At 37.3% G+C, this 64,320-nt stretch overlaps 5 protein-coding genes across 6 annotated transcripts; 2 read left to right on the top strand and 3 right to left on the bottom strand.

Annotated features, from left to right (window-relative positions):
* Nucleotides 1-7,172: 7,172 nt before the first annotated feature.
* Nucleotides 7,173-27,982, bottom strand: LOC135466943 (ERO1-like protein beta). The gene is made up of 16 exons (XM_064744698.1): nt 27,792-27,982; nt 21,852-21,971; nt 20,260-20,343; nt 19,095-19,172; nt 18,641-18,714; nt 15,665-15,738; nt 15,145-15,265; nt 14,569-14,621; nt 13,834-13,848; nt 11,717-11,809; nt 10,827-10,993; nt 10,362-10,438; nt 9,849-9,918; nt 9,288-9,374; nt 7,556-7,695; nt 7,173-7,224 (listed from the first exon to the last, which is right to left on the bottom strand). Exons 1-16 carry the CDS (start codon nt 27,891-27,893, stop codon nt 7,173-7,175), a joined length of 1,407 nt encoding a protein of 468 aa, XP_064600768.1. The 5' UTR covers nt 27,894-27,982.
* A 462-nt stretch (nt 27,983-28,444) lies between these two features.
* Nucleotides 28,445-34,853, top strand: LOC135468816 (protein arginine methyltransferase NDUFAF7, mitochondrial-like). Of its 2 annotated transcripts, none has more exons than XM_064747256.1 (10): nt 28,445-28,551; nt 29,308-29,459; nt 30,024-30,104; nt 30,475-30,585; nt 31,247-31,528; nt 32,374-32,493; nt 32,932-33,081; nt 33,395-33,500; nt 33,764-33,831; nt 34,189-34,853. In XM_064747256.1, exons 1-10 carry the CDS (start codon nt 28,485-28,487, stop codon nt 34,348-34,350), a joined length of 1,299 nt encoding a protein of 432 aa, XP_064603326.1. In that variant the 5' UTR covers nt 28,445-28,484; the 3' UTR covers nt 34,351-34,853. The 2 variants fall into 2 exon arrangements, with proteins under 2 accessions (XP_064603326.1, XP_064603327.1); XM_064747257.1 differs by lacking the exon at nt 28,445-28,551 and adding an exon at nt 28,795-28,953.
* A 568-nt stretch (nt 34,854-35,421) lies between these two features.
* On the bottom strand, nt 35,422-39,154 carry LOC135468818 (B9 domain-containing protein 2-like). The gene is made up of 4 exons (XM_064747258.1): nt 39,020-39,154; nt 37,596-37,686; nt 36,977-37,102; nt 35,422-36,675 (listed from the first exon to the last, which is right to left on the bottom strand). The coding sequence occupies exons 2-4, from the start codon at nt 37,681-37,683 to the stop codon at nt 36,362-36,364; spliced, it is 528 nt and encodes a 175-aa protein (XP_064603328.1). The 5' UTR covers nt 37,684-37,686; nt 39,020-39,154; the 3' UTR covers nt 35,422-36,361.
* Nucleotides 39,155-39,353: 199 nt separating this feature from the next.
* On the top strand, nt 39,354-56,461 carry LOC135468815 (tyrosyl-DNA phosphodiesterase 1-like). The gene is made up of 16 exons (XM_064747255.1): nt 39,354-39,416; nt 40,994-41,597; nt 41,906-42,085; nt 43,432-43,475; nt 44,146-44,201; nt 44,363-44,459; nt 44,699-44,733; nt 45,173-45,265; nt 46,002-46,178; nt 46,390-46,468; nt 47,463-47,642; nt 48,495-48,610; nt 49,748-49,855; nt 50,344-50,446; nt 53,681-53,792; nt 54,304-56,461. Exons 1-16 carry the CDS (start codon nt 39,360-39,362, stop codon nt 54,378-54,380), a joined length of 2,118 nt encoding a protein of 705 aa, XP_064603325.1. The 5' UTR covers nt 39,354-39,359; the 3' UTR covers nt 54,381-56,461.
* A 357-nt stretch (nt 56,462-56,818) lies between these two features.
* LOC135466942 (calpain small subunit 2-like) lies at nt 56,819-58,454 on the bottom strand. Its single transcript, XM_064744697.1, has 4 exons — nt 58,392-58,454; nt 58,092-58,170; nt 57,661-57,777; nt 56,819-56,895 (listed from the first exon to the last, which is right to left on the bottom strand). Exons 1-4 carry the CDS (start codon nt 58,452-58,454, stop codon nt 56,819-56,821), a joined length of 336 nt encoding a protein of 111 aa, XP_064600767.1.
* Nucleotides 58,455-64,320: the final 5,866 nt, after the last annotated feature.

The raw sequence follows: 64,320 nt of genomic DNA, 5'->3' as shown, positions 1-64,320 counted from the left end.
TTCTATCGCTTAACTCACTGAAGTTCCTAAAATTCCATTTTGAATAAATCATTTATCCTCTTACTTCTTATGTATGGCTTGCTTTGCATGTAAAAAGCTAGGGAAGTACAGAGAGAAAAAGACAATAAAGAAAAGTTCATAGTAGAAAATGCCATATAAACACTATTCTAGTACAGGTACATTATCTTCTCAATCACATGTATATCTTGGATCAGACTGTGTACATATACATTATACTTGAGTATATTAAGCGCATGTTGTAATGCTTGTACAAAGCAAAGCTTTTGTTTTTAACTCATGTAATATTGTATGGCTTTTCACTATTGCTAGTCACTGTAACTGTAAAATGCTCCCAAAACGAGACCTGACAGGGTCTGAATGGTTTGTTGCTTATCAAATTCCAAGATTTATAATTATTGTTTTCAGGACCCCTGTTTTATCTGGCTTGTTTTGGTCATGTGTTTTAGAACATTCCCAGTGATTATTGGAATCAGATATGTGCTCTGTATGAATCTGTCTACAAATATCTACAAATAAAACCTTTCAACAAGTTTCAGTGGTTATGTTCTACATTATTATCAGCCAGTGTATTTGCTAATCTGACCCGGTTATCATATATATATATATATATATGATAACCGGGTCAGATTAGCAAAATATATATATATAGTTGTGTCAGACTTAGTCTTAACTTGCGACATTATTTCTGCAGACATCTTGAGTTGAGCACTAATTTTGAAGGTTAATGGTCAAAAAAATCTGAACAAATCGGAACTCAAAAAATGATGATGATTTTAAGGTAAATAAAGAAAATTATGCTGTATGCCAAAATAATGCAAAATAAATCAATAAATATGTATATATATGTTGGAGGAATATTTTATAACTCCCCTATTTTGTGCATATTTTCCATCGATGGTCTAACATTTTTGGACATGGCGTCGTCGATGAACTTCTGGGGAACGCAGGACCAGCAGGACCAAGTGGTAGAACATTCATGGATAGTATGTCCCAGTGGGCTTCTAAGGAATATGACATCAATGAACATGTAACTCAGCGTTAAACAGCCATTCGAAAAGCCAGAATGGCCCATCAAGGCCATGCCGTGCAGATGTTCAATACTGTATAGTGTGTACCTTCCGTCGGACAATCGCCACAATATGAGCAAAACATTGCCTACGTGGTGTTAAACCATAATCATTTATTCCATGAGAGATGTGTATTTCATGATGTCTGGAAAGTATGACCCGGATGCCTCAAGATCAATGTATGCTCTAGATTAGCCAAATAATGTTTGGCTCCAATTACATGATGTAGTAAGTTTGCCAGTTTCTACTACAGGTATATATTTGGTAAAACTCTCCAAACATCATCTACCTTTCACTTCATCTTCAGCAGGTAAATGGCAATGGAATGTTATAAGTCTAATACAAGTTTGTTAGTGGCCAGTAGCATGTTACAGACAACCTCTAGACAGTTTTTCACAATTTTTTGGGCGTAAAACTTCACAGAATACATCGATGTTAATCATTAACAGACTTCTGCAAAGAAAATCTTACAGTCATGTAACTAAGGAAATTTTCTTAGTGAGTGACTGATTTATAGCTAAACATCTTTCACTGTTTACTGGGTAATGGCATACTAAAATCACACTGAGCGGCTGACCCATAGCTCAACATCTTTCACTGTTTACTGGGTTATGGCATACTGAAATCACAGTGAACGACTGACCTATAGCTCAACATCTTTGACTGGTTACTGGTTGATGTCTGGGTTATGGCATACTGAAATTGCAGTGAGCGGCTGACCTAGAGCTCAACATCTTTGGTTACTGGTTGATGTCTGGGTTATGGCATACTGAAATCACAGTGAGTGACTGACCTATAGCTCAACATCTTTGACTGGTTACTGGTAGATGTCTGGGTTATGGCATACTGAAATCCCTGTAGCTCAACATTATTGACTGGGTACTCACTAATATGTCTGGGGCTTCACCTACTGATATTACATTGAGCGGCTGACCCAAAGCTCAACATTACTGACTGGTTTACTGGTTGATAAGTCTGCGTTTTGGCATACTGAAGACCCACTGACTGGCTGACCTATTGCTCAGCACTGTTGATTGGTTACTGGTTGATATTCCAAGACTTTGGAACACTGAACTCTCAGTGACTGATTTACCTATACATGAAGCCCAACATGCTTGACTGGTTACTGATTGATGTGTCTGGAGAGCATACCAAAACCAGTTCTTGTGACGCACCTGGCGTAACGACCATATCAACAAATAGATGAAGACATATGTCACGATGGTAAACCTTGTTTGACCCAGTGTTGAGCTCTCAGAGCGTCTCTCAGCAAGAATATAGGAGGTTTTTCATAAAAATATAGGAAATATAAGAACACACTGCAGTGTTGCAACAGCTTTGTAAAACAAGACTTCTCTTAAAATATTGACATGAAATTGTAGACAACACAATGGTGAAAATTTCCCATACAAAACCAATCGACCCTTTTAGCTGTGCACTCTTGTTCTCTTCAACGATAAATCATGGTTTCTGTGTAGTTGAGCTCATAAAGCAAAAGAGGTTGTGTACAGAGGTATTAACAGCTTTAGCAGGCGGGACATGCTGATCAATCAGGCCCAATGGCATTGATTTTTTTTTTGTAGGGAGAGATTTTCGCCTTTGTTGCCAGATATTTTAGCAACATGCCATCCTGACACATTCCATCCTTCGGAAAACCTACAGAAACCAACAATGACACATACTCTCTTCCAAGGAAGACACTCATCACACAGTCATGTTCTGATATTAAATAACATTTATTAAAAGGCAATTCTTAGATGTCACGAAAACACAGAAATGGCATAAGAACAGATGCTGTGGCAAACTTTAGCAACACTACCATGTACAACAGTCAGCTTCTGTACAAATTCAGGTGCAAAAATATACATCTTAACAGCGGCTGTTAACAGATAAGTCTGAGATAAACAAGAAAGCTCAGGTGTGGTGACGATCAGTGATTAACTGACGAGGTGGGAAGAAGAGATGAGACACCTGGTCATCACGCAGATCTGTTACACCAAAGCTCTGACCTTTGTAACACCTCACAAGGCATAAACATGCATATTTTAGTGCTTCATTGACTTGTACTGACTAAATGCCTTAGCTGATCATGTAAGGATTTTTGTCAAAGCAAATTTCAACAGAACATCGGAGTCACATTTCATAAATAAAACAGCATGGTCAGGTAACTTTGGTCAATCCCGCAGATATTACATCACTGACCTTTTATACACACAAGTGGTCAAATGTAAGAAGAAAATTCATACCAAGTATGGAATTCATAAATTACATGTTAGTCTCATGTCATGTAAAACACAATGGAATGCTTCCTATTGGTACATGTCAATCCAGTATTTTGAAATAATATTTGTACACTGGTACCCACAAAGCAACACACAGGTAAAACTGACAAAAAAAAAAAATTAGTACTTTGCAGTCATATTTTTAAGTCATTTCACTTTGATAACACCACCAGACATTTCAAAACCACGGAAATATTTCATGATATTTTTTTCTGTTTTGTTGTTAGAAAGACATCTATGTCACAACACTTAAAAACACATAAATTTTTGTAAATATAAAATATGTCAATAAAATTTGATTTGTGATGCTAAATACAACTTATGTTAAAGACAGTATGTTCTGGTGTGAAATCTTGTCCAGGTCACCATAACTTCACACATTTTCACAAGTTTCTTTGCATTGAATCTTTTCTATTCTCTAACAAAGTGTGTGAGGCTGTAAACATTTGTGAGCTTGAGACATTTTACAAGATAACAACATACAATATTCATTACAGACTTCATCAGGATTGTCACACTGTAGATAACCTTCATTACAGACTTCATCAGGATTGTCACATTGTAGATAACCAGCATTTTAATCTTCATCGTTGAGCCTCAAGTAAAATAACAAAGGCACAGACCATCTTAAATAACTGCCCAAGAAAATGCTGCACTACAATTATTAAGCAGTGCAAATTCTTGTTTAAATGCCATTTTACTCTACGAAGGATGAAACATTGACTGAACAGTTTTCATTTGCTGGAATTAAACTTAAATTAAACAGGGTAACAATACTTTAGAGACAATTGATTTCAAACACAGGAACTTCTACTATTACATATTAATCTGAAATTTTTAAAATCTTCCACAACAAGGAACACTTTTTTTCTAAACCTGAATACATTCTGGGTGTACAAGTGTAATCTATCACTGCTATTGGAACATGTGTACTTACATATGCGCATAAAAATAACAATTACCAGCAAACATCAAAATTTCAAACAAAATTTAATTGAAAGTGTGAGCATAGTATAAACGATATGAAAACAACTGATTTGCGAATAAATAACTAGAAACCAAACACCCTCTAGATATAAGAGTATACAATTTTAGCACACTCTGATTCTTAAGAAAACTCACTATATTCACACTGTTGAGCATGTGAACCCATTGAGAGCATTATGAGAACAGCATTCAACATTCTAAAATTATAAAGAATAAGCATGGTAATCAAGATCTTGCGCAGTTGACAAAATGCACAAGTAATCAGTGGCAGCTATTTAAACAACATAATCAATGCATTTAAAGTGGAACAGTTTTAATTTAAAGAGGGAACTGCTGAGCTATGAGTGCTGTTGTCCGGAGGACTGTGGTGAAAATAGCCTGCACACAGTGTCTTCTGATGGCTAAAACAGATCTCTGGGTTGGATAATACAATCCACTGGCCTAACCTGTTCACAATGTATTAAGTGATCATTCTGCTACAGCCAGTTTACTATAGCTTTAGTAAATGCACAAGGAAATAAAACATCTCAAGCCATTTCATTTCTGTGTCCTATTTTCTGTCATGGATTTTTAACCTTGTATGATAGCTAGAATGGAAAGCTCATTTTCACAGTTTAAACACTTACTTAATACCTGCATATATTTTTAATATGGTTCAACATAATTACATTTATCAACAAAGTTTGGGGTGTGCACTATAGGCCTAGTAGTGCCTTCCGTGACAAGGTGAATCTTGATTACTTAAAAGTGATTACAAACATTGCTTTCTTACCCCAGAATTTAAGTTCCATGCTAAACACTAAAATTTTAACATGAATACATAATGAATACAAAAAATCTTTCACAAATTCATGCCGAATATATTTTTGTCCTTTTTGGTAACCTTTTTTTTGAAATGGGACTGGTGCTCTTTGAATCCTAAATGACAACTGCAACTGACAATGTACAAGTAATGTAAGTTAAAGATGTCTATGTACAGTATGAGTTAACGTGTCTAATTGAGATTCCTTCAACCCTGTTACCTTTGGGTCCCATAAAACATATACAAGAGAATAAGCTCTGGTCACAAAAGTTTAAAGGTCTGAGAAAAGTGCTCAATATGACAAAAGGTCTGACCCTGAAGACATTGCAAAGACAAGGTCACTGGACTGGTGTTCTCTCAGCAAATCACAATTAAGTAACAATTTATCAATATTAAGCTGTGTATATGTAGAGAATATGAAGTTAAGTATTTTCTACACATTGCTAAGACCTTGGCCAGCATATTCGTAGCTTCTCTCCCACCCACACCAAAGGGCATCATTACCCTTATGCACAGCCAATCACCCCAGAGAGAATGATTTTATTTCAATCACAGCTAATTTAATGACCTAGCCAAGATGACATCTACAACTTAGATTTTCAAATACATACACAAAAACAGCCATGGTTTATATTCATTTCATATCATTAAAACCTTTGTCGTCTCAGGTAGGGATCACAGTTACTTGCCCAAGAAGACAAAGTTTGTTAACATTACACATTTTCTAAATAAGTAGTCTCTTACTTAGAAAGTATCAAAAAGAATATCTGCTAGATGACTAGCGTATCCACTTATGCACATAAATGTACTATGTACAGCCCCCAAAAAAGTCATATCTCTACAGCAACCACATAACAATAACAATTCAGTAACAGCTACTGAAATCTTCACATACTGCCACACACCGCTCAGTTACTAGTACTGAATTCTTACCTTATCTACAAACACAAATCAGGATTCATAATTCTTAACAAGTTCTTCGCACATTCATAACTGTTGACTAGTGAACTGTTCACATATTCACTATCACATATTAGTGCTAACAACTGAACTATTTTAGCAAATAACTTATTTGAGTAATTGGCATTTTCTCAGCTGCATCTCAGCAATTACTGAACACATGTTCACACACATATATATGTATTGTCAGTTGCATCTCAGTATCAAACACTGAACTTATATTCAAATATTGTCATCTGAGCTTCAGTATTAACTACTGAATGTGTATTCACATAAATGTATACTTAGTTTCACCTCAGTATCACCTACTCCACTTAGTTCCATTAAATTAACTGTAAAGGTCTATTTTCAACAATTTCTGACATTTACCTGCCTCAATGTTTGATTGCTGAATTAAAAAACCTGGTAGGTCCATTCCGCAAGGACCCTTCAGAATGAAATTGGCCGTTAAAAAAGGGCGACACATGCCCATTTCTGGCGTACATTAAAGAGAATACAGGTAGGACCTTTATTACCACTTCTGCAAGTTTCAATCCATTCCCGAGTCAAAATGTTGTTTGAAATCCACAGAAATGTTTGACAATAGACAATGTTAGACAAATTGTTGACAATAGACCTCCAACATAGCACCTGTCACACAAACAGTTAAACTGCTAGTCTACTGAGCATACATTCACACTTTCTTCTATCGGCTTTGAATTATAAAAATTTGTTAATGATTGCAGACTTCAGCTGTGGAGACTACATAAGTTATGAGAATATCAGTCAAAGAATTATCAAAAGAACAACAGTATTACTACACTCTGGTTACGTTCTCAGCATTTGGTAAACATTAGATTAACAGGGAGACATCTGCTTTCACTTGTAAATCAGATGAAGAAACATTTATGCTTGTTGAAAAGAGTTTCCCAGCAGTATTAGGTGTGGAGTGTTAACACAGTTGACTTTAACAGACATGTAGATCTCAGCCCATGAAAACTTCTGCTTTCTCTGATACCTATGACAACACTCTCTTGCATAACAAATCATAAAGAAAATGTATATGAGTATGTGTTACTGCAGCAATGTCCTGAAATGTTTTAAGTTCTTGATGCTACTGGATAACCTGTAAAACAAGAGCAATATTACTGATTTAACAGAGCTTACAAAAGAAAAAATAAGCAAATTTTTCATTAAGCTCAGTTACCACAAAAATTATATTCTCATTTCAAGCAGATCACGTATAAGTATAATGCTACTAAAAATATTACCTTTATATGTAATAAACTGCTGAAATTTAAATTAACATAAATAAAATGCAAATCATGTTATCACTAAATTTTGTAAACAAAAAAAAAACGGCCGACACCTCTTACATTGGCAGAAAGCCTAATGAATACATATCTAATAGAGAGCGTAGATACACAAGTAGTTCTGCAGCAGTATGAAATTCTCACCTGCCAAAGGCATTAAACAACGAGACAATCTCTGTCCTCCTCAATTGGAAGGATTCCTTGTGAAGCGGTGAGACAATTGAGTTTGGACCGACACTGTTCCCAGAGAAGAGGATCTTTAGGGCGGTTCCCATCCCCTGCACCTGTCATACAAACAGATAAAGTGTTATTGTTGCCTATACTCACCTCATACATGATTGCACGCACTCTCGTCTGTCTCATGATACAGACATGGTGTCCAGTGTGGTAGCTCAACAGTTAACAAGTTACAAATGTAACAACATATGCATTCTCTCAGTAAACACTGACTGCCTTCTGTATGGATTGCACACAAAACATTCGCCTCTTATACAGGGGCCACTGGCACAAAGGAATGTTAAGCCTAAGATGATTGTAAATCACTAAAATCTTGACTGTAGCCCTAGCTTACAACTGACACCCTCTTGCACGAAGGCATTGTAAGCTATAATAGTTGTAAGTTACTACCAAAAATTACAATCGGGTTAACTCTGATGTAAATATACAATCACCCCAAAATTAATGTTAAGCCCAAATACTTGCGTTAGATAGACTTTTAGTTAGTACTTTTGGACTCGGTTTGCAAAAATGTGCACTGTAATTGTCTAAAAAAGATACATACTAACATTTTTTCACATGTTGTTGTTGCCAGCTGCTGAATCATTATGATTTAGAACTCTTTTGAAAATGAAGGCAAGAAAAGTTATTGAGTGGTACATTGTCCAATTTACTCAAGTTTTGTGCAAGTGGGCCCAGAACAGAAAGATGGCATTACAGAGCAAATCAAATGACAGAGCTAATCAGTGCTCTGTGCTGCAGTGTGAATGTTGGTGGTTGCATCTGAAGCTTTTTTTGTACCTCAGGTAACATGATAGTACCATTACACTCATATTAAGCTGTGTGCTAAACTGACAGACAATATTTTGCTGCAGAGTCTCCTTTCTCCATACATAGTAAGCTGTGAGTGATTGTCTGACACAGGCAGAGAGCACATATGAGCGAGTCAAAATGCTACCTGTACTGATCACGTACAATACACAGTGAGTAGACTTGGTACTTACGACAGGCAAAACACTACTCAAGACACAGCCCTCTGGAGTTTAAATGTACCATCTACTGTGATGAGAAATCAATTAAAACTGGTGTGCTAAAATAAGACTATGAAAATCTAATTTATTTTTTTATTTGATTGGTGTTTTACACCATACTCAAGAATATTTCACTCATACAACGGCAGCCAGCATTATGGTGGGTGGAAACCGGGCAGGGCCCAGAGGAAACCCACGACCATTTGCAGGCTGCTGCAAGACCTTCCCACGTACGACCAGAGAGGAAGCCAGCATGAGCTGGACTTGAACTCACAGCAACCGCATTGGTGAGAGACTCCTGGATCATTACGCTGCGCTCGCACGCTAACCCCTTTGCCACTGAAGCCCCATGAAATAATTTTACTCTAACACTGTGTAACAAATTAAAACAGAGCTTAACCAATACCAGTAAGTTAAATTCTTTAGTAAACAGACAGAAAACATGTTACCACTTGTTTGTGAAAGACATATAATGAATTCAACATAAGTGTTGACATATGTTTCACTAATTAATACAGAACTGTGGTATTCTGGAGATTATGAAAAAAAAACAAAAAAAACAGGCATCTCTTAAGGTGTAAAACAAAAATAATTTCTCAAGTATGTCACTTGTTGACTTGTTTCCTTACCTGCAGTTTTCCCCATAACCTGCACTTGTCACATCCAACACAATCCATGATACGAGAAATGTTACGAAAATGTTCACGAAACTCTTTCTGCAAGAAAAAAATTGAAAACAGTCAACACAAGAACTGGAAATAAAGTCAACACAAGAATACTTTGTCTTGGGGATTCATGCATAGTAATGCCTTTATACCCACACACTATGATTTTTGAAATAATATACTTCAATGAAATATTACCAAACATGTAAATGTGCGACTGTTCCATATAGAGTGACTGATCTATTAATTAGTGTTAAATGCCTTAGTGAACATTATTTCATTTTACTGGACGACACTCTGGTTTATGGGTGGAGGAAACCAAAACGCCCAAAGTGAATCACTGACCTTTGCCAAGTAGTTCACACACCTCTCGACTGCAGCAGAAACATGAAGAGCTCGCTCATCCTGGGTCTGACAGTTGGAGCGATCTACTGCTTGAACTACCTGAGCCAGCGAGGCCCCAAAACCATGTACAAAAAAATCTACTATTAAAGAAGACTCTAAACAGACACAGAAGCATTTTACCTTTAATGTTGAAGCCATGCTAGCATCTCCTTTAAATAGTTTACTTTCATCAAAATGGTCATTGAAAGACCTATAAACCACAAAAAAAAACATCATGAGCTCAATTCAGAAACATATTACAATTGTCATTTTTATAAAGACAATGAAATACACCATGTACTGAACGACAGTGACAACACCACCAAGGTTAAGTTTATGCAAGAGTAACAAACCACATCACACAACCATTTGTTCTGAGAAGAATTCTAGGCACAACAGCCCTTTCATTTCATATATACATTATGAAGTATAGGTAATATATACGATGATTCTACTTCAATTAAAATTTCATGAGTTGTTTTGATTTTGAAAAGGCGTTTTGAGGTATTATTGGAAGGTACGCTACTGAAAAATGTAAGTTTTGGCACCAGCTGTAAAAGTTCAAGCCTTTTATTTGCCTTACAAATGCAACTTCTGAGGGTGAAATTTTCAGTCAAATACAGTATATAATTTCAAGATTACTCCACAGCTTACTTGGCAATTGTTAGAACTTCTCTCACACCATTTTTCACATCTATATCGTCTTCTTTGTTACCCGTGTAAAAGTTTTCCTACAGGATTTAGAAACAAAAGCATGGTAACATTATCATCAACATGCTGCAGTGATATTTGGGAAGACAGTCAAATGTAACAAAAAGTCAATATTTACTCAACTAAATATTTTAAATCAGACACTTTAACATGCTTAGATTTTTACATTGTGAATATCTAAAATGTCTGAAACAATGACACATCTATCACTACAAAATATTATACTCAAATTTTGACAAATTCAAAATTGATTCCTGGCACAGATTACATGCATCATTTTTCTATCTTTTGGCAATAAAGTATTTGATTTTAAAAAGGAAAATTTAATGACCTGTCACCCACCTTTCAACGGCAGTTTTGCATAATGCTGCTCAACATCGAGGCAAATAAGGATTTTATTATTCTTACCTCTAATAAGTAGGGAGCAGCCTTTGCCAAGGCCCGTAACTCTACCAAGTATGTAAAGTAGAGGTTTTTTAACCACTGAGGGCCATGTGGATTTTTCTTTGGGTCAAATCTCTTCTGAAATTCCTTTACATTGTGTCCCCAAGTTGAGGTTCCATAACCAGTCTTGTCTGCAAGTTGTAACAATGAGGTTTAATACCACATCAGCAATATTTTACACACATGAAACTAAGTGCATGTTTAAAATATCCCTCGGGAGAAAGTGGTAAACCCACGTAACCTTGAATGAATATTTCTATTCCATGGACAATATTGGTCTTACCATTTTTACAAAGGGCTGCTTGTACACTCATAAATGTATACATATACATATATCTGATTTGCCAGTGCTCCATATATGTTCCCTCATGGGTTGAGTAGTCAAAATAACAGCTACATGTATGTGAAAGTCCAAAACGGAGCAAAAACTGACATTATTTTGTTGAAAATGGATGAAAGAGCATAAAAAGATGCAACTTGGCTTGGTAAAGCCATGTATGAAATTTCAATTCAGATTATCAAAATGCCTTGAAAGAAATATCCAAAAAGTTCAATATGGAGATGAAAACATCTAAAATTATTCACAAAAAAGGACAAACCAGCTTGAAACATGAAATTGACCTGTAACCTGTTATGCTGAAGCCAAATACCAATCTTAAATTCAATTAGCTGTTTAGAAAAACAAGTCTGGAAAAATGATTTGTGATGGACAAACAGACTGACAGGTGAAGTGTAAACCTGTAGTCACCATCAGTACTGGTAGGGAATAAATGAAGTGTACTGGTCTATGTATTTAGAACACTAATGGACAACACTAGTAGCACATGCAAGCACGTGAAGAATCTAGGGCTTACCGGGTAATAGGTACTTTGCACACAGGTGGATATTAATGCTGGTGTGGAGGCCAGAAATCAGACGATAAAAAGCTCTCTTCTCCAAACACATGCCTGTTCAAATACAACAAAAGAATTGATCTTACATTTGGTTTAAAGAATAATGACTTTGACAACTATTTATCATGATGTCGCCGACAACAGTTTTTAGTATGTCATAAAACATTTACAAAACATTTACAATGACATTTCTTATGATCATATTGCAATTCTCATAGGATATCTTCACTACTGACACAAAACCAAATCAAGTTTTACATGTACATGATAAATTATAAGTAACAGTTACTCAGCAGAACAAAACAGAACCTGAAAGCCTTTGCATTTCTTTTCACATATAAACAGGCAGTTGTAATACAACTTATGAATTAAAATTTTGAACATCATGTTTGTTATAATTCACAAAGTATGTCAGAAATAAAAAAAAACTGTTATTTTAGAGGCAGAATAATTCTTGCAGAAAACAATGTGTCTCAAAACAACAGCAAATCATTCTCAGAGTTCGGTATCAAAACACCTACTAATACACTGTTAAACCCTGGACATGATCTACTCAAAGCCAGCATCATGAATAAATTTAGTTAAAGTAAAACAAACAACTTTCAATGAAAACATAAAACTTAAACTAAATAGGTCATTAAATTTACATGTACACCATTTCAACAAACTAAGTTTTTTGGCATCCTGATATTTAACTCTCATCCATTTGCTACTTGCTTCCCTGATCCACAGGACCACTTTGTGAGACACTTGCCCTATACAGTTCCCTTTGTGTGATTGGAGACATTTTGGTACTGTTAAGTGACATGCATTTAAAGATGCCAATTAAGTATCTACAGTAATATAATTTATGCACTAAAGGAGCCTTTAGAATGACCCTAAATGATCTAAATTTTCTACTAAAGAAGTGCGTTTTTTAGAGGCAAATAAATGCTATAAAACATTATTTTTATGCTGAAACTTGCATTTTCCTAGTAGGACATCATCCTACCTTCCAAACAAACCTCAAAACACCTTTCTAATTAAATCAATGGATTTTTCAGAATCTCGAAAAATCATCAACATTCATGGACGAAAGTTTGGGTCATTTAGGGTACCGAGATGTGAGATGTAGGCATCCTTTTGACACATAAGACATGGGTTCTGATGAACAGTCACAATACTTCTTACAAGATATATGATACAAATGATGCTAATTTATTTTTTATAAATGACTTGTTTTAATGCTGTACTCAGGAATTTTCCCCATAAACAATGACTGTAAAGTCCACTGAGTGATGCTTCTCCGAGATGATTTACTTAAGGCAAGTAAGCTGCCCCACCCAAGCCATTATACTAGTACGGGTCAACCAGTCGTTGCACTATTCCCTTCATGCTGAACCCCAAGCGAGGAAGATTTAACTTCCTCTTTTAAGGCCTTAGAGGTTACCCTACCCAGGATTGACCCTGGGTCCTGGACTGGCCCCAAAGCGGACAGTTTATTATGAATATATTATACATACTATTCACGAATAACGTATATCAGACATGCAGCAGAGATAGAAACATGATTATAGTATACAAGAGTGATACAGGATTAGGCTTGGACAGTTACAGACAAGACAGCAGTAGATTTAGTTCACCATATACGTTCCTGACAGGATAGAAGATGCACACAGCATAATCATGAAGTTATCATGCCATGAACCAGTTGGAAATATCTATTTCCCCTAGATCATTCCCATTATAATCTCAACTGGATACCAACATGTCAATCAAATGGTAGGTTACTAACTGTGTAATACAATTTCCACTAAGGCAACATCGTGTTGCACTGTGCCGCAGCTAGTAAAAACTGTACTACACGGCTTGCCATGTTCTGACATTCAAATGACAACTTAGTTTGCAGTTGAGATTTATGTAGTGTCTAGTAGAAATCAGACTAAAGAAGAGCAGTGCAGCTTGGTGTGTAGAAACCAAAAGAGCATTCAGTATATGAAACTTCCCACAGGTGAAAGTTTCCTTTTGTTTCTTTCATTGCAAACACACACATACTGTTTAATAGTGAGGAATAGACCTGAGCTATCACAGACCGTTACCTTCATCAGATGAACCTGTTTAGGGCAAAAAAGGACATATATGCAAATTAGTCCACCACATCCAAAGAAAAAAAACATGTAGGGCGTGAACGTTGATTCAGGAATATGGTAAAATTTATCAAAACATGATAACAAATCTGAATGCACCATACAACCCACAATATGAAACGCAATACACACAATATTTTTGAACGTGAATCTTTCCTGAGTAAGAAGTAATACTGCTAAAGCCATGTTCACTATGTGTTATCTGCAGTATTTATCTTCTAGAAATTAAACAGGAACATCTCTACTTAATATGATTTGCACGTCATTTGAACTTAACATGAAGGCATAACAAATTACACACTATGAGCAGGCATAGTACAAGTCGACTTGTTCCCTTTCACTAAATAACCCCACAGGTGCAGTAGACATCTACCTTCGACTTTTATGTGTAAAACATTTAGGCTTAACCATTCACCAAGGAAAAACACAACTCAGACATGCAACCATATGCTTCTCCCCAAAACCTCCATATAAGACACAAGCAAAATTTGATGAAATAAAATTTTTATTCCACTGAATACCAGTCCTTACCCCTTCTATCCACAAACACTTTACAATTTCCTATCATACACTGCCAGGCGTTTCTGACAGATTGTACCGCATTGTCGATTACAAGTTTATCACTCTGCTTAAGTCTCTAGGTTGATCCACCAACCCACAGCCATAGCAATTTGACAGATAACTTACCTCTTGGGACAGGATGGGGCAGGTATCCCTGGCTGAAGTCCTGATGGTCAGGCCTAAGGGACACAAAGGATGCATGGATCAATACACAGCTATTGTATACTAATAGTGAACACTTAAGTCTAAGGTTAGTGTTAAAATTGAACATTTAAGTTGGACAAACTTTCTCGGCTTAATGAATCTTTCCACTCATTAACTTCCAAGTATTTACTTCAAAAGTACAAATTTTTAAGTGATCATAGCTGGGTGACATTATGGATTTACTCAATATCACCTAAAACCCAAAAACATAAAATATATGCAATGAGTCTCATAACACGCGAAGTTCCTACAAATTTTCTGAACTGTATGTGGTGAACACATGTACATCAACAATTGTCAGTCCCCAGTTTGGATGATAACAGATTTCATGAGGGTACAATGACATGACTGCATCTATATGTGCACCTCTCAGGGCAGGACGGCTGCAGATTTGCATCAGAGCAAACTGGTTCCATTTTAGCTTAGAACATTTCTAAAGAACTGGTTGAAAAATTTTGTCTTTTCTGTACCGCACAAAGATCTGATCAACTGACTCACTTGAAGCAGTTCTCATTGTAGGACACTATTCCATATGCGATGAGGGAAGCCCCTTTGTAGCCTGTGTATCGCTCCGGATTTAACAGTAGATCTACATACTGCAGCTCATTGGACGACTCATCTACAACAACAACAGCAACAACATTGTCAGAAGTGCACGTGGATTACTGATAAAATATCATTTGGCCAAAGTTCATTACGTCAGCCTTCTGCTCTGTCTTCTTTTAGGCCATCATGACAAGCACCTGACAGGCCAGTGTGCATCGGAGACTACATAGGCCTACATGCACAAGCTGTTTAATGTATACAGCATGACTGAACAATGCACATGCAAATGACAAAACACAATGTATGGTTTTCCATGGTACACAGTAATGAAATAGTTACAACATTCCAACTCTCTTTATGAACTGAAAATAGTGACCAACATCATTTTCCAGACATTCCTTTACAATCTAATAATCAACATGATATCAATTATCCACACAAGTAGCCGTAGGAAAGAAGAGATGTGACTTACCATCAATCTCACAAAATGTCTCTTGAGCATCATCATACTTCGTCCAGTCTTTGAATGCCTCCATACTCTCATTACTGAAAGGATAAGACAACATTGCCAATATACCTTATGTAATTTCGAGAAATGCTAAATAATTATCACTTTGAACTGACATAAATGCATGTATTAGTTTATTTTGTATGGTTTCTTCAAAAAGTAACTCCACCAAAACTATCCTAACACAGAAACAAAGGAAAACCAACAGGGGCTGGATTTGAACTTGTGTCCTCATGGCTTCCACAGGATCATCGGTTTCAATTTACAAGTGAACCCAGCCAGCAGAGCTCACAAAATTTAGTAACTTGACTGAATTCGACATGAGTGAACTTAACACACTCAATATTAAAACCTATGTGTTTTTAATACAAACTGAATTCCGAACTATTCTCCACAGTACACATAGTTCCATGACCTAAACAGTTAATACAGAACATAAATGACTGAATGACACAGAGATATATACACTATTAAAATAATTCTACAGATTAACCAAGGTAAGATCAGAGATAAGAAAGAGATAAGAGACAAAGACAGAGAAAGATAGAAAAGGGTGTGAGAGAGAGAAAATACTGTATTACAGGTTAACCAAGGTGAGATAAGAGATAAAAAAAGAAAAGGATACAGAAGAAAGGCGGGTGGGGGGGGGGGGGTTGAGAGAGATAGAGAATAGTGTACTACTTTTCTCCAAGTTTTGTTTTTGTTCAGAAATGTAAAGATATGGGTAAGTTGTTCATTAGATGAATAACAAAATAAACCAAAAACTGTGTAATCCTGTTACAATTAGTACGTACTGGCTAAACAAGGAAGAGCAATATTCCCCAAAATTAAAAGAATTAGGGTACATTATTTAAGACCTAAGAAATAAAAACAATTATCTGTTGTGCAAGAGTGAGAACTGAAATAAAGTGTAAAAGATTTATATTATTCAAATATTCCAGGGAGCTTCAAACCAGTTTTTCAGAGTTGCGGAAACTGATGCGGGTTTCAGTGGAAAGAACACAATTTATTTACTTATTAATCTTTTCATTAAAATGCAGTTGAAAATCCACATTCAACTAGTTTTTACCCATCAATATAAATTAAATATGTACTGGTATTCGAAACTCTCTTGAGATAATATACTATAAACAACAAGAGTTCAGGTGAACACAACATACGCTCCAACAAATGCATTTGTTCGAAATTTATAAAAGAATACCGTCAGCATTGTGGTGTGTATAACTGCTGAGAATCTTCATGGGTGTTGATGACAGGTATGTGGTTACCATAAAAACCACCCTAGTGGAAAATGTGTCCACCAAAACTGAAAACTTTCATGAGGGAAAACAGTTGGAGTTGTAGCCAGAAACAAAATCATGTCTATTTATATAGTATATATAAGGAAAATGGCTATCTGGTTACATGACAACTGTGGATGTATGTATGTATTCACCAAAAATTAAAACTCTCCACAGGAAACAATTGGAGATATAGCCAGAACGCAGATATGGACAGAATCGCTATAACATAATACACCTTGACTAATGGCAGGGGGCGTATAAAAATCAGTGTGTCCACGGTTTCTATTAATATTGTATATTTAATTTTTTAATTCTTATCTTGTTAAATGCAAGAGTTAAGACTGTCACATTCAAAACAGCAGTCAGATTTGAAATAAATGGTAAATAAACCTCATAAACTTCCAGATGTAAAGTTCTGAGCCAAGGACCTTGATGATCAGAAAGAAATTGGTTAACTGAGAGAACCCATTTCACCTCTTAGCCAGCCAACAGCCCACCCCAATTCCTCCCCTACCCATGAGACTTATTGAACATGCATTAACATGTGAGAGAATAAGAAAAAACTCATGTAAGTTTTCTCTTCCTCTGATGATAGAAGACCATTCACAACGTTGCACCGAGTGGACATCTTCTGCGGACAAATGCAGTCTAGCACCCAAAACTGTTCCAAATTTTCTAAAAGTCATATCCTGAGTTGTCCACCCTTGTCTTCTGCACAAAATACCTTGCTAAATTTGGAAATTATACTCAATTTAAAAGTGTGCACACCATCAGTATTTTCAGCTTCTGAAGAACAATCACCCTAAGAAGCACTTGGTGCACCACCGCAACTTTGACAAGAATTACATGCATGTCTTGAACCAGATGAAGGAAACCATTACCAAACATGGCCTCACCGCCCATTCTGTAAATCTTCCATGTTTAACTTGAAGCTGCATGTGTGCAGATTGATCTAGTTACTTGATGAATATACTTCTACATCTTAAAATAAACACAAGTCAGGTGTAGATGGCAGTCTTATTTACAAGCATCTCTTTACACAGAGCACTAAGGGTTTGATGGTTTTGCTCTTTGCCAGGACATTTGTGTACTTAATACTAAACCGTCCTGCCCCTAAGACAGATTTGTTTAACATTGTTAGGATCCAGGTCTTACAATTTTGTACAAGGGCTTGGTAACAGACATTTTTTTCTTCTTCTGAAAATAGGTAGTTACACTTTTTTTCCTTGTTGCAGTATTTGATTTATTGATTCAACTCTTAACACATTTCTCTCATATGACAGCCCTTACATGTGGGGTTACAGATACAGGAAACGAGACAGAGCCCTTATCTCATTTCCAATTTCCTCCTCTTTTTGCCATCTTTCCCATATTAATTTTGTAAATAAATGGCCACTTTACAGACACTGAGACACCATCCTGGCTAAAACTATGTTGTCCAGGTACCTGACAAACATTATGACCTGCGTGGGTAGCTACGGCTATAACAACGTAGATTAACTTCATTTATGCACTCAAAATTCTTTGGTGAAGTGCCAGTCTGCTGCACCGAGAGTGACACTTTATCTTTGTGAGCCAACAAAGTAAGTATTTGGTAAACTGATGGCATTAGAAATATTTTATAGCAGGTGCTAAGAATATTTAAATTTACAATTACCTGATAGTTTTGTTAAGGGCTCCCAGTTTCCTCTCTTCTTCGCAATCTCCAGTAATCTGAGCTGCCTCTGAGTACTGCAAACATAAGGGGAAATGCTTTTCTGTGTAGGTTTTAATACCAGACAGTTTAGATTAGAATGCTGACCAGCCAATATCCATGATGAGAATATTGGAAAGTTGAATACACATTTATTAACTGTGAAGAAATTTTCCAAAAGAAAAAAATGTAACTTATCAAAATGGAAGGAAATTTTAAAAAAGAAATGTGACTGATGAACTACCTCAGATACTTTAGAAGCTGTCCAGACTTCCTAAGAAACCATTTAATGTTCAGAGAATGAATTTTAGCATAAGAAAATGTTACTCCTAAAAATTAATAACAAGTACAATAAAGAAAATAACACAGGTTGACAGGTAAACTCTCAAGCCCTTAGCCATATTTATTTTAACCTCACTTTGCCAGCGTCCACTTTTCCCGTGTCAGTATGGCCATTCTGATTTCCTTTTCCCTTCAAACCTTCAGGGATTTTTTCCTGCAAAAATTTGTAAATACAGAAGTATAATAATCACAACCCCCAAAGAAATCCCATAAAACACAAAGATAAAACCAATCCTACATTACAGGGGTCATTGAAACCGTAAACACAATGCTCAACAACAGAATGTATCAAGATTTCATTAAGAACATGGCTGACAACATGCTTAACACTGAGTTAAATGACAATCTTCACTATTACATGTATATGATTTTCAAAGCACTCAAGCACCAATAAAGACACTTAATTTATTTAAAATGAAAAAAAAGCCACCTGGAATTGCTAATAAACAATATGGAATTATGTGGAACAGATGAGAAAAGGGCAGACTGGACCTCGTGGTGCCAGAGAGTTTATAATCAGACATTCTGATACCAGCTAAAATTAATGATCTACAGGTAAGGCTTGATCATCTGCTTTTTATGTCTGGTGTATCAACTGGTTTTACAGTGAATACTCCATCGGCAATACACATGGGCTGCAGCTGGGAGTTTAAGTGCAATGTCAGGAGTCAAGTGTTAACGATAACAGGTTTTATTTGTCTTAAAAACATGCGGGATAATACCTTCCCTTTTTTCTGTAAGTTCCTATAGGGTAAGGCTGTCCATAAGGGTCATAAAGTAAGAAAATTCAGGGTATCTCAACAAATGTATAAAGATCCACAGCTTTGTTACACTGAACTTACAACATAATCTTTCTACATGTATATGTATATACATGGCTGATCATCAAGCACACATGTACCTTCATGTTTTAGACAGAGTGCACAGTAGTATGTACACGGTAGGCGTCATGGTTATACACAATTACCTCGTCTTTGTCATCATGCATAATTAATATTGACTTTATCCGCTCTGCCGGTAAGTGGCTGTCTGTTCTGTATACCTTAAATGTCAAATATTCCTAGTAATTACTTTCTGTAGAATATAAACAGCCAGATCTGTGTTTTGTATATTTGTGAGCACCCTTGACATTTAAATCATCACTTTTTGCTCCATGTTTTAACAGCTTTGGCAAATAAGCAGATGTCTTATGATGAGCCATGTCAGACATGTTGTTTGCTATTGGCTAGGTGAGGACTCACCTCTGGACACTTGGAGACGTGGCAGTCCTTGAGAGCACATCTACTGTCATCTGTCCAGAACGGACATCCCTTATTTAGGTTCACCTGTCAGAATTAGAGGACAACATGTAAAAACTGACATGACCTGGTAGGAATCCTAATGAAGAGGTTGATCAAAAAAGCTTGAAATATAACAGAGTTTTTTTTTTAATTTTGACAATTATTTTTCTATAAATACAGAGAAACTATTCACCCACTGTCAAGCAACACCAGAAAGCAATAGGCACTCCGTATAATTTTTTAAAGGAAAAGACCCCTAAAAATCGAATTGGGCATCACTAAATAGACTGCTTAAAACTATGCATAAATATACTTTCATTCACTTTTTTAGATTTTTGTGAAAGGAGTTTAAGGCATTCAAACATTTGAATTGTAAGGTGGGCTTTATGGACCATACTATCAGAGTTTAGGAACTCTGAAGTCACAGAAATTTCTTCCAACTCTAATCTCAACATTGAATTTTGGAATAACTCTTTATACCCATGAGTAAACAATTACTGAAATAATTTTACCAAAAATTACTTCCTTCTGGTGAACAACAAAGATGTGACGTCAGAATTCCTAGATATCTTCAGTACTATTGCTCATAAAGCCAACAATAGTATTCAAATGTTTGAATGCCTTTCAAAACTCATAAAAAAATAAAATTATGCACAGTTTTCAGTTGTCTATATGACGAACCTTACTTCATATTTCAGCTTTCTTTTACTTTAATTCCAACACACAACGCTAAATAATGCCATAATGATTTTGACACAATTAACTACACAGTAAAATAAAAGTATACATATTTACTATGATATGAGAAGTATTTTATTTAAGCCTTGCTCAAATAAGCCAAAAACATAAAGACTGAAATGCTGCAGGTCAACAAAGATCTTAGTGGTTACAAATTCATAAATTCTTTCTGTTAGGCCACCCACAATCCATAAGCACATACAACATGTAAGCTTCACGAATCAATAAAATAAAGATGGGTTTTTATTGCTACACTGGCAGCACCTCAGCCATCTCACAGTGAGAACAAAACTTCACGACTTGGAATATCAGCTCCTAGGTCTAGGTCATTTACACTCACTTCTAGTCACTCAAGAGAAATTTTACAACTTTCTAATAGCTCACATTAAAGGGTGCCACAGAAGGCCTCCCAAACACAAACATAACAAACCCGTATTAGAATATCCAATCAAATAAAACTGAACCTAAAATCCAAGAAATAAGGCAATCTGAAGATGTAGAATTCTGCTGTTTTAGCCACACTTTCACTACTGCGTTACCAAAATTTTATCACCATATTTCATTCCAAAGGATGCATAAATTAAAATCTTGTAATCCACTGGGACGGTACATTTTGCAGAGTATCTCTGTAACTCTTTGAAAGCATGTTGACAAGACTATGCCAGGCTGACCAAGTCCCCAGTGAAACACCCACTTACCACACACAGCATTGTAATAAAAACTCATTTTTCTTATGCCTCCTTCCTTTTCCAATGATTCATTTAAAACTAATGATGAAAAACACAAAGGAAGAATAACAGACTTGATGTACAGACCTGAAAATACCTGAAGTAATCTTTCTCCAGGAGGCTCTTGAGGATGGGGTAAAGTTTGTTATTGTTGAGTGTGTCTAAAGTCTCCACTTTACAGGAGCAGTCATCAACCTCACCTGTCAACTGCAAACAAACACTGGTCTATAGCCTAGAATCTTTTCCATAAAAATGCTGACAGATGCACAATTAAACATCAAAACAATTCAAACAAACACTGTTGATGTGATATATCAGAGAAAAGGCTTGACAATAGCTAACTACCCTAATTCCTCAACCTTTTCACACATGAAAGAGAAACATTCAGCACAATTAATGCACATTTTTACTTTGATTTTGGAATGAAAACAACATTGGTTAGATTGGTCAGTTTCAGGGTATCACAAAAATTATAAAGTCAATACAGAATAATGCCCCCAGAATATGCTTGAATAAACACCTTCTCAAAATGCGAAAAGGTCGAAGAATTACAGTAATAAATGAAAAATAAAAGACAAAAAAAATTCTTAAGTGATAGATCTTCATATATAATGTTTGAGGGCCTGCAAAAAAGACAACCCCAATAACCATTGATAAGCAGGCCTCCATTTCACATCAATTTCTGATCTGTATGCTGGTCATATTCACATGAATAACAACAAAAGACAATATATTGTGTACATATACATCCACCAGCCAGTATGAATATTTGTGAGAAAATTGTGTTTCTATTTGCACACGTCTTAAAAACAAGGACTTGACTTACTTCCTAACACTTGCCAAGCTAAATACATATACAAAGTTACGTTAATACAAAAGTACAAGTACGCGTTGTATGTGTGATGTTATCAAATTCAGTGCAACAATGCAAACTTCACATGTACATCTACGTGCAGAAAAGCACATAAAATTTCACCCGAGGAGGATATTTTTAACTGAACCTGATAACTATGGGGACACAACAGCATTAACATTTTATGCTGAAAAACCTCTCCTTAAGACCGGATATCAAAGGTAGATATGCAAATCCGATTCTGAGTGATTTCCACTTAAAGTGGGTATCCAAGAACTACGTCCCTGGCAACAACTGTTTGCTAAGTTTACCTGTCATCTCACACAGGTATGTATGCATATTGATCATACATCCTACTGTTTCACCTGTCAGAGCAATTTCATACAAACAGCCCATTATGATAAGAGAAGATGACAAAGTCAATACATGCAGGTAGACTGTTGTAAACCACCTGTTTGTTTTACCAGAGCTTTTGGGCCAGCTTCCCTAACATCATACCTGGCTACATGGACTGACCTGAGTCTGCCACGTCAACAGAAATCCTCAAACCTACGTTTAATATCTCGGCCACTCATGAACAAGACATTTATTCACCAATAAATTAGTAATCCTGTTCCACACGCTGACCATCACCAGTGAAACGTGGCAAAGATTAAATTTCACCTTTAATATAGGATGTTAAACACACTTCTATTCTCAAACCCAGGCATTAATTAGGTCACATTAAATGACCTTAGTTTTGCTCAAAATATTGAAGCAAATAAAAATATTACTTTTGGTGCTGAACATAACATTTTTAAGCTGGATATTATCAAACATGTAACTTCCAAACAAACCTGAAACACCATTCTATGATCTATAGAGCTGCCAGAATTTGGCAAAACGCCAAACTTAGTAATAGGTAAAAATCTGAAGTTATTTACCATATTATTATATAAACTAAAATAATCCACAAATCCTGAGAGGATAAAAAAAAAAATGCTTCAGTTTACTCATATTTTGCTAATATCCAGGTGTATAGATTTTGGTTCCTCAAACTAACAATCCTTTATGAAGCTACACAATATAAAATGTATGAACACATATCAGATATTGGAAACATCAAGTTGGCACATCAGACCATGTACGCGTCATCACTGCCTGCTGTTACCATATGAATTCCTTTAAATCAGAAGTATGTACAGTTTAAGTTTATGGGAGGTGCTTTGATTTTCCAAACAGTTTTGTCCAATTTATCCACTCAGTGTTGTACCCTAAGGCCCTCTCATACAATGGAAAACAAACTTGAAAATCTTTTCAAACCGTGTATAGTTTTGTTCAACAATAATAAACACGTACATGTAGTACATATTCACCCAGTATGACCATACATGGCATATGTATGACCATACCCATGTATATGTAATATAAAGCATTAATATGGAAACAGGGCACAGCCTGGGAGAAACCCACGACCATCAGCGGGTTGTTGGCAGGCCTCCCCACATACGATTTAAAAAAGGGTAGCCCTGTCAAGTTTAACAATTTGCTCTTCCCAGAGGCACTCTATCACAATACAGGAACATTAAACAAGTACTAACAATATAAACAATTCCATTTTTTTCAAACATGAAAACAGCCAATAATACATCACTACCTACATGTATATCAGCTTTTATAAATTTATTGGTTGAAATCATTTTTCAAATAACGGGACTTAAAAGCAGAAAGTGACGGTACTGTTTTGATAACACATTTTAAACTGTTCCAACCTTGACAGCCCACTACCGTAAAACCATTTTTATAATAGTTAGAGTCATGCTTATCAATATGAAGGTTATTAACAGTTAATCTAAGAAATGAATTGTGTACTGCTGTGTTTTAAACAAGCAATTCTTTTAGATATAGTAGTGATTCATCATCCAATGATTAAAAATAAAACATATCATAAGACATATGATGTGATCAGAAATTATCAGCCAGTGTAATTGTAGGAGAATTGGAGATGTACCGGTATATATTTTACAGCCCAAAATAATTTTAGCTGTTCTTTTTGGAAGCTTAAATAATCTGTCAATAAGTGACTGTGGACAAGTTCCCCATAATGAACTACAGTAATCAAAATGTAGCTATGAAAAAAGGTTTTTTTGTGTCTTCAAGTCCAGATAAATCATGTTCTGCCTTAAAATTCCAAGAACTTTTGAAATTTTTTTGCAAATCAAATCAATATGATCTTGCCATGTAAGTGTTTCATTTATGAAAACACCAAGCAATTTAATTAATGAGACTTGTTCAGTTGAATAGTCAATTTTTTTGTTAAACGCATTGTTTTATACCCTTCTGAGATGCTGTCAAGAACTTATTAACATAAATTTTGTTTTATCTGGGTTTAAATACATTTCATTTTCAGAACTTTAATACAACACAGTCACAGCTTTTAGGCTTTTGTTCAAAACTGTTTCAATTTGAGTTTCAGTCCTACAATGGATAGTTGTATCATCAGCAAAGTTCTCAACATGAGAAGTACATCCATTGTGGAAGGTCATTTATCTTCTACAGGATCAATACATGTATGAACAGTTGTCAAGGTATGGGTGTGGTCTATGCTACCAAGTACTTTAATATTGACCGTTTAAGAAGATTTCTACAAAAAAGCAGTTCACCAAATACTAAATGGTTCTAAGCGCTGTAAAAATCTACTGGCTTTTATATACTATGAATCTTTACCTTCAATGCTCACTAAAGTGTACCAGATGGCGATTTATATCATGAAGATTGTGATATGGATCTCTATGCAACATGTGGCCTTCATTATGTACGCTAATGTTTACGCAAATACTACATTATAAGTAGCAGAATATAACTACATGTATTGCTAGAGACTTGTGGTGATGCATGCCACTGACTTCACCCGTGCCTGCCCGAATCAATGTTGATGTGGACAGTGGACTATAACAGTGCTCAACTATGGTCAATCAAAACTCAATCAAGAATTAGCAGAATGCACTTTGACAGAGACATTTCAGTCTAAATGAAAGTCCCTAAATCTTACCACTAACTTCCCCAAACTTCCTTACCTTAACTTCCCTTACCCTACCTATTAATGATAAGTATCTAATTTAATCTTCTTGGTAAATATCGTTTCAGTTTAATGAGTCGCAGCAATGAATGTCAAGCTTGTGGATTTCAAAGCTGGATGGGCTCAATGTTGCCATATTTATATCACTAGGGTATAATGCACAGATTTCTGGACAGTGGGCTCACAATTAGTAAAATTTTAATGCAAAACTCCACATTTTGGAAAAAGTCTACCAGGGAGCAATGATTTCTATTAATTTATTTATTTTTTTCATTGGTTTTTTATGTCGTACTCAAGAATATTTCACTTAAACAACGACCGCCAGCATTATGGTGGGAGGAAAATATCGGCCCCTGAAGGCAGATTATGGCCTGATCAATTAGTGGACACAATACAATGTACCTTGGTAAAAGACTCAATATTGCAAGGATAGCATGGCTAAACACTACCCATAGAGATGAAAATATTATATTATAATATTATGACATACTATTGTACATGTATGGCATAACAAATATCTGTTATGTTTTTAAAATTCTACCACATACATGTACACTGTATGTAGTTTCACAGCAAAAATTTACAATAACGTATACACTAAAAATGGTGGATGCAACTACATATATCAATGCCCTTTAATATAGCCTCCCATTTGATATTCACATGAAGTTATTCATGCTTGATAAAATTTTGTGAAAAGATGTCTGCACATACATATCTAATTAAGAACAAGAAAACGTTATTTCGTTGTAATTCTCTCAGTTCACTGTGGTCAGGTTTATGGCCATGCTGGCTTCCTCTCCGGACGTCCTTGGGAAGATCTTCCAGCAACCTTCAGATGGTTGTGGATTTTCCCTGGGCTCTGTCCATTTTTATCGCACCATAATACTGGTCGCAATGATAAAAGTGAAATGTTCTTGAGTACGACGTAAAACACCAATGAAATAAATAAAAAAATATGGCTCTGGGTGTAGGAAATATGGCTTTGGGTGTAGGAAATGGGTCAAAGTCCTTCTGACATCTTGACACAATCACACCTCAGGGGGTACATGATAAAATTCTAGCCTTAAAATCTTAGTCATATCAACCATAGCTGGATTTGAAACGACAACATCAATGGTCAGGGAATAGTTGTTTACTGGGAGAAACTCATGCTATTGTGTGACCTTTGCAATATATAGCTGGCCTACAGTGTAATCTCATTATGAAATCAGATCTGTTGGCTCCTACCTATACTGGCATTCTGCTAACTTGACATTATACATTTGGAAAAACATGTGCTTCAAGGTGTTGCAATATGACTCACACTGAGTTCGATACATCAAATATCCGCATCCCTAATAATAATAGGGGACCATTTAAAATCTGAGTAAAAGTATATACAAAATCTTACCATCTGAAGTTTTTTGAAATTTCATTTTCATAAAGATAAAAATAAAAACATAAACAATATGGACCACTGCTGTAAAATGCAGTCTTGATCATTCATCATGGAGTCACAGTGCAACAATCATAGGCATTTGACACACAAATCAATTTTCGTGACCAGTTTCCATAGGTTATGAATGTGAAAAATTAGGTGCCCAACCTGTCCTCTGGTTTTAGCTTTATAAGTGGAGCTGGCATCAGATTTAACAGTGTTATGCCGTACCAAGCTGATCAGTATTGTTTGCGTGGTATGTTAATACATCTTTACATCAGTTTAGTCCAAATGTGGGGCTGCCTGTGCCTGCTGTGGCCTTAGGTGTGTTCTATTATTTTAGAGTGAATCTACATGTGCACAGATGTAGAGCTTTTCTTGTCACCTATATACATCCAGAGTATAATCAAATGTGAACATGACTAAAAGTTATGACTGATGACGACAATAACATTATTGTGATTATTTACATTTTAACCATTTCTGTACATTATGAGTAAATTGAAATGACAACTATATAGCAGGAAAGTAAAGGCTAACATTTACACTTACAATACAATGGGAAAGAAAATACAATGCCTACTGTATATATGACAATAATTTGGAAAGAAAATAAAACCTGCAGGAGGGTGTGGTGCCCGTTACAGCAGGGCGTATGTGTGAACCTAGGCCTAATGAAAAAAATGATGAGCTTACCTTGCAGAAACATCGGTCACCCACGCTCTCATTTTGTTTTGATGAAGTTGTTATGACAGATGCCAACGAAACAAACAGCCAGAATGTCGTTACACGGGCCATACCCGTGTAAGATGTGTGATAGTTACACCTCAACAATTGTAAACAGGTCAAATATCAACATCAGAATGACACTACTGTTCCGATCGCGGTAAATGATGGAGAGCCGAGCAACATCCACGTGGGCCGGTGGAAATATCACCGCCTAACAAAGTAGATCGCCATATTGAAACAAGAATATAACTCATTGCTGAGTAACTGCGTTACACAGACGACCATTTTGTTAGACATTTATTGCAAACTAATAAAAATCAATTTTCAACTCATACAAAACTGCTTCTATGTTAAGACAATATACAGCGTAGTAATTTCTTAAAAGGAGTACGTGGCATCAATTAGAGATCAGTATCTACACATTATATGATACGCATGCGTTTAAAGTAAGATCCTAAACCCTGTAGTTTCGAGTTCGTACATTTCCTGTAATAAATAAAGGTGTTAGACGAGAGCACTGGAATAGAAAATGTACGAGTTCTAAATTAAATTGAGCAGAGATTATTACAGTGTTGACACAACACGCCATGAGTTGATCAGTGTAGTGGGAACGAGGCTACAGAGAATCCCTCCTGGCTGAAGGTGTTTTCCCTCTATGCAATGCACAGAAAAATACATCGCAAAATGTTAGACTGGCACAGGAAATTGTTTTCTTGTTGCTCTGAAGGTAAAATAAACTGCTGAAGCTTATGTGTGTTTTACTAAGGTTGTGAAGCCTACACAGTGTGCATGATGTATGTATGACAGATGACATTACAGGGAGATTACATGGAGCCACAGATGTAATTTTGCCTGATTGGAATTACGTGACATACGGCATGTGCTGCAGACTGGTGTGGGAATCATGACGTGTCAGTCATATAACCCTCCTACAATTCACGCCAAAGATCCATTTGCCTGCTCTACCGATGATACATCTATAAAATTCTGTAATTTATGTAGAAAATGTAGTTGATTAATTACATTTGCACTATACGTGTATATTCCAAAAAAAATATTCTGGTACATGTAGGCTTCCACAGGACTGGCATGATTTAAGGCCCTTGTGCATATATCATCATGCACACAGGTACTGTTTTATGCTGCAGTTACTGGTATTATCATATTGGACACAAGAAACCATGTGAAGGGTTCCTCTAGATCTTATTTACTAAAACTTGCATTTTAAACAATTATTTAATACCGGTAGATAATGTGTGGAACATGTAGTAGAACAAGATCAGCTATTCATGAAAACTGCACTGATTTCCTTGATCATCTTGTTTGGATAGGTCCGTATATCTACCCAGTTAGAATGTTTATTACTAGTAATATCAAATACATGTATGACATGTTAATTAATTTTGTCACTCTACATATATATGTAAATATTGTAACTGGTGTTTAAATGTCATTTATGACAAATCTGGATTTTGTTTTACAGGTAACCTTCATCATGGGAAGCCAATACCAATGCTTTATTCCACACAGACTGAAACTTCAGATCTGGTGAAATATTTAAAAACCAAAATGCGAATGAGTGGCCCTCTTACTGTATCAGATTACATGAAGGCTATCCTTACTCATCCAGGCTCAGTAAGTTTAGGTTTTAATAAGAGCAGGTTTATTTGCTCACTGTCTGCTAAGAGCTAAATGTACGTGTATTTTCAGTGAGAGGTGAAAGTGTGGCACTGCCGGTGTCATTGTGGTGCCTTAATTTGCAATGTAGTATATGTTGTGGTTTCATTGTGATGTCACAGTAGTGTGGCTGTGGTGTTTCAGTGGTGTACATGTAGTTGTGGTGTCACAATGGCGTGATTGTAGCATAGGTGTAGTGTTGGTGTTGCTGTCAACTTTTGTACATCTAGCTTTAGTTTGAGGTTCATATGGCTTGAGCACTTGTTTGATAATTTTTTTGTTTATTTAGTTCACAATATACACCAGTTGAATAAAGGTTTAATAGATGCCCACAATGGTGAGCTGTTGAGGGTACTTGAGTCTTGTATCGAGAACCAGTACACTGTGTGCATTAATATGAATCTGTATGTACAGGAAATATTAAATGCTGATTTATTTTATATTTACAAATAATATTAGATGTTGGGTGTGTGTTAATTGTAAATACAGGTACATGTTACATGGTGTACATTGTATTTACAGGGATATTACATGCATCATGATGTGTTTGGTGTCAAAGGAGACTTCACCACTTCACCAGAAATTAGCCAGATGTTTGGCGAGGTAAATGACATGTACACTTCACTGAATTATCGTCCATTAATTAATTTTGTGGAGATTAGGGAAACTGAAAAGTAACAAATGAATGAAGAATCAACTTACTAGAGCATTTTCTTCATGTTGTATTAGTCCCAGGCTTGTGCAAGAAATACAGTGTACACGCACCAACCTCTGAAAACTATCAATAATCGGAACAGTATTTATAATGTCCTTAAAAATGAGCCTATCTTACAGGTTTCATCTTACATGAAATGATCAAATCATTTGGTTTATCTAATATAGTGTATAGGTATTGCTAAACCAATCCTCTTGCCATGTTCATGTAGTTTACATAGGCCTATATGAGTCAGATGTCTCATGTTTATGCTTGTAGTTACTGGGGGTGTGGTGCGTCAATGAGTGGTTACAGAATGGTGCTCCCAGCCGTGTGAATGTCGTGGAGCTAGGGCCTGGCAGGGGTACACTGGCTGACGACATGCTCAGGGTAATACGTATGGCATACAAGTACAGTCGGTGCCATCAAATTAAAGCAAGCTCCGATTTGTAAGGGTAGCCTCTGAGGCCTGCAAACGTATTCATTGTGAGTGCAAGTCCAGCTCATGATGGCTTCCTCTTTGGTTGGGAAGGTGTGGCAGCAAATTTACTTTGAATTTGGGCATACTAGTAATTGGCTAGACCTCTTGCTTTGAATGTCGACAAGATACATTGCACGTTCAAATTCAGCTCATGTAGGCCTTCGTCAGGTAAGGTGTACATGTACCTGGTGTGGGTTTCCCCTACCCATCAAATTGATCAGTGTCATGGATATGGCATGGAGCATCAATCAGCGAAATAATTAATATCTTTAGTTCCCCCAGGGCCCACTTTGAAAAAACTTCGTAAATCAACTTTTCTCATGGCAGTAAGACCTCAACATCTTTAACAAAAAAGTTATGAAAAATGTGATTGAAGAAGTTTTGTGAAAATTGCCCTATTTCATTCTTGATTATGAATATGGTATAAAACATAAATAAATATAAATAAATAACATTCAGAAAAGAACTTACATGGATGTATTGTGTTTTTCAAAATATCATGTTGCATTTTTACCAAGGAATTCCTGAACATTTGTACTCTGTGGAAATTTGTGCATAATTTCATTCCAGGTATTTGCCCAGTTTAAGGACATCCAGAATGCTGTGTCTCTTCACCTAGTAGAAATCAGCCCTAAACTCAGTGAAATCCAGCAGGTGAAGCTGCAGGGTGGGGCTGTAGGACAAACAGAGGGCGTGTCTCACACAGCTAGCCAGGAGGGGCATCACCATCACTGTGTTAGTCGTTATGGCACACACGTCTTCTGGTACAGGGATCTGAAGGAAGTGCCCAAAGAATTCTCAATTTTTATCGCACATGAGTTCTTTGATGCTCTTCCAGTACACAAATTTCAAGTAAGTTAGGCCTGTATACATGTATGTTGGTTAACATTCAAAAGTGTGAAAAAAAGTACATTAGCAGTTTGAACACAAAATGTCATTGTAAAAACAGGAATTAACAATACACTGTACAGCTTCAAAATGTCATTGTAAAGACAGGAATTAACATTACACTGTACAGCTTCAAAATGTCATTGTAAAGACAGGAATTAACATTACACTGTACAGCTTCAAAATGTCATTGTAAAGACAGGAATTAACATTACACTGTACAGCTTCAAAATGTCATTGTAAAGACAGGAATTAACATTACACTGTACAGCTTCAAAATGTCATTGTAAAGACAGGAATTAACATTACACTGTACAGCTTCAAAATGTCATTGTAAAGACAGGAATTAACATTACACTGTACAGCTTCAAAATGTCATTGTAAAGACAGGAATTAACAATACACTGTACAGCTTAAGCATAATCACTTTAGGCTGGAAAGGTTGCTCATTTCTTCAGGCACTAATTTATTTAATTAATCTTCTTGCTCTTAATTTTTAGGATCATTGTAATTGTTCCACCATTTTGCATGTTTGTAAGGTGTTTATTTAAGCATATTATGCGGGCATTATTCTGTGTAGACTGACAAAATTATACTTTTTGTGAAGTCATGTAAATTGCCTATTCAACCAATGTAGTTTTGTCTCCAAAATCAAATGAAAAAGGTGCGTAAATTGCACTGAAAGTTGCTTTTTCATATTTGAAAAGTTTGAGGAATTTTTTTTTTTTAACATTCAGATGTGGGTATTTCAGTATTGTGTAGTTTAATAAGATATTGATCTCCTTCTGCACTGTTTGTTCTGTTTGCAGAAGAGTGAGAATGGGTGGTGTGAGGTTTGTGTGGACATAGACCATAACGCCGAGTCAGAGAAACCTTTCAGATTCATCATATCAAGAGGTCCCACCATAGCCTCCTCAACCATTCTTGAGGTTAGTTAGCAAACATTTATGATACTTTATTGTTGTATACAATGGCAGTTAGTTTTTTGGGTGAACGAAACTGAATTGCCCAGGGTAGAAGTCATGAGCCTTTGCGAGTCTCAAATGTAAAGCCATGCACAGTTGTACATGATTTATTTATTTGCTTGTTGTTAAATGCCAAAGTCAAAATTTTAGAAACTGGGGTGCCCAAGGTAAACTGCCGCCCTTTGGTAAGTTACTGGCAAACTCTCCCACAAGTGACAAGTCATACTGATGGAAGGCCTGTGATCTCCTGGAGACCACACAAGGGAACAATGTTGACCGCATATTGCCACCAAGACTGTGAGAAAAATGATATTTAAAACTTTGGCCTAGTCACTAGTTACACACAGCCACATATCCCAGACGTGTAGTCTGTAAGTAGCCGTTTATCTCTGTTTATTGCAGGTAGATCCAACGGACAAGAGGGATCATATAGAGGTGTGTCCAGAGGGAGGGGCAATAGCTCAGGAGATTGCCCAGAGGATAGTAGGGCAGGGTGGGGCAGCACTGATAGCAGACTATGGACACCTGGGAGAGAAGACAGACACATTCCGGGCAAGTTTTCCTCTGTATTAGGCCTATTTCTTTAATTTTATTGGTTTAATTTTATGGAAGATACTTTTATGGAGGATACTTAATTTTTAAGGAGGATGTAGCATAAACTGATGTAGACACAAGGTTTCAAACAAGGTAATTTCTGTAGTCCTTTCAAATATCATATTTGGAATATGTATTATATATGGATACCAAACTTCTTCAATTATTACAGATTCAGTGAACATGTAGCTTATAGCATTGTTTTGAAACCAATGTTACAGCCAAACCTCAGCAGCAATAATTGGATAATTAACGTTTTCTGATTGGACAGGGATTTAAAGATCACAAAGTCCATGATGTCCTTGTTGATCCAGGAACAGCTGATCTAACTGCAGATGTGGATTTCTCTTACCTCAGAAAAGTTGTTGGAAATCAAGGTTGGTTCAGCGAGAACGCAATTTGCATTATACATGTGCTCTTTCACATACAAGTAAAGTTTCCCTTGTGTAGTTCATTAGTCACTTCTGGTGGTATAGAATTGTTAAAATTTGTAATAAAATGGCACAGTTTATCAACATATGTTTTTATATGTAAAGTCATATCTGCATCTTTTATATTTTACCTGGGACTCTATCTTAATCCCTGATTTTACCAAAGAAGTACATTTCTGTACAGATATAAATGTTGTCTATTTGTCTAGTGAAATGCCATGGGCCTGTTACACAAGAGACATTCCTCCATAATATGGGCATTGGGTTACGTCTACAGGTAGGTAGAATAGGCTGAAGTGTAAATTTTGCAGGAAAGCATTGCTGTAGTGAAAATTTGTGTGATAACCCAGCTCATTTAGTTCCCCTCAAAATAGCAACATAAATTTCAGAGGTTAGTCTTACTATCGATATATCAACATCCACCACTTCCACAGGTACAATCGTGGAACTGTTGGTCAATATTTTAACTGCATACATTAAAAGAAATCATGGGTTTCCCTCATACCTATAGATTAAACATGTATCTACTGACGTAAAAAAAAATATAGGAAGTGGGCCACGAATAAAGGTAACTTAGTATTCTCAGGTGTGTGCATTGACAGGTGTCACAGTATAATGTATATATGATTGACAGGTGCTCCTGGAGAGGGCTGACACAGCCCTGAGGAAGGATCTGATCACTGGCTACGACATGTTAACAAACCCACACAAGATGGGAGAGAGATTCAAATTCCTTGCCTTCACTCAGCATAAGGATCAGGATTACAGTCCCGCTGGTTTCATTAAACCTTCATAGAAAACGCACTACATGTTTACACTGACCAGCTAAGTGACTGGACTGATAACTCTGAAGTCTCTAAGCCAAAGCACAGCCTGAAAGTCAGCAGATTGTCAGTGACAGGGGCAACAAAAGATACATGTCTTCTTACATCTTACATGTACCTGTCAATCTTTGACTGGGCTAGAGCAACTTCATTCAGATTCAGGTGTATTCTGCTCCAGTTAAAGAGTTTTTTAATAGACTATAAAGCATGAGAGTTTGAGGTAAAGCATGGCAAGACTAAGACATAAAGTAAAGCTTGCACAGTTGTACAAAGCTGGGAAAATACTTTCCAAGTGAACACAGTGATATGAAAATCATAATAACATTTGCAGTTTAATGCTTCATTATGGATGTTTTTGAAAAGTTGCAGAATGGCAGTTGCTTTACTTCACTATTCTACTACCTGAATGACATGGAATCTGTAGTGAAATGTTTTCCATTTTGTAAGATTGTTTATAAAGTTTTATTATTAGCAATAGTTCCTCACAAATGAATCATCAGTATGTTTATGCCAATCACATCCTTAAGCACTGGGCTCTGGCCGCACTGGGCTCTTGCTTCAGACCATAGGAGTGGAGTTAAGCTTTTCCTGGCTCCTGCGAGCCTTACATCTCTCTCTAGTTTCCTCCACCCAATAACCTGATCACCATCATACATAAAGGAAATATTCTTGAATATGAATGTGACACAAACACCAAGGATATACCCAGCATTTTATTTTTTTTTATTTATTTATTTGATTGGTGTTCAATGCCATACTCAAGGATTTTTCACTATTATGACATCAGTGGTTGGCGGCAAAGAGAGTGCCCAGAGTGAACGAGCCACCTTTGCTTGGTACCCCACGAACCTCCTAACTTAGAGCCGCACCCAAAACAGCAAGAGCTGGATTTGATCTTGTGACCTCATTGTTCATGTCCAGGATGTATTTTATGCCTCAGAGATGGACATCCCTATAGCACCTATGCCCTGTTCATGCACAGACGACTGAGAAATAAGAATGGTACAGTTGTCTCCTATCAAAAAGGAACAATAAGAAATCTGCAATTTTCAAAATTATTTACTGACTACATTTATACTGTAGATGTTTTCTGTACAAAATACATAAATAGAATGATTGTTAAATGACGTTTACTGCATACACATAATAGTTACTTCCAGATGTACACAGTACTGCATGTACTTACATATCTTGGTATTGTATGCTTCCTCTAGGTTGCTATGTTACTTTCATAACAAAGGATATCCTAACCACCACGTGTGACATATGTATATGTGGAACTGTACAAGCAAATATGAACATAGATGACATGAATTTCTTGAAATAGGTTCCTGGTGTATCTTAATGATGAGAAGTTATTGTACATATAACCATTTGGAAAAAAAAATTACTCCAAAGCCCTTCCTGATGCACCATTTCAATAATATGCACCACATTCAAATTCAAGTGCTAACAAACCTCAATTACTGGAACTAATTTTACAGTATTTAGCCCTACTTACAAAGACCAACAAAACTAAATTAAATGTACCTGAAGTTTATCAGAATACACAAGTGGGCCTACATTTTGACCTTATGCTTATGTCGAAAAACATACTAAAATACCTTATATTCTCAACTTTTTACATGTGTTACTAATATACCTTAACTTCATCAGAATATGAAATACAAATACATGTACATTGTGACTTGACATGATTTTACATGTTGAGAACACGTCAGTCTCAACTTTTTACAATATGTACAAGTTACAATTCCATGCAGATGTGAACAGACAAAAGGACTCCAGTATCTATTCATCACTACATCATCAAGCAAACCCGATCTTCAGAGTTTTAATGCAACCATAACCTGACATTCTGTTTTGACGTGAAATAAAGACCATACCGTCCATCGATGTGGAGTGACACAACTTTTTACCATGGCTCAACAATGAGTATCAGGAACCTGTCTCTGGCTTGTGAAGTCACAGCAGTATTTTATCTCAGCACTCAATGCCATACTTGTCAAAGTTCCTGAAAATGAGGCCTATTTGTAGATGGACTTTGCCCATAGCTATGGTGTGCAGTCGATACCTGTCTGCTCCACTGTAAATAAGATCAGGGTTCCGGAGCTGTGGCCCTCCACCCAGGAAAAACTGTGAAACTTGTTCTCGGAACGACCCCACAGGCCGCCAGGTGGGGCAATCAAACTCGTGGTTACCTGGAGAGGTGGGCAGGTGGCAGAAACCATAGCCATAGAGTTCACTCCTACCATACTGGTCCTGGTGCCAAACCTGGAAATGGAGTTTGGGCCAGCCTGAGGGAGAAAATAAGCTAGGCTGTGAGCAGAGCATGGTCGAATGCAGTGTCAGGTATCCTTATTAAATCATATCACATTTTGCAGTCTGAAATAAGGGATTAAAACTTTAAGGTTGACACTTCAGTGGAGAGTGTCTACTAAGAAAAATATTAACGTAGTTCTAAAACATGACGTTTTACAACATCAGTGCATTTAGTCAACATTAGTTAATAGTGCACTTCTTCTAATTGTAAATGCAAAGTAAAGGACACATTAAAATGTCTTCCAAGAACATGGGCAAATATAATTATACGGGTACCTTGTAAACCTTTGGTGGCGAAGTGAATGTCAATAGGGTGAGACCAATATGCCATTTCCTTGTCCTGTGGTGTATCCACTTGGGTCTGTCCTTCACGCAGGCCTGACAACACCTTCCACGCTCCACCTGTTTGACAAATCAATCAGACAAATCAATTACATGTTTACAACACCATGACCGTTACTCTTCCTTAAACAGTATTTCATGCCAGTATTCAAATTTATGGTATAGTACACTTTTATTATTCTTCTGACTATAAACAAATAATGTGTAAAGACATTACATGTATGTTGCATTCATAAACTGATCAGTAATGCTCAATTGTCAACCATCTGTTGTATCGAGAGCAGGTCAGAGAGAGTTTAATAATGCATTTCAAGTTTGGAGATCATTTGGATCCTACAATATATCCTTGATAATAAAATTTACTCAACCATAAAATATATCTCCGTAAACTTAGTAATTTATGGTTGTAGTGAAGTTCCAAAAATGCACAGTACATGTAACATAATCAGTGGCAAATACTTACATGTACAAGTAAAGGCTTTTGCAAGGGAAAAAAAAAGGAACATTTATCTTCAGTAAAACTGTATGCAAATCTAAGTAAACCAATAAATACCTGTATGAATGCCCCATTTACAGAAGAGACTGTTCTCTGGGAAGCCAGATGCTCCAACAATTTGTCCTATCACATGAACCTCAGCCATGATCTGAAACACATGTATAACTGTTGTTAATATCCATTCATGCAGTTTACAGTTCAACGATCACACCAATTGCATCAACCAAGCAGTGAAAATAAATTTTATGAAGTCAAATATGGGAAAGTATTTGTTTATAATTGCAAAATTTATTTCAATTATATGCCAGCTGTCAGATTTACAAGTACATCTGGTTCCCATAAAAACCTTTTGACATAAAAGCTTCATCCCAGATGTGCCCATGGCTATTTGAATTTAATTCCCTGGTCAAAAGGTTAAGCTCTCTGCAAAAAGATGCTTTGCTGTCCTGTGAAATGATGAACATTAAACCTTTAATACCTATTTACATTCTCCGTCATTGATAACCATGATGCTATATGTCATCACACCTAGCATGTTGTGGGCCTCCGTGGCTCAGTTAGTTAGCACGCTAGCACAGCGTAATGACCCAGGAGTCTCCCACCAATCAGTCGCTGTGAGTTCAAGGTCCAGCTCATGCAGGCTTCCTCTCCGGCCGTACGTGGGAAGGTCTGTCAGCAACCTGCAGATGGTCGTGGGTTTCCCCCGGGCACTACTCGGTTTCCACCCACCACAATGCTGGCTGCCGCTGTATAAGTGAAATATTCTTGAGTACGGCCAAAAACACCAATCAAATAAATAAATAAACCTAGCATGGTTGTTTCCGGTAATCAGGTTAAATTTACATGAGTTCTGTCAGTCCATGGACCTCCCTTTCATGTAATGATGCTGCATGCTAAACAGGATTTTTTTTACATCCTGTGATGTTGCACAATATTACTTTTACCGGTAAGTCGTTTTATCTTCTTAACAAGATGCATATTTTGCTGACTCTTTTAAGTATTCTTTTGTGAGGTGAGGTTTCTCCCAAACCTATTTTTGAAATTGTGACAATTTATGTGAATCCTAAAATTTCCTAAACAAGAATCGATGACTGGCAAAATAGGGAGAAGCTTATCTATTACACTTGATTCTTGTTTCCTGTTGTTGCCCACATCAGAACTTATTTCTTTTTTTTTATTCCCACAAATTCTTCCTCCGCCTGCACCATTAATTTCCGAGATAGTCTGGATGAAAATGACAAATGAAATGTCAATAGCCTAAACAAAAGCACTGCCAAACATTTCACTGGACAACTCCTTTGCCATAAACCACATCACATAAAGATAACACTGACAGAAACTGGACCTAGCTCAATGCTTAGCATTATAAGTGCGAGTTTCAAAAACAAGCGGACATGTCTGAACCTGGAAGCGTAATGTATTTATTTAAATTGTAAGACTGCTTTCCTCATCCTACATCACACTTAACATTGCTCACGTACATGACAATGACCTCGTTTATATCCACTGGGCAGCCAATGTTGAATTAGGCATTAATGCCGATGTAATCACAGAAATAAAGTAAAGGTTTCAACTGTCAAAACACCCGCCTGTGTTCACCATTGCGCTTCCCTGTCAACGACGAGTGCAGACTTAGGTTCGTATAATTTACAATAATTTTTGTGTAAAATTCTCACAGTACAAATCCATATAACCACATTGTCTTATTTAGATTTCTACAGTTTATCGTGTAAACGTCAAAATTTAAGTAAGTAGTCGCAAAATTCATTATTGATGTAAAATTTTGAAATGTGGCGCAGAATCTAGCAACACATGGCCAGTATGGCGGCAAATAACGAAAGTGCAGACGAAAAACTGGCAAGAGAGCTTCAGCGCCAGGTTTGACCGCTAATTGATTACTACTCCATTACGTTGCATGATATAGAAGCATCCAAACAAATGTCGTCTTTAGCTCAGCCTTTGTAAAAATGATAAAAAGCCGAAAATCAAGTTTCTCAGTTGGCTTGTGCTTTGATCCAGCTTCAAGCCTCCGACTCCCCATTCTACTGCAGACGACTGGCCACTTAATTGGCCTATGCTCGCACTAGATCAACAGCGGCTTTGAGTCAGAAGATATTTTTTTGTTAATGTCGTGGTGATTAACCTGGTTTCCTCCACTCAGAAAGCTATCTGAGACATAATCTTGAGTCAGGCATTAAATACATGATGTTCATTTATTCCACTGCCAGTGCTAATCATTAGAAAATAAAAATAATCATTAAAATTAACCCTGAAAGACTCCAACTCTTTTTCTTATACTGGCCTATTGTCATTGGAGGCTCAATGCTTACAATGGTAATTTCATACTCAACTAAGGTTCAGGCCGATTGTCTTTGTTATCAAATAAGTCTCGCGCAAATTAAAGACACTAACACTGCTCCACTATGGAGCAGAACAGCATAGCTGCTCAACATGGCGGCAGTTGATGAGGAGGGTATATCGTGGAAGCCTTCATGGCTATAATAAATCTATTCTAAATCAAGTAGGGATGTATAGTGGCAGTGAGGTGGGTGCAGAAAGCAGGCCTTTAGGTTGGAGTTTTTTATTTGAGGGAGACTTATTCGATAACAAAGACAATGGGCCTGGACCTTTGTTGATACGAAATTAACACTGTAAGCCTCGAGACTCCAACAACACCGGTCCAGTATATGAAAAGGAGTTGGAGTCTTTCGGTGCTACATTAAAACATGCTTTGTCTGGTGTAAGACCAAGAACATGTCAGGAAAAACCTTGAAGGTTAGATGATAGATCCCAAACTTTAAAAGTGACATGATTATGGTACATGAAGAAAAATGACACACAGCATGAAAGTGCCACTTTGGTGGCCTAATGGTTAAATTGACTGCCTCAATGTTGTGAAACCCAGGATCAGACCAGAGTCAGGTCATATGAAACACTTTAAAAATGCTACTTCTTGGTGCCTTGCTTAGCACTGATTGAGTGAATAGAGGATGGACACAGGTCTGGTTAACCCAGTGTCAGTGTATTATCACCGGGTGGAGTGTCATGCCGGGTGTCTTCGGCATGATACTTCAGTTAACAGCACTTTAGCAAGATGAACTTTACCTGCGATGTGTATATGGTCCTGTATATATTTCAGGACATGTTCTGTCTGATCAATAGCTCTGAAAATCAACTACATGTAACTACATGCAGTATCCCTAACCAATAACATTTAGTCCTTACAACTTGGTCTGTTTTGCTGGGTCAAACATTGACCTAAGGTATATTGTATTGGTCACATCTGTGTGTCTGTTCATCCTGAAAATATACTGAAAAGTAGTTCGAGTATCGTACAGTTTAGTGTGTTAGTGAACATTCTCATCTTTGGTCCAGTAGGGAGCCTGTCGAAATCAATAGAACTTGTGTCAATAGAAATGTCTTGACATTTGACCTATTTATTTGTGTCTTGACAGTTTGATGAAGAGGCGCATGGAGAAGAGGCCAGTTACAGACTGGCTGTGTCTTTGGCAGGCCGCCATGATATTTCTGATTCAGACTCTGACATTACCATAGAACCAGAGAACACATCACCATCTTCTCCAGACCTGTTTCAAACAGATTTATCGTATGAAAATCAGAGCAGTCATAACAACAGCACTGCAGGTATTAATAGATCTACAACCGTACATGATATATCTGACAGCAGTTATTCTGGAGAAGAGGCTGAGAGGAGTTGTACAGCATCATCGAGTGGTGGAGAACTTAAAACCAATAGATCTCTTCATGACATCTCTGCCAGTGATTCGGACACAGAACCCTCAACATCTCTAAAGGATCAGAGGTCACAGTCCAGTTTGTCGCTCAAGAGAAAATCAGGTGCTGAGGAATCCCTAGATTCTAACATTTCTCAAAAGAGAAGAAAAACTGATTTAGACAGAGACTCTGTAGGCTCAGAAGAGGATGTTGCTACTCAACCATTGGCAGGGGATGATGAGGAGAATAGTAAACCATTGTGTAAATATGGTTCCAAATGTTACAGAAAGAACCCTTCCCATAGGGCAGAATTCAGACATACAGGTGAAGTGAAAATGTTATCAGGCTTGTGAAATATATACAGTTCTATAAAATGTGAGTGGATGGATTGTTATATGACTAAAATAGTATTTAAGAAGTTTTATCCAAATACAGTACAGAAAAAAAAATGTTCCCTTTTATGTTCTGTTATTTAATGTATGTTTTTAATTGTTTATGGAACATTCATTAATGACATTTATTTGATGGTTATTGTAATGAGAAGATACCAAAATCTGAAGACCAGCTGACAGCAAGTTTTCCATTTACTGTTATCATGTAAAGCACCACCAGATGACTTAATAATGTTGCAGAAGACCACAGACCATCGTCTGCTGAAGACAAATCCTCAAAGCAATCTTTCAAATCCAGCGGCAGTCACAGAAGGACATTCTCTGAGGTTTATGAAGAGGCACAACCTGTCAGCCTGTTCCTCACTAAAGTGTCTGGTATACCAGCTCTTCACAATGGATCATTTGCAGTTCACATCAAAGGTTTGCCTTAAAAACACTATAGAATATAAAGGTCAACTCAAATTCTGTAATGTGTATTGTAAGTCAGATTTGCTTTTCATTTTGGTGAGGCACAGACTCATTATCTGTAATCTCATGTTTAGACTATCCGGCTACGAAATTAGGCACAAACTAAACGATCGTTCATATGTCAGTTATATGGATTGTATTTGTGCAGATCGATAAACCAGTTAGGCTCACCTGTCCCCCGAAATGTTCCCAGAAATAAAGTGCTTGAACTGCATGGCGCTCAACGGTATATTAGAGTTACCCACACGAGGTCCACGCCCTATTTATTAATCGAGTAAGTGCATCTGCGCTTTCTCCTGTTATTTGTGCCATCAAGTCCAGTCTACAGACCACCCATTAACTTTGCGACAGCGTATAGGTTACCCCTGAGAAAGCTTCCGTATTAAAACAAAGTATTAAAACTTTTGGCTAAGGAAGTACTATTCGACTTTCAGCCACATTTTCCTGCTGTGAGCATGTGCACTACATGTCTCCTTTGTTATGTACACAACACATGCTAGCTGGCGGCATTCGTAAGTCATGTATCGTGCACTTGGTCAACTAGTGGGAGACAGAGAAAGGTGACATTGAGTTTGAACTGAATTTAAACTTTCACTAGTCAGCAACTTTCCATGAGCTGGTCATCATTGACATTACCTGCTAAGTGGTTATGTCAGTTATATCTATGATATGTTTTATAGTGGCTTCCTGATCCACCCTAATCTATGCTGTTCACCATTCATGCTGTGGCCCCTTATCTATCCATTGTACTATGTGATGATTCAGCTGGACATGAATGATGGCAGACTGTACTGCAATGCAACCAATTTCATGTGCAAAGTAATAGGCTTTGCCGAAGTTAGGGTCAATAAAGGGAAAAAATCTGCAAGGAAGTACTGTAGATGGCTTTATTAGTCACGTGTTCACGTAACCAATTTGCGCGAACGATTGATCCGTTTTCGTGTCGTGGGGAAACCAAACAATCTGTTATTCAAGGCTTAAAACCAGTAACCATTTTTTTTGGTTACGTCACCCAAATTTCATGGCCTGGAATATGTTCCATATGTACTTGATAATTGGGGGATTACCCTGTTTCCTCAACCTTTTCACATATGAAAGAGTTTCAATTTTCAGTTAAATTTTTGCACAGTTTTAATTTGATTTTGGAGACAAAACTACATTGATTGAGTTGGCCAATTTCATGGCTTCACCAAAAAAAATGTCTAAGCAGAATAATGCCTTCAGAATAAACACCTTGCAAATATGCAAAATGTTTAAAGAATTACAGAAAATAAAAATTACCTGGTACTACATTTCAGATATCCTGTCCAGTAGTATGGGTAATTTGATGGCCTCTGCTCAGGTATGTTAGTAGGTTACATAGTATTTGCTAGGAAGATTTCTGTCTCTGCACTTAAAGTTAGAATATGAAAGCACAAGGAGTATTAGAATTTTTTTTACTACTTGGAGTTTAAAAATGGTAAAGGATATTGTGTGTATATAAGTGTTAGGCCTGTATCCCTGAATATGTTTGTTTCTGTGAGTTTAATAGAACTTGCCAAGATTGGTCATGTATAATATGTTCTAAAAATTATACAGCTCTGTAAAACGTGGGTATATGGAAATTGTTCAGTTATTAAAATTGAGATCACTATTTGACTGCAGTATTATTAAAAGCATTAAGTGTAAAAATAACAACCGTATTTGCCAATCCAATGGTATGACTGTAATATTGCCACTATGGCATAACAGCCAGAATTCATCCTTAATGTCCCCTTTGTTGCATCTGAAAGTTTCACTAGTTGCCTTTGGAGTAGACAAATGGAAAGATAGATCAGTGACCTTAAACTCCAGTGTCAGCCAGTGGACAACTGGAGCTCACCCAAGTTAGTCCCATGATGTCATCATCACCTCTGCTGCTGTGGTACCACATTATCACAACCTTGACATTTACATTGCACTATTCAGTTGCACATGTATAGTGTTTTCCAGTTTCATGTACCTGCACTTGTGTCATTATGTTGTCATTGCAGTTCAACTATATGTTTGACATCCCTTGGTTAGTTCAGCAGTACCCAAAGGAATTCAGGTGAGTCAGTGTTATATTCTACTGTAGTGTTTCTAATGTAACCATCCTAGTCCCCCAGGGCATGGTTGTTTGAAAGCGTATTAGCTAATATTGATATAAGCTTGTATGTCAGTGTCCACCATTACATACACGTACTGTGGTGTTACTTTGGTTACCCTTAGGTCTAAGCCGATGTTGTTGATCCATGGGGAGGATAGGCAGGCTAAGAGTGCGCTGCATGCAGAGGCAGAGCCATTCCCTAACATCAGACTTTGCCAGGTGACCTTCATTTCATATTCTACCAACTTCAAAAATTTCCATGCATAAAATTTAAATGATTTTTACATTACAGTAAATAGTGATTTTGACTTTGACTTAGATAGAAGCATTTTCCAGCTTTAACTACTCAATTTTAATATAGTTTTTAGATGCCGTTATGCTAAGAAGGTTTAATTTCAAATTTTTATAATCTTCAAATCACAATTGTTATGCATTATTTAATTTTTTTCATGTTGCAGGCCAAATTAGAGATTATGTATGGGACCCATCATACGTAAGTTAACATCGAGATGACAACAATGCAATTCATGAAAGTTCTGAAACATTCAAAAGTACATGTACATGTATTGTCACATGTGTCAATTAATTAGTGTATAAATATGTGCCTATGTTAAAAGAGTACATGACAGTGAGCTTAATATTGAAATATTTCTACTGAATATTCAATGTGAGCTTTTGTATTAACTGTCTGAAAAGTTTTCTTGGTTTTGCTGAACATTCATTACTTTTTCTTTAGAAATCGTCACAAGCTCAAGTTTGTCCCAAGTGAGTCCCAATTACTGGTCATTGTCTTATAGCGGTAATGTATCCTTGAGGACAGCGTAAAACACCAACCAAATAAATCAAATTATAGCAGTAATGCTGTACAGCTGTAGCTGATGTTTGCTGTAGTTGCTAATATAAACTTCCCTCTCTCATTTTTACCCCTTCAGGAAGATGATGTTTCTCCTGTATGACAGTGGCCTGAGGGTGGTTATACATACTTGTAACCTTATAGAGAATGACTGGTATCAGAAGACACAAGGGTATGGACCGCTTCACTTACAGATTTTCTTATTGTTATGTTTTTATGTTCTTTTCATGGCAGGAGACTCTCACCAGTGCTGTGGCTGTGAGGTCAAGTCCAGCTCATCCTGGTTTCCTCTCCTGTTAGATGTGGTAAGGTCTGTCAGCGGCCGTGTAAGAATGGTCATATAAGTAAAACATTGGAACACACCAGACATGACGCCCCACCCTGTCACATTATACTGACACCGGGCCAACCAGTCCTGTTTCCTTGCTCTGACCTCACAGAGCTAAGCACAAAGCGAGGCAGTAAAAAGTACCATTTTTGAAGTCTTTGACATGACCCGACAGAGGCCTAAGATTCTGTTTTAGTTGTACTACTATTTCTTTAAAAAAATATCGGGTTATACAATATCACAACTTTTTTTCACATCTATACATAAGTCATGATGAAGTTCTGCAATTTGCACCTCAAAGTTGTGAAAAAAAGCATTGTTAATTCTGTATCTCACAAGAGGACTGTATAGCTGGTTGCTTTGCCTGCAACTTTTGGTTCAAAGGGTTATCAGCTACCTGACAAAGGGCTGTTTACTTTGGGCACTATCATTTTCCCCACCCATAAACATGGTTGACATTTCTATGATATATATTTCTAGGATATATATCTATGATCGTTTCATTCATCACAAAGTCTTCAGTTTTCAGTCATCCGTGGAGGTTCTTAATTGTATTTAACTCTTCTGTATACATTTTTAGTGTGTGGATCAGCCCAGTCTTTCCTAAACTGAAGCGTCCTCCACCAGATGGCGCTGTAGAAGGTGACTCAGTGACCCATTTTAAGCGTGACTTACTTGCGTACCTGTCAGCATACAAGTCCCATCTTTTGTCAACCTGGATCAACCACATTAAGGAGCATGACATGGCAGCTGCCAGGTATGAACTTCCTCAAACTCTTTTTATGTTGACAGTGAACTGTTAAGTTGTCCTTTTTTTCTCAGGTGTTTTTCAGATGAGAATAACAGATATAAAGTCAGTTGCTGTGATTGAATAATTTGACATTTGTTTTTATGATTTGCGACAAAAAGTTTGAACTGGAAATGCTCCGGTTGCAACGTTTGATACAATGTACACATTGCATTTACAGGGTGCACATTGTTGGGTCAGTACCAGGACGACACCTTGGTGAGAAGAAGGATGCCTGGGGTCATCTGAGACTCAGAAAGGTCATATACTTACTGTTTTTTATGAATTGAGATAACATGTCAACCATGGAGTTTGAGGAGAATGAACATTTCACTTAAAAATACCTTAGATATATAAAAAGATATATGCAAATATCTTTTTGCATATAAAAAGCAGCTTTCGGTACAATTCACGCACATTTTAATTTAATTTTCAGGACAAAACTACATTGGTTGGAATGGCCAATTTCAGGGCTTTACAAAAAGTATAGTTTTACCAGTCAGCTCAGAATAATGCATTTAGAATATGCCTGAATAAACATTGTGCAAACATGTGAAAAGGCTGAAGAGAATTACAGTAACCAAAATAAAATTTGTTTTTGATTGTTTCGGTTTTCTTTTTCAATTTGTCTAGACCTGATTGCACTGGTAGATAATCACACTAGTATTGCTCTCACATGTCATGTAGTCAGTTTTCTTGTTTCTTGTTTCCGTGTTTGTTCATCACACATTTCCATAAGAATTTCCAATTTTGGTACTCATTGGAAAATCAAAGAAATTGACATCCACATCATGTTACATGTTTTTCGGCATTTCTGTTCATGAATCAATGTACATGTATTGTTGCACTTCCAACCAGTGATGCACATGTACCATCATTATTTATTTACTTTAAGTGTAAAGTTCCCTCAATAAAAAGTACAAGAAGTAACTGCACTTTTAATTAGTGCTATGCAACACTTGTAGTTACCATAGTAACAGTTGTAAGTGCTCTGTGTCACACTGTCGAACGTGTGGTCTCTCGTCCAGACTGGTAAGTGTTAGATGTAAGTTTTATTAGAGTGTAGCTCAGACGGTTGGACCCAGTTTCACAAAACTTACAAGTTTTTGTTGATAAAGCAAATATAGCAACATAATACTGTACTATGTAGTATTGAACTTTTTTTCAAGAAACACAAGAAGTGGTGGCCTAGAAAACAAAAGCTTCATTTGACTCAATTTAAGACAAACACCTTCCCCTGTATTCTGATTGCAGCTTCTGCAGCAGAGTGTGCATGGTGACAGTGTGAGGAAATGGCCTGTGATTGGTCAGTTTTCCAGCATAGGGTCGCTGGGAGCAGACAAGAGTAATTGGCTCTGTGGGGAGTGGTTACAGAGCCTGGGGGCCTGCAGACAGCTATCTTCCTCACTCAGCTCCCCACCACCTCTACACCTGGTCAGTGAGTGTTGTCATTTATGCTTATATCATGTCATGAAATGTATCATGGATTATATCATAGAAGATTTGATTGCAGAAAATACTTACTTACAGAGTACCTTCTGAAGGACTGTGAGCTACGAGCGATGTGCCATGAGATGCGCCTTTTGAGTTGCATAAGCTTTCAAAGTAAAACAGATCAGATGCTACTTCCTTAATATGTGCCTTTTCTTGTAAAATTGAGTTTTTCCATGGCCCCGGTGTTATCGTTGTCATAGTCATCCTTTGGGCAGTTTTTCAAGTGAAAGTATCAGTAGTTAAATATGTTTCATAATTCATTTCGCTCACATTTCACTTTTGCTTGTGGGGCCTTGGTGACAATAAATGGTTGAATTCCACCAATAATATGGTGTGGATATCTGTACATCAAATGTGAGAAAGTTCATCAGTAACTTCCTAGAGGTTGGGGGTTCATGCCAAGCATTCCAGTTTCCTCCAGCATAAAAATAACCAATATTGTAGAAGGGAAAATTTTTGAGTATGGCATTTAAATCAAATACATCAATGAAATAAATAAATAAGCAAATGATTTGTTTCATATTGCGCAAGAAATAACATAATGAGGTTAAGGGTGATTACGATTATATGTTAACGCCGTTGTCACTCATTTAGCCTAGCCATTCCTTACATGATTGGTCCTCATAAGTTGGCGACACCGATAATTTAACATGGTCATAAGTGCCACAAGTACTGGAGCTGCGTGATCCTAGAAGCTGCTATTGCCAGCATTCTTTCTTGTGACCACACATATTTGTAATATATTTGCACACATGCGCCAGAAATCATATAAGTGTGTTTTTGTGTGTTTAGATATTCCCCAGCAAGGACAATGTGAGACTAAGTTTGGAGGGTTACCCTGGAGGTGGATGTCTGCCCTACAGCATTAATGTTGCCAAAAAACAAACTTACCTTCACACCTTCTTTCAGTGAGTTAAATTCAGTACTGCAGAGCTAGCAAGGAGTTTCGTACTCGTTTACCAGAATTGTGTTGTACGTGTTTAGACTAACGTACATTATCAACAAAATTCATAACATTTAACAATTTGTAGTAACCATTCTTCACGGGTTTTTGATTTGTCCTGTGATGGTGAAAGGCTTGTCAAGAATTTAAATTGTGAAAACGGAATGACCAGAACCATAAACAGATTGTGAAAAGTGTGCGTGGATCTGAAGAATAATTAACACAATTTAACACAAGTATTTATGATGAGAGTCATGCAGATCAGTGTTGACAGTGTCTCGCATCCATATAACAATTCCACCCTAATGATTCCTTCGTCGTCATATGACTGAAAAATTGTTGAGTACGACGTTAAACCCCAAGCACTCACTCGCCCCATATAACAATTCTCTTTAACACAAGTATTTAGGATGAGAGTCATGCAGATCAGTGTTGGCAGTGTCTCGCATCCATATAACAATTCTCTTTAACACAAGTATGTATGATGAGAGTCATGCAGATCAGTGTTGGCAGTGTCTCACATCCATATAACAATTCTCTTTAACACAAGTATTTAGGATGAGAGTCATGTAGATCAGTGTTGACAGTGTCTTCCATCCATATAACAATTCTCTTTTATACAAGTATGTATGATGAGAGTCATGCAGATCAGTGTTGGCAGTGTCTCGCATCCATATGACAATTCTCTTTAACACAAGTATGTATGATGAGAGTCATGCAGATCAGTGTTGGCAGTGTCTTCCATCCATATAACAATTCTCTTTTATACAGGTATTTAGGATGAGAGTCATGCAGATCAGTGTTGGCAGTGTCTCGCATCCATATAACAATTCTCTTTTATACAGGTATTTATGATGAGAGTCATGCAGATCAGTGTTGGCAGTGTCTCACATCCGTTTGACAATTCTCTTTAATACAAGTATGTATGATGAGAGTCATGCAGATCATTGTTGGCAGTGTCTCACATCCATATAACAACTCTCTCTTCATAATCAAGACGGCTGGAATGTGGATGTTAACTTTTTCCCATTAAATATTTAAAGGTAGCTTTGTAGCTTTATGTAAAAGTTATTGAGAGTGTAATTTATGTTCGCTGTTGCAGCCAGTGGAAATCTGATGGACGTGGGCGCTCCAGAGCATGTCCTCACATCAAGACCTACCTGAGAGCCTCACCTAATTGGTCAGAAGCTGCTTGGTTCCTCGTTACCAGGTGTGTATAAGTCATAACCTAACACAAAATGAAAAGTTGAGGCTTGCAATGGTAAATGAGTTTCAGCCAGTGTTAAATAAACCTGCTTTTCAAGTTTTCACCAATTATATTTTGTGTTTTACAGACAAGCTGGCACTAAAAAATTAAATAAAAAAACTCCCTGAAAAGCCACATTTTTAGTTTGTCCGATCTTGAAATTTTGGGGATTTTCCTGTTTTTCAAAGCTTTTCTGTCATGTAGTTTATGTTTCAAAAGGAAAAATTCCAAAAAATTCATATTTCTATATTTCCCACAACTTAGATGATTGTCAATTTTTTTTTTTTTCGTCCGACGATATTGAAAAAAGATTTATTCTGCCCTTGAAACAACAATTTAAATTGGTGTGACCTAATGAAAAATTTTTTCTTGACAGTATGTAAGAAATGTTAAAATCCATTAAAATCAAGCGAAAAACATATCCGTGTATGATTTAACTTCTGTTTTTTCAGTGCAAACTTATCTAAGGCAGCTTGGGGTGCTACAGAGAAGAAGGGAAGCCAGCTGATGATTCGCTCATATGAACTTGGTGTCCTCTTCATACCCAAACATTTTGTAAGTTATGAGCATTTCTTTCTGTCCTTTGTTATGATTCTTCTGAGACAAACCTCACATTGTGCTACATGTACATGATAATCACGACAACTAGTTGTGTAGGTATTGTGTATTAATCACGACAACTAGTTGTGTAGGTATTGTGTATTAATCATGACAACTAGTTGTGTAGGTGTTGTGTATTAATCATGACAACTAGTTGTTTAGGTTGTGTATTAATCATGACAACTAGTTGTATAGGTATTGTGTATTAATCATGACAATTAGTTTCGTAGGTTGTGTATTAATCATGACAACTAGTTTGTAGGTTGTGTATTAATCATGACAACTAGTTGTGTAGGTATTGTGTATTAATCATGACAACTAGTCCTGTAGGTATTGTGTATTAATCATGACAACTACTTGTGTAGGTGTTATGTATTAATCATGACAACTAGTTCTGCAGGTTGTGTATTAATCATGACAACTAGTTTGTAGATTGTGTATTAATTATGACAACTAGCTCTGTAGGTTGTGTATTAATCATGACAACTAGTTGTGTTGGTATTGTGTATTAATCATGACAACTAGTTGTGTAGGTATTGTGTATTAATCATGACAACTAGTTGTGTAGGTATTGTGTGTTAATCATGACAACTAGTTGTGTAGGTATTGTGTATTAATCATGGCATCTAGTTCTGTAGGTTGTGTATTAATCGTGACAACTAGTTCTGTAGGTATTGTGTATTAATCATAACAACTAGTTGTGTAGGTATTATGTATTAATCATGACAACTAATTGTGTAGGTATTGTGTATTAATCATGACAACTAGTTGTGTAGGTTGTGCATTAATCATGACAGCTAGTTCTGTTGGTATTGTGTATTAATGATGACAACTAGTTGTGTAGGTATGTGTATTAATCATGACAGCTAGTTTTGTAGGTTGTGTATTAATCATGACAACTAGTTCTGCAGGTTGTGTATCAATCATGACAACTAGTTGTGTAGGTATTGTGTATTAATCATGGCAACTAGTTGTGTAGGTATTGTGTATTAATCATGACAACTAGTTGTGTAGGTTGTGTATTAATCATGACAACTAGTTGTGTAGGTATTGTGTATTAATCATGACAACTACTTGTGTAGGTATTGTGTATTAATCATGACAACTACTTGTGTAGGTGTTATGTATTAATCATGACAACTATTTCTGCAGGTTGTGTATTAATCATGACATCTAATTCTGTAGGTTGTGTATTAATCATGACAACTAGTTGTGTAGGTTGTGTATTAATCATGACAACTAGTTGTGTAGGTATTGTGTATTAATCATGACAACTAGTTCTGTAGGTATTGTGTATTAATCATGACAACTACTTGTGTAGGTGTTATGTATTAATCATGACAACTAGTTCTGCAGGTTGTGTATTAATCATGACATCTAATCCTGTAGGTTGTGTATTAATCATGACAACTAGTTGTGTAGGTTGTGTATTAATCATGACAACTAGTTCTTCCGGTTTCCTCCCACCATAATGCTGGCCACCGTCATACAAGTGAAATATTCTTAAGTACGGTGTAAAACACCAATCTGCATGTCATAGAGCCTGGCATGTGAAACAAAAAGCTCCTAAAAATGTACTGCTCTGTCATCAAAGGAATGAACCAGCGGTCTTATGGTGAACAAAAGTGGTGTTAAACATGGCTCTAGTTTAATACATGTACATCTACATGCCTCAGACATTCTACAAGAACCATCTAGAGGTGTAAGAATGTAATCTGCTTTTTCTGTATTTGTTCATTTCATTATAGCAGTGGCTTAACTTACTTCTGTATTTGTTCATTTCATTATAGCAGTGGTGTAACTTATTTCTGTATTTGTTCATTTCAGGATACCAATGGTGTAACTTATTTTTGTATTTGTTTATTTCAGTAGCAGTGGTGTAACTTATTTCTGTATTTGTTCATTTCAGTATAGCAGTGGTGTAACGTATGTATTTGCTCATTTCAGGATACCAATGGTGTAACTTATTTTTGTATTTGTTTATTTCAGTAGCAGTGGTGTAGCTTATTTCTGTATTTGTTCATTTCAGTATAGCAGTGGTGTAACTTATGTATTTGCTCATTTCAGGATACCAGTGGTGTAACTTATTTTTGTATTTGTTCATTTCAGTATAGCAGTGGTGTAAATTATTTCTGTATTTGTTCATTTTATTATACCAGTGGGGTAATTTAACCTATCCTGTTGGTTGCCATCAGAGCAACCAAAATCCTAAAACTGGTTGCCCGGAAACATTTTCACTTGCCCAGAAGTTTTTATTTTTTTCGCTTCAAAACTCACAAAAGGATTCCAAAATAGCAAAGTTGGATATGAAACAAAAGGCCTGTCCCTGTAAACTCTGAATTAATGCTAGTATATTGTCCATATTAGAAAGTTGGATAAATCATTGGTGTAAGCCTTCTTTCTTAATTATACAAAAATGATTGCAGTTCTTGTTTGAAATTGAGACATACATTTTATTGGATTATTCCAGAACTGGATAAATATAATCACAGTAAAAAGATTATGATCAGTCAAAAACTCTTATTGCCCGATATTATCATGGAGCACACAATGTATTTAGGTATGTCTAGTTGACGCTCGTTTTCTACTTCAGTTGCTCAGGGAAATGTTATTTTCCCAGATTCTACAAACTGCATTTGTCGCTGGTAGTTGTCATATTCCTTATTTGTAGCAGGGGATTTAGATTGCGAAGCCTGCAGTTTTCTTTTAACCTTCGTGGATCTTTATAATTCGTCAAAAAGTGTTCCATCATCACTTAAGCGTGGCATTCAACTGCAAAACGGAAGTACATTCTCCGAGAGCAGTGAAATTCTGCCGTGCTGTGTTATCGCAAATGTGAGCAACAAGAACAATAATGTAACCTCTTTCTGGTTACTCTGACAGCTATTTTACTCGAAGCTTTGTTTTGATTATGCCTCGGTGGACGATTTGTTTCAATAAGTTGATTTATTTCTTTATTTGATGACATCGATGCATACTTCCATATCAAAGAAGTTTTGTTTCAGTAAGTAGGATGCTGGTTGGCGACAGAAATGTGCTTGCCCAGCCGTGCCTTTGTGTGCTTCTAAAAGTGCATTTTAACATTCCAAACTTCAGGTGAAATAGGGTACATGGACCTGATGACTGTGATCTCAGATTTACCCAAAAAGTCATTATTAGTTTGTATCTTTTTTTTCCTCCTTCCTTCAGACAAACCGAGACACCTTTACTATGAGCTCATCACTACAGACATTGCAGGGAGCAAATGAACCCCTGCTTCCCCTGCCCTATGACCTCCCACCAACACCCTACGGTAACAATGGTAAGATACTTCAGTTAGAAGGAACAGTGTTTACATACTCCATGGATACATGTGTAACTCTTTCTGAATTTCATTTTATTTTGCTCTAAAGTGATACATTTCCCTAATCTTTATTTTCATGTTTTATATGGTGCAAGTTCTGTTGACAGAATCTCTTATTCTTTAAACGCTCAAGATGGTGTAATGGTCATAGCTACAAGCCCCAAATCACAAAAAGGTGCAATTAAGATACTAGTATATCTACGACTTTTTTTTTTAAATCATCGAGCATTAAAGCACACGGTAAATTTGTTCTTGTCTGCTACATTATTGCCTAAGACGTTGCCAATGACATTAATCAATGAAGTGTTCATTACAGCAATGCCCCCATATGAATTCATTTTAAGTAAAAAAAAAAACATTAATGTTGAAAATTGTGCTGAATATTCCTTTGCTTGATTATAAATATCTTCCTTTAATTTATAAATATCTTCCTTTTATTTATAAATATCTTCCTTGGCTTGATATACAGAAAGACCATGGATGTGGGATGTTCCTTGCACGGATCTGCCCGACTCTCATGGCAATATTTGGTGTCCCCCAAGATGATACAGGTTGTGGTATGATTATGAAGAGAATATTAACATGAAGATGTTCCTGACTCTCTTGGTAATATCTGGTGTCTGCTCAGATACGATTCTCAGGAGAAAGTTGAGCATTGCCTGACTCTCTTGGCAATATCTTGTGCCCCCCAAGATAACACCAGCTCAGATACCATTATGAGGAGAAAGTTGACATGTGGAACATTGCCTGACTCTCTTGGCAGTATCTTGTGCCCCCCAAGATGACACCAGATCAGATACGATTATGAGGAGAAAGTTGACATGTAAATGTGGAACATTGCCTGACTCTCTTGGCAATATCTGGTGTCCACCAAGATAACACCAAATCAGATACGGGTATGAAGAGAAAGTTGACATGTGGATGTTGGGCATTGCCTTACTCTCTTGGCAACATCTGGTGTCCCCCAAGATAACACCAAATCAGATATGGGTATGAAGAGAAAGTTGACATGTGGATGTTGGGCATTGCCTTACTCTCTTTGCAGTATCTGGTGTCCCCCAAGATAACACCAGCTTAGATACGATTAGGAAGAGAAAGTTAATGTGTTTCTCAGGGTGAGACCAGTTTCCACACTGCTGGGAAGAATGTGTGGAACATACCATATCATACCGCACTAGCCTGCTGCGTGTTTAAATTCAGTTCCTGATATCAACATCCAAGACATATATAAATATATAAAATACATACATGACAAGTATCCTAACTGGAAACAATGCAGACAAAATGTTGAGGGACTGGATTTGAACTTCCACCCTTGCTGGCCAGGCTCATTCATAAAGTAACTACTTTAGTACAGTAGTACAGTATGATAAAATAAACTTATTGCTAAGATTCACACTGGTGCTACAATACATGATTCATAATTAGTCATGTCCAAGCCCTGGATATATATTGAAATTTCATCATGTTGTGCAGACTTTGTGTTCCCCTTTTACATGAAAATACCTCCATTAAGGGAAGACAAAGTCAATAAAGCCATAGTGGACATAAACATTTTCTGAGAACATTCGCAACAGGCATTTGAAGTGGTCACTGTTACATGTTTTGATTAGATGGTATAAAATGAGTTGCAAGTCATCAGTACACAAAAGACAAGTAAACATTTTAATATTTTATTTTAAAGAATACATAAAAATTCATGTAATACTCATAAAAACTTGAACTAAGATGTACAAAGAGCTATGACCAATTTTTGCTTTACATTGCGAATTTGGTCGATACTTGTATAAATGTACTGAAATTCAATGAGAACATTATTTTTAAGAAAAATTTTTTTACCTATGTTCTTACGCAGAATTGGTATCTGTACAAATTAGGCCGTATTAAAGGAGTTAGAGGGGGTGAGAAATTGTGTAATTTTAAGATAATTGTTGGGTATATAATTCTCCTATGCTGTGCCTTTGTAGAATATGATATTATTAAAGATGGCCGTCTGTTAATCCCAGGTGGAATATACAGACATGTTGAGAGAAAAAAGATAAAGCTGGTGCGGTATGTGATGTATAATATCATGGTCAACACAAGACGCTACTGAAGAAAACTTTGAAAAATGTCTTCATTACATGAAGATGAAATAACAAAGACTTTATATTGTGAGCACTTCTGCACAATGCTCTTAGTCAGTACCAACCTAATTATAAAGTACAGAATGCTCTTCAAGGAAGTTTCAAGGGAAGGTTGTTTTGAACTGTGTGCTACAGGTTTTTTATTTATTTATGAGGCCTTTCACTAATTGACATGTAAATTAAAATGGAATGTACTTGGGAAGGGATGTATAATAATTCTTCAGTTTGTTTTTTAATTCTAGAGCATATATTGACTTAAGACATAGTTTCAACGTATCTTATGGTCGTGAGACTGTGAGGAATGGAAGCAGTGTCATATTACATGAAATATTCTAAGAACAATTATGGTACAATAAAAAGGGTATATGTATAGCTTATGTAGAATGGAGATTCTATATTTCCCGCCCAGGACTGAACGATACTTCAGCTGCCCATCTTCCTCACAGAACAGTCACGAACAGCGATAGAATTGTTTGTTACCTTGTATACTACGAGTACATCATACTGGTCATGAACTGGAAGGCAGAAACAAAATATGCACATTATGGCTCCATCGGGCCCAATTAGGTAACGTGTTCGAAGCCAGCGCTTGCTGTTCCAAAGTGCTTAAACGGTTTGTTCAGCTTCCCCCACCCATAAGCCTTAATACCGTCTTAATAGTGAACAATTCTTGAGCGTAACGTTAAACACCAATCAATCAATCAGTGATATTTGTACCACACATACCAGTATTGGTGTATTTATGGATTTGGTGTCGACGACAAACGCATTTCACTTATACGATGGTGCTAGATTATAGATAGTTAAAAGAAAACTACCACACCCTGCCAGGTACTGACAAACCTAATATAAGGTCGCCTACAAGTTGACTCTGAACACGCCACTGGTTTGAGCCAAGCGCTGACGGTCTGAATTGATGTTCTCGTAGTAATAAGCTATAAAAAAAGAGCGACCCAGCTATTTGTACTGATTGGGAAGGTCTTTCAGCAACCTGCGGATGGTCGTGGGTTTCCCCTGGGCTCTGCCCGGTTTTCTCCCACCGTAATGCTGGCGGCAGTCGTATAAGTTAAATATTCTTCAGTACGGCGTAAAAAATCGATTAAATAAATAAATAAATTTGTACTAATATACTATTTGAATCTCAGTTAAATTTTGTTTCGCTTACCTCATCCATTGGAAATGTTGCAGTTGAGCCATCGTTAGTTTTATTGGCTTGAAAAGTTTCTGAAAAATATAAGTTGCATGTTTTCATCGAAAGGAATTGTGGATGAGTTAATGCGTTTGTATGGTAGGCAATATATGCAAACAGGCCTAATAGGTGTTCAGGGAGAAGAATTGCGTTTATAGCCTCATGGAGGTATATTCACTAGTAAGTGCGATCAGCGAAAAGAGAGGCATGTTGGGACAGGTGAGAAAAGCCTTGTAATCGTGGCAGGGATGTGGAAACCTATATGCTAATAAATACAGATGGCAAGCCTTCAGTGACGGGAATTTAGAACATATAGATGCGAGTGAACAAAACTTTCTGGTTATCAAACTTCGCTATTGCTACAAGTTACAACTTGCCGGATTAAGACTGTCCAATATTTGTTTTTCTAAAACCTCACAGGTTATATTTAACCAGATACCAGACGATCTCACCCCATTCTGCCCCAGTGTAGATTGTCGGGAGAGCAACACCCACAATTTCTAATACTTACTGATGATGGTTTTTAGCCGACATGAGCACAGCATGAAGTCTTGGATGTCAATGACGCCTGCCTTGTTTGCATATCGCCGGCCAATGGCCACCAACAACCGGTTACTCAGCCTGAAGCCTGTAAGTGAAAACATACGGTGTGGCATAAACCAGATGTACGCTAGGCTGATATTGGACCTACGGAATTCCCACTGTGTTATGGCACTCCTGCGCTTGACTGGAAAGACTTAAAATTAGTTTTAACTTACATAATGAAATGGGCTTACGTAAATACCACGCAACTGATTTGTTTGACAGGCAAATCTCAAAGCACATATATCGATGGTTATCCCACCATAATGCTGGCTGCTGTCGTATGAAATATTATTGAGTATGGCGTAAAACACCAATCAAATGAATAGATAAATAAATCAATGTTTATCCCACACGTACCAAAAGATTTGAAAGCGCGCCTTAGTTCATGGATGTCCATCGTCCCGCCCTCGTCCACATCGTGTTCCTTAAAGGCTTTCTACAAAAATTGTTGAAAATTCATATCGGTGTCATTATCAAAAGTCAGTCTGTGTGAATTCATCTTCATATATTGATACAAAAACTGTTCAACAAAACCATGATTTTTTAAACAATTACTCATTTTACAAGGTCTGTGTCAGGACTGCGATATAAAGTGTAACACATATGTATACCGAAGCTTAGCAATCGTTTCCGCGTTTAAGTGATGTCTACTCTCACCTTCCAGTCATTGAGATCGTTGTATAAAGTCACAAACTCGTCTCTGCCAAGTTTCCCAGTCATATCACCCTGGAAGACTCGTTAAGGGTCATTATAGCAACATGATTTGTTTTGAAGGTTTCACCCATGGAAATGATACATTTGCATAACCATTGCGCCATTGGTCTATATCCAAATTTAGATATGTATTTTTCTTCCGAACCATAACGTGTAAATGTGTTGGATACTACTATGTGGAAATTAAGTGGACGCCGCCGCAAAACGTTTTGAAATATGGTTAAGGGATATTAAACTCTTGGGTCAGCAATCGGAAAACAATCAATGCCCATTGCCACATTAATATATATGCACAGCCCCCCTTCAGTGATAAAACTTGGACTAAAGGATACATCATGCATTGCTATCATGGAGCGGGCAGCCTCGATGCCAAACCCTTCGAACTGTGGGAAATCTGACGAAAGTGGAATAAACACATCAGGCTTCAGTTTAATGCTGGACTTTGACGTTATAGACTCAGAACAGAGACATATAACGACCTCACAAACACCGAACGTGGACTTCATAATTAACTATTCATGGTGACGTTTTACAGTCTGTAAATAATTTGGTCCAGGACTTGCAGAGCAGTATAGAGCCAAATATCTGCATAACGTAGGCTGACCTACAAACCTGCCCTTTAAAACTCTAGAATTTACTGAGTCTAAATGAACAGATAAAAAATACCCACCTTTAGTGAACATCAAGGTCACAATTTTCTTCAGTTCCCAAGCGTCAATTTCGCCATCTTCCCCCGCCAGGAGATCAAAACTGTTCATCATATCTTCTTCCCGCTTCTTCTCCACCGGGGTCGACGGGATACTGTTCAGAGTCTTCAATATAGATGATTACTAACAAAATTATTGCTTTTAACTGTATGTATGCATCGCCTAGATCTTCAGGGAATGAAATGGTTGTTACACTTTACGAGGTTGAAATTATCACACTAATTTTTGGCAGAATTAGGCATAGTTGACACAGATATTTGACCTTGTGAAGTATATTATATAAATTTACCAGAGCTAAGTCTTCCAAGAACCCGAATCGAGGTGTACGTATGTTTTATACTTGCCATTTCTGTCAGATCTGTTTTCTCGTCGAGTTCCCTGCAACCAAATGTAACATGAAATGCAGGAGTGGGTAGACAACTAAACGAACCAGTTGGGAGAGAATATCAGTCTTTATTCGGTTTAAGGATTCCAGAAGCTACATATATAGCCTTTGGCTTGTTTCAATTGAAAACACTCGAATGGCCATATATAATTGGTTAGGCAATTAGATCATAAACACACAAAATAAAGGGGGACCTCCGGGGCTCATTTGGTTAGCGCGCTAGCGCAGCGTAATGACACAGGAGCCTCTCACCAATGCGGTCGCGGTGAGTTCAAGTCCAGCTCATGCTGGCGTCCTCTCCGGCCGTACGTGGGAAGGTCTGTCAGCAAACTGCGGATGGCCGTGGGTTTCCGCAGGGTTCCTCCCACCATAATGCTGGTCGCCGTCGTATAAGTGAAATATTCTTGAGTACGGCATAAAACACCAATCAAATAAATAAATAAAATAAGGCTGATAGGCGTAAAAACGAGTATTGTATGTAAGCACCCACGGTAGGGTTCCTCTTTGAGAGTTCCGGTGATCGATATTCACTGGACTGGTGTTGGACGCCAACCTCAGGAGTTTTTCATCTAGATATGTAAGACGGTGATCGGGTTTGTCCGTGAAGATTGTTGGCATTGTTTTTATGAATGCATGCATTGGTCTTCATTTGGAGCGGAGCCTGTATACTAGCCATTTAATACTTGGTGTCTTTTCCTCAAAGAAAGTCAATATTGTGCAATTCAATCGCCAATATGTAGACGTCTGATAAGCATGCAAGAATAATAGCAACCTAGTAATTATGATACTGCTTTTGTTGGTTGACTAGAAACCTATCAACATATTGGGCATAAATATGCAGTTATGGTGAGAAAAAAAATCCCATAAAATATTCATCCACTATAGACCGATTTTACACACAGGCCTACACTTACTGATGATCAGCTGTCTTCTCCGTGTATATCCGCAGTAGGAACTCTCCCTGTACGTGTGGGGTGAAGGTAGACGGTATGATGACGTACTCCCCCGGGGGTAGCTCATGGCGGTAGGAAATGTCCCGGGAGTTGATGAAGGAAGGGATAGAACCCACTGTCTCACAGCGCCTCAGGGTGGCCCGGTCCAGTGGGCCTGTCGTACCCACGGGGGCCTGGGGTGGGACATATATTGGTAATATGTTGAGGTCAGCACTGGTTGAACCAGTTGCACAAACTGTGTAGATATACAGACAAACCAAATGAGTTACATTTTCCTTCATTTTCCTAATTCCTTTGCCTTCATATATCTGATAAATCATCACAATGGGCATCACATATTCTAGGTGTGATCTGACTATTTGTTGCTACCGGTAACAATATTGATCAAGACATCCTTCTCATAGCGGACGGACTCAACTTTCTCACATGTATAGCTAGCTACCTCAGACTTCTCATACATTTAAATGACTGAATCAGCTTTCTCACGAACATACATGTAGCTGAATGGCTGAACCTCACTGAGCACTGGTTCAACCCATTGAATAACACCACAGCATTTAAATATAGGCTATACATTTTCAGGACCTGCCCCATGTTTAAACTCGTTACAGTATTCAGCGTTCCATCCTCACCTTCAGGATAGAGTACCCAATAGTCAGGTTTTTGGCGCCCTCGCTTGCCTTCTTGCGTCGGTTTTTCTGAGTCATGCTTATTATCATTGTACAGAGTCCATCCTGGTGACCGTCGTCAGGCTCGGACAGTCGCACGCGGTACTGAGGGTTTATGTGGAAGGTATCTGAGGGACAAGAGTTAGCAGAAGTCAGCTGAAGATCTAGGAGTCAAAACAGACACTTGTATACCAACCGTCACTAAAAATGGACTTTCCGCCGGTCGATACAATTGTAAGACTAATTCCTACAGCAACGTACTAACAAACCACCAAAAAAACTAAGAAAATATGTATAGTAAGAAATTAGGATGGATACATGCAAAGAGAAGCAATCAACAGTTCCACAAGAAATGCTCTGAAATGTTCTAGACGAATGAATTAAATCACTATCCAAGACGTGCACCATGCTAGTTTATAAGTTTTCGACACTGGTCAAAAAATATATATCTCAGTTGCGCTTTGATTGCAACGTGGCAATGTATTCACCACAATGAATACATGGCCATTAACCCCGGCATCAAACGATTATGAAGCAGAATATCATGCTGGCTTTCTCTCCGGCCGTAAGTGGGAAGGTCTGCCAGCAACCTGTGGATGGTCGTGGGTTTCCCCCGGGCTCTGTCCGGTTTCCACCTACCATAATACTGGCCGCCGTCGTATAAGTGAAATATTCTTGTGTACGGCGTAAAACACCAATCAAATGAATAAATAAATAAATGAAGCAGAATACCAGGGATCCTGGGAAGCAGAATACCAGGATCCTGGACACTCCGCTTACTTACCCGAGAATTGTACTCATTTACAATTTAAGAAACCTAGGGTGAAGGCGTTGGATGCAATATCGCTGACACACAAGTTTCTACAGAGTTGTCCTTTGATATAAGAACTATTAAACCATCTTTGGATCTCTGTTTTAATTTCTTTTAATCATCTTAAAGGAGTGGATGGGGCAGGTTTGTGCACTGATGCTTGCGGACACCTTTCTATTCTCAAGCTCACTGACGTGATACTCTGGTGGAGACTATAAATCACCGCAGGACACTGTTCTTTCGCTGGTGATTCGCCTCCGTCAGTGCATGGTGTGTATTTAGTTAAATGCATTAAACATACAGAAAATGATCTGGTTTTAATTTACTTTAAAAATTTTCCGGAAAGAACCATTGTCAATGAACCTACGATACCTGACTAATGTGAAAGGGCAAACGAACCAATTTAATTGACTTAATTTAAAGTGACTGGTGTTTTACACCGTGCTCAAGAATATTTCACTAGTACGACAGCGGCCAGCATTATGGTGGGCAGAGATCCAGGACCATCCGCGGGTTGCTGCCAGAGCTTCCCTCGTACCGCCGGAGAGGAACTGGACTTAAACTCACAGCGACCGCATTGCTAAGAGGCTCCTGGACCACTGTGCCGCACTGGCACGCTAACCACCTCGGACACGGAGGCCCCGTAACTGAACCAGTAGGAGTTCAACATGCAGCCTGACTGATCAGCATGGCCTGTGGTGTCCAGCGAATATAACGCCTCATATTCATAAGGTATGGAGGGCTCACAAAACTATGTTTTGTACGATTTCATAACTGGTAGTTTCATCACTGGCAAAACTTTCAAAATATGGTTCTTCTGCAAGGTCTGAGCCAATATTACTGATCTTTGTACGAATACGTAGCACATTAAGCAGGCACGCAGGCTGAAGCATACTCTCAACTGCTTTCGGATAAAACTTCAACACTCTTTAATCATTTCAGCAGATGCGAAAAGTGGGTATAAATTAATAGTCAAATGTGCACCAGTTGGTTTGTGGTTACCTTGATAGTTGCCACAGCCACCACTAGAGATTCCTGGCACCCAGGCGCCATCCTTCTGTGTGACCTGCCACTGGTCCCCACCTTCCGTGGCGTCCGGAGGTAGGTGGCACAAGTCCACCGTGTGGAAGTTATACCGGAAGTCGTCAAAACTCATCCTGTCAAAGTGTGAGTATGAAATCTATTATAAATTGAATGTGGGCAATGTGTTTGCTGGTCAGGTGTAGCCAAAACCAAACGGGGCCTGATAATTTACTTGATTCCTATATGGCATACCAATATTTTACCAATACACATATTTTTAACAACACAACCCTAATCGTACGCACGCTCAAAGCATACTTTTTGCATTCGTGGCAGATCCTTACTATAGTATATGGTTTTATTTTGTATTCAGTATAACATACCAGTATTGAATGCTGTAACGCTTGGCCCACCGACGGTCACAGTGATGTCTTATTACGACCCAAAGCGTTTATGAGAGCTTTTGGCCCACGCGAGGGATTCACTTACCAGAACTCTCCATCGGCTCGTGCGGTTAAACCCATCTCCGCTTGAACACTATGGGGCACACACTGCCACTCGGACGATCTGTGCAACAGCAACGTGCAACAACAACATGCAACCGGGAGTGTGGGCAGAGATGACATAGGGCATATATGTATAAGAAAAGGTGATTATAGTTCAATGACTGCGCCTCTGTGTAAATGAGTAAGAGCAGATTTCATGAAAGTTGTATTTTTGAGCCGAAAGTTAAGATGAAAATTTGAATTAAAATAAATTTATTACTGGTCATAAATTGACCGCTTTTATATAGGTATTGTAAATTTGTAGCTCAGAGCCATTATATATTAAACATTATGTTTTCTTAAAATTTTCACCTTGTGATGTGCAGAAACGCCCCTGATTTTCTTCTGTGATAGGGGCATATCCAAATTCAAAAACGCACCGTAAATCCGGTATAAGCTTACGCAAATAATTTTTCGCCGATAAAAGTCAGGAGTTAAACCGCTCCCAATTCAAGATTGATAACTTACGTTAACGTTAAGTGGAAAGCAAAGATTATGTTCCTAAAAATAGTACCCAAATTAAAGGTTACCTGTCTGACCACGCCCCTTTCCACTCGTGCTCCGACCCCCACGGATTTCTCAAGCGGACGAGCTGTAAAGGCTGTCCCTGGCCTGGTAACTGCAACTAAAATAAAACGCCAAACTGTAACAAGGTTACATCGGTAAGTGTGCCTTATTAAAGTTTTGATGAGCGATTTGCCACCTTCATAAATTTTAAGGGTTCCAATGAGAGCGACAGAAGGGTCCCAGTTTGACGTAAGATTTATTTTGATTGTGTCT

The sequence above is a fragment of the Liolophura sinensis genome, chromosome 6, assembly GCF_032854445.1.
Source record: "Liolophura sinensis isolate JHLJ2023 chromosome 6, CUHK_Ljap_v2, whole genome shotgun sequence".
Classification (NCBI taxonomy): domain Eukaryota; kingdom Metazoa; phylum Mollusca; class Polyplacophora; order Chitonida; family Chitonidae; genus Liolophura; species Liolophura sinensis.
Note: the sequence above shows the minus strand (reverse complement) of the source record. Positions and strands in the feature narration are given on the sequence as shown.

What these genes read in the sequence shown, in the direction of transcription:
- LOC135468816 (XM_064747256.1), top strand. Translation starts at nt 28,485, where the DNA reads ATGCACAGAAAAATACATCGCAAAATGTTAGACTGGCACAGGAAATTG. An exon ending in GTTTTCTTGTTGCTCTGAAG is followed by an intron (nt 28,552 to 29,307) that starts GTAAAATAAACT and finishes TTTGTTTTACAG; the next exon opens with GTAACCTTCATCATGGGAAG. An exon ending in GCATTGGGTTACGTCTACAG is followed by an intron (nt 33,832 to 34,188) that starts GTAGGTAGAATA and finishes TATGATTGACAG; the next exon opens with GTGCTCCTGGAGAGGGCTGA.
- LOC135466942 (XM_064744697.1), bottom strand. Translation starts at nt 58,454, where the DNA reads ATGACTGGGAAACTTGGCAGAGACGAGTTTGTGACTTTATACAACGAT. An exon ending in GCGCGCTTTCAAATCTTTTG is followed by an intron (nt 57,778 to 58,091) that starts GTACGTGTGGGA and finishes TTTCACTTACAG; the next exon opens with GCTTCAGGCTGAGTAACCGG. An exon ending in TCGGCTAAAAACCATCATCA is followed by an intron (nt 56,896 to 57,660) that starts GTAAGTATTAGA and finishes CTTTTTTTATAG; the next exon opens with CTTATTACTACGAGAACATC.
- LOC135468818 (XM_064747258.1), bottom strand. Translation starts at nt 37,683, where the DNA reads ATGGCTGAGGTTCATGTGATAGGACAAATTGTTGGAGCATCTGGCTTC. An exon ending in TAAATGGGGCATTCATACAG is followed by an intron (nt 37,103 to 37,595) that starts GTATTTATTGGT and finishes TTTGTCAAACAG; the next exon opens with GTGGAGCGTGGAAGGTGTTG. An exon ending in CGCCACCAAAGGTTTACAAG is followed by an intron (nt 36,676 to 36,976) that starts GTACCCGTATAA and finishes TTTCTCCCTCAG; the next exon opens with GCTGGCCCAAACTCCATTTC.
- LOC135466943 (XM_064744698.1), bottom strand. Translation starts at nt 27,893, where the DNA reads ATGGCCCGTGTAACGACATTCTGGCTGTTTGTTTCGTTGGCATCTGTC. An exon ending in TACAATGAGAACTGCTTCAA is followed by an intron (nt 14,622 to 15,144) that starts GTGAGTCAGTTG and finishes TGTGTCCCTTAG; the next exon opens with GCCTGACCATCAGGACTTCA. An exon ending in TTGTTTAATGCCTTTGGCAG is followed by an intron (nt 7,225 to 7,555) that starts GTGAGAATTTCA and finishes CTTGTTTTACAG; the next exon opens with GTTATCCAGTAGCATCAAGA.
- LOC135468815 (XM_064747255.1), top strand. Translation starts at nt 39,360, where the DNA reads ATGGCGGCAAATAACGAAAGTGCAGACGAAAAACTGGCAAGAGAGCTT. An exon ending in GTCATCTGAGACTCAGAAAG is followed by an intron (nt 46,469 to 47,462) that starts GTCATATACTTA and finishes TTCTGATTGCAG; the next exon opens with CTTCTGCAGCAGAGTGTGCA. An exon ending in AACACCCTACGGTAACAATG is followed by an intron (nt 53,793 to 54,303) that starts GTAAGATACTTC and finishes CTTGATATACAG; the next exon opens with AAAGACCATGGATGTGGGAT.